The sequence below is a fragment of the Martes martes genome, assembly GCF_963455335.1.
Source record: "Martes martes genome assembly, chromosome: 11".
NCBI classification, from domain to species: domain Eukaryota; kingdom Metazoa; phylum Chordata; class Mammalia; order Carnivora; family Mustelidae; genus Martes; species Martes martes.
The window spans coordinates 1,501,342-1,570,190 of record NC_137899.1 but is presented as its reverse complement, the minus strand read 5'-3'; the positions used below and the strand labels follow the sequence as shown (position 1 = coordinate 1,570,190).

Sequence of the window (68,849 nt, the reverse complement as noted above, 5' to 3'; positions counted from 1 at the left end):
CCCCGGAACCAACGCATTTCCTGAGGGTGCACAGGCCGCCCCACGGCCACCCTCCTGCAGCCATGCGGAGGCCATATCGGTGACCCCAACCCAGGAGACACCAAAGTAAGCCAGGCGAGGAACCGGGTTGACCTCCGGGGCGGGGGTGACCCTCAGGTGTGTGGGTGTGATGCTGGGCGCGAAGGAAGATGTGTCCTTCTGGGCTTCTGGGTTCCTGGGCTCACTGGGCAGCATGGCATGGTAGGCGAGCTGGGGGCAGAGGAGGCTCTAGGCAGGAGCCCTGCCCCCACCCCGTGGGGACCCCCTTACACATTGTTGTCACACACTTCCAAACTTCCTCTGTTCCCAGAAAAGCGACAGCCTGTCCCATAGAAACGTGCATCACCAGTGTGGTCCAGGAGGAAGAGCCACAGGTGCCACTCGGTGACCACAGCCCAAGCACTACACCCCGGGACGCCCCATGCACCCAGCCCCTGTGGTGTTACGACACCCTGCGAGCTGGGACGGTCATTATCTTCCATAGGGGAGGAAACCCAGCTTGCAGGTCACACAGCAGAGCCTGGAGCCCACCCTCCCAGCTCCTCTGAGCCATCGCTGAGCCTCTGTCCTGAGAAGCGTCATGTCCTGAAACGGCTTTCCCTGGAGAGCTAATTCAGACCGTGCTTTTCCCATGCCACGGGCAGGACTTCCTAAAAACAATGGACTTGAAGATGGGATGTTGGCGAAGCCCTGGCCTTTCCCGGACTGAGTTTCCAGCTCCCCACCTATGGCCTCTGGGGCAGGGTTGAACCAGCAGTGTTCACCAAATCCACCTGCCTACCCAGCCCCAAGTACGTGGGGTTCTTTGACAACCATGAAAAAGCAGCAGGTCGCCTTCCAGGTGGCTCCCCGGTGGGCGATCGTGGACCACTGAGGAGGTCCGCTTGAAGTGAGAAGACCCGGGACAGGCTGGGGGACAGAGAGCAGCCCCTCGCGTCCAGGCTCTGTCCTGAGGGTGAGGTCACAGCCTCCCAGGAGACAGAGCGTCCCCATCGGAAGCGCAGGCGTGCACCCTGTAACCGGCCAAGGCCGTGAATATTTTGCTCTGAGCTAAACACAAAAATTATCTGAGTTTTCTCTTCCTCCCAGGAGCTCCTAACCCAGTGTGTCCTGGCTTCACCCTCGAGAGCTGAGAGACAGGTGCCGAGCCAAGGCCCCACGCGCAGGTTTCTCTGCAGCGAGACGCGGGCCCGCTAATGCCGTTCCCCGCCCCGAAGGCCGGCACGCCCGTCCCGAGGGGAAGGTCCGGCCAGGAAGTGGACGCTGTGCTCTGCAAGGGCGAGGGGAAGTGAGAGGCCAAGTCCAAGGAAGGGTGGACCGGCCCTGGCCAAGGTCGGGAGCAGCTGCCCCCAGGACAGGCCCACCGAGCAGGCGCACCTGCGGGACTCGGACCCCCCCTCGTGCTCCCACCATGGGGGCTTCTGCTCTGTTTCTAGTTTGTGGACACTCCTTGCCACGAACTCCGGTTGAATTTTGTTTCCCACACCCATGTGAATTCTCTGCTTTATTCTGCGAATGTGATTTCCATTCATTTTTTAGTATTTTATTTATTTATTTGACACAGAGAGAGAGAGAGTGTGTGTGCAGGAGAAGGGGGGAGCAGCAGAGGGAGAGGGAGAAGCAGGCTTCCTGCTGAGCAGGGACTCCCCCACCCCATGCGGGACTCGATCCCAGGACTCTTGAGATCCTCACCTGAGCCGAAGGCAGACACAACCGTCTGAGCCCCCCAGGCTCCCCCTTTCCATTCATTTTGTAATGTGAAACCAACCTCGCATTCCTGGGGTCAGACCCACCTGGTTATGACGTGTTGCCCTCGCTCTGCAGAGCTGAACGTGATCTGCTGATGCTTCCTTAACAACCTGCGCATCCGCGAGGGAGCCTGGTCTCTAACTTTCCGATAGTCCCTTGCTGTGAGCGAGTTGCCCGTAAATGAGCTCCGCGGCACTCCTGACACACACGGTTTTAGTTTAACGTCACTGTTGTCCCTCCCTTAAGTATTGGACAGGATTTACCAATGAAGCGATCTGGCTCTAGAGTTTTTCTTTCTGGGAAGGTTTTTTATTAAAAATTCCACGCCTCAGTCGTTAAGCCGCTGCCTTCGGCTCAGGTCATGATCCCGGGGTCCTGGGATCGAGCCCCGCATCGGGCTCCCTGCTCAGTGGGGAGCCTGCTTCTCCCTCTCCCTCTCCCCCTGCTTGTGTTCCCTCTCTTGCTGTGTCTCTCTGCCAAATAAATAAATAAAATCTTTGGGGGAACAAAGGATTCCATTTTGGGGCACCTGTCCGACTCCATGGGAAGAGCCTGTGGCTCTTGATCTCGGGGTCATGAGTTAGTTCGAGCCCCATGTTGGGTGCAGAGATGACTAAAGAAATAAACTTTTTAAAAAAAGAATCCCATTTCTTGTGTAGCTATGGAGTATTCAGATTGGCCAGTATCCTGCGCCTGTTTTCACGAACTATTTTTTCAAGGAATTTGTTCTGGGATCTCAGTTGACAAATTTATTGCCACCAGCTTGCCTGTACTGTTTCCCTTATCATCCTTGCAATGTCTGCAGGATCTAGTATGAGAGCCCCCTCCCCTTGATGCCCATAATTTTTAGATTCCTTCTTTCCTTTTTCATCAGTCTTGCTGGGATTTTGCCCATGTTAGGAATCTCTTCGGAGAGTCAGCTCTTGCTTCTACCGATTCCCCTGTGGGTCAGTCAGCTGCCTTCCATCTCTCCGATTCCCATTCTTGTCGTTGGTTTTTCCTGCCTTAGACTTAGTTGGGGTTTGATTTGCCCTTTATTCCCTGGCTGTTTTAGATGGAATCATGTCATTAATTTAGACTTGTGCTTCTTTTCTTTTCTTTTTTTAAAGATTGTATTCGTTTATTTGAGAGAGAGAGAGCACAAATCAGGGGGGAGTGCAGAGGTAGAGTGCAAAGCAGACTCCCCGCCGAGCAGGGAGCCCCACAGGGGGCTCGATCCCAGAACCCTGGGGCCATGACCTGAGCCGAAGGTGGGCCTCACCGACTGAGCTCCCCGGGTGCCCAGAATTACACTTTTCTGATGTGTGCAGTCAAGGCTATGACTTTCCACTCAATACCGCTTTGGCACATCTCACAAACTCTGATGTGTTTATGTTAGGATGAGACATTTCCTAACAATTGCCCTGGATTTTTGTTTTTTTTTTCTCTGACCCATGCATTCTTTAAAGGAGTTTTGCTTAATTTCCAGATATCTTGGGGATTTTCTAGATATCTGGCTGGTTTCTGATTTAATTTCATTGTAGGAACAAAATATACTGTGTGTGATTACGAACGTTTGACTCTTACGGAGGCTTGTTTCCAAGCTCGGGGAGGCAGACTGTCTTCACGAGGAAGCCATACGGCCCTTCCAAGCGTCTGTTCCTGCATTCGTGGTTCTGCAAATACCGCTTAGGTCATGTTGACCAACGGTGCTGGCCAACCTTCTACAGTTTCCCTGACTTGTCCGCCTGGGTGGTGTGTCCGTGAAAGAAAGCAGGACTCCAAACGCCTCTCCCCAAATAATCCAGAGTACCTTTAAAATTTCTATGCAAAACCCTCCGTGTTACTTGGGAAAAAAAACCTGCCAACACGGCAAAATATTAACTATACTATACTGGAATTAAAACATAAATAAATAAAAATAAAGGACTGAAAAATGTGTGTCAGAAAAGAAAAAGCTACAAGCCTCAGCTCCAGGCCCTGCCCGCGGCCCCCAGCCCGACCACCAGAGGTGTGGCCATGGGGACCCCCGAAAACCCGTCCTCCCTGGCCAGCAGCACATCGGGGAAAGCAGGACTGGAAGGAACTCTCCTCCTGAAAGTCTAATGGGAGGGAAGAAGGTCCACGGGGATTTGGGTGAGGGAAGGAGCGGCGTGGGAGTAGGTGGCCCACAGAGGGTCCGCAGCCCCCTCCAAAGCAAACCCTCCTCCGAAGGACGGTCTCCAGACTGACGGGAAGGCTGAGGTCTCCCTGCAAACCTGGGGCAGAAAATAGACGAGGTGGGTCTGGAGCCCACAGACAACGCTCCAGAGCATCAGAAAAGGAACGGAGGGAAGTTCGCTCCCCCCAAAACACAGGACAAAGGAAGCCGCACATCTACACCGCGAATAAAACCGACGACGCCCCAACAAGCGTCCGAGGACGTGAAACCCGCCCTGAATCAGACATCCACATCTCCTGAAGGGACACGGACCAAACCAGGGAGAAGAGGGAGGAAAAGCATCGATCGACGTCAGGAAAGAAATAGAAGAATGAGACAGAATCACCCCGGAACCAAAGAAAAGAGCTCCGGGGCCCAGGAGAGAAGAAACTCACAGCAAATTTAATACAAAGACGTTTGGCCAAAGAAAGTCGGCAAAACAAGGCAGAGGATGGAGAGAAAGGGGAGGCAAAGGACACAGGCAGCGCCCCCCGGGGAAAAGAGCGCCCCAGAACCAACGTTCCAAAGCAGATCCGAGAGAACATTCTAGAAACAGGAGACTCGAGTGTGTGCCTCGCAAAGGGCCCATAGGGAGCCTGCGAAAATTACCCCAGAACGACCACTTCCAGGCGTGCGTTAGAAAAACTCTGAGCCATCAAAGAGGAAGACAGTCCTCAAGGCCTCCCGCATCAAGAAAATATAAGTTAAAAAGACAAAGAATTAGATTAAACCTTTCCACCATGGCCAGAGTAAATGAGACAACGATGGGACAATGTGTCTCCAAAACCCAAGGAGCGAAAGAGCGAGAATTCAGACCCAGCCTGGCCGTCCTTCGCGCAGCTTCGGAAAAGCCCATCTCAGCACACGAGGGTTTGGGGAACCCTTCGCCCTTCCAGGGAAATCCCAGCCAGTCCCTCTTTCTCCTGAGTTGAAAACAAACGTTTAAAATCCCCGACATGCAGAAGAACAGGCTTCCCCGCCGTTAGCACCACTCGCCTTCCCAACTGGACACAAGATTAGGAGCTGAGCCTCTTGGGACCTGGAGACCCCCGGTCGCACCCACATGGGGGATGGATGGGGGTTAAGAGCAAAATGGGAGTACGGCGTCTGCCAAAGAGACATACAGAAACCCTTCATGCCTCAGCCAACTCCGAAGGCAGAGCCGCTTCCAAAGGGGCCCTTGTGGAGGTTGAGGGTCCGGAGACTGGGTCCCTCAGCCTCCGCGCACGCACGTCTGATGGAAGGTCTTCGCGAGTCTCCCCGTGACCCACGCCCCAGACCCGGGTGAGGGCACACGGGACCCTTTCTCAGAGGGCCCCGAGAAGGAACTAACGTCTCCCCGCCAAGCCCCAATCAGCCTGGAGGACGCCAGTCACCTGCAGGCTCGCCCACGGCTGTGGTCACACGGGTGCTGGGGTGCAGGCTTGCTGGAGACTTCGACACAGTGGGTTCTGGGGTGCGTGAGTAACGGGGTGCAGGCTCGCCGCCGGCTCAGGGTGCAGAGGTCCAGACCTCCTCGTAGTACTCCAACAAGTCTCCATAAAGATGGTCTCTCGGCCGCAAGGGGGCGGATTTGGAGCTACAGGGGGTACATGGGTGCTGTGAACCGGGGCGCCATCCCTCATAGCCGGCCAAGGTCAGGGTGGGGGGTGTCCCTCCGTGAGGGCGCTGCCCTCCCTTACACAGAGACTCCCGCAGACAGATTGGCGCCCAAGAGCCTACCCCATGCCCCTATCATAAATGAGAGAGCATGAGGCCCAGAGCGGAGGAGGTGACTGCCCAGGGTTGGGGGGCAGGCCAGAGCCCACCGTCCCCCTGAGACTCCGGCTAACTGTCTAGGACCAGGTTGGAGTTAGAGCTCAGTACCCCGCGGCCCCCGGTGCCGGACACCCCACGGAGGGGAAGGGGAGCCCTTCTCCACAAAGAGACATGTGCCTCTCTTGTGCCCAAGTCAGTCCGGGGGTGGTCAAAGCATTTGGGATCACAGAAACCAGGGTTTAAGCTTGTCTTCACCTCCAACGGGGCTGTGTGGCCTCAGGAGCGCTACCTGACCACACTGGGCTCCCAGTTTACTTATCTGTAAAAGAGAAATACAAACAGAATCTGCCCCAAGGGTCACGGGGGGACCACAGGATGCCGGGCACTTGGGCACCATTCCCGGAACGCAGGAACCCCGCGGGAAGGATGTGCTATTACTGTTCCAGGAAACCCAGGCCCCAAGCTTCTCCTCCGGCGGCTTCGTCGTCGGAAACTTTTTCATTTCCGGCTAAAGGAGCCGCCAAGATCCCTGCCCTCTTCTGCCCCCTCCCTACATCCCTCTCCCTCCCTTCCCGACGGCTCCCATCCCCTGGGCCACCTCACTTTCTCTCTGGAGCCCTCTCGCCGCCCCGCCACCAAACCTGGTGTACCCCAAACGCGCCCTGCGAATTGAAGAACTCACTGTCAGAAAACAAGCAAGGAGAAGAGGAAAAGGAGGAGTCGGGAGTCCAGAACCTCCCGGGTCCCTCCGCCTTCGTGCTGGAGCCCCCTGAGGCCGTCCTGCCCGTGAGTGACAAGAACCCGGGTTCTTACCCTGTCCCAGGAGCTCGGCTCTTGGGAAGAGGCCTCTCTGCGCCCTTGGTCTGCACTCACAGCCACCGTGTTAGTCACTTACCCTTTCAAAAAATATCACTGAGCGCCTGTCTTCCTGAGACTTCCACGTCAGTCTCCACATGCCACACGTGTGGTCCCTTCGCTGTCCCATAAAGTTACAGGACACAGAGGGGCAGGGGGCAGCCAGTGGCGGGGCCTCAGGACCACTGCCCGGCCCCCGCCGCTCTTGTCCAGAATTGCTGTGGTTCATCTGTCCCATCGTGTCCCTGAAGAAGGAAAACCAGAGCCGTGGCAACTTGTCCCCAGGGACCCTGCAAGTTAGGGGTGAGGCAGGGTCTGATCGGCCCTAAGCCCGAGTCTGCGGAGGGCCTCCCAGAACCAAACACCACAAAGCAGGCGGCTCGAGCGACATGAATGAATTTCCTCCTCGCAGTCTCGGAAGCTGGAGCCCAAGGCCCAGGTGTGGTGGGTCTGCTTCCTTCCAGGACCCCTCTCCTGGGCGAGCAGACGGCCATCCCGTCCCCAGATGCGTGGGCCGTCTTCCCGTACTTGCTTCTGGGGAAGGGAGGGGAAGCCACGGGCGACAGCACACGGGTTCCGAGGAACGGGAAACCTGAGTTCTCGACCCGGTGCACTTGGCTTTGTGTTTTTGTGTGGACGTGATCTGTCACTTCTGTCCCATAAGAAGCTCTAAGGGCCCTTCTCGGATGCCCTGGCGCAGACAGGGTTCACAGGGGAGCTGGGCCGCCGCGCACGTTCTGGGGGCCCCTGGAGCCCCTCCAGGTGTCCTCCGCAGGGCCCTGAGCCTTCCTGCCAGCCCACGGACCCCTCCGACCTCAGGCTTCCCACCCCAGTCCACAAAGATGCAGATTCCTGCTCCAAGACGGCACCCAGATGCAGACAAGCCTCAGCACCTGAGAAAGGCTCCCCCCCCACCCCCCGGCGCTCTCCAGCTAGCCCCTGCTCTGAGCAGGTGGCCGGGGCTGGCAGTGCAGGGAACGGGAACGGTCCCTAGGAGCCGCAGAGAGGACTCGGGAACTCAGACCCCGAGCAGCTTGGAAACCCTCCCCAACCCCCACGCTGGGGGAGGGACACCTAACACTCAGCGGGTCCACCGGCTTCCTGCTAACAGGCACTGGGGCCACCTGTCCACGCCAGCTGGTCAACCCACACGGGACATCTGGATGTGACAAAGGGCAGAGACAAACGCCATTTAGCTGCCTCGGCCACGGGCCCTCCCGGACGGCCCAGCTTTTCTGGACAGCAGATTCTTGTCCTGGGGACATGTCATAAATGTGTCACTTTAAAGCCGTGTCATTTGCTACCACTACAGTCCGCTCTTCCCCGAATCATGGGAACTTGCCAATAAATGTTCTGGGTTTTTTCCCAGAAATCTTTTTATAGCTTTGACACCAAACCAAGGCGCATCGCTGCAGTCCTGGCCCAGGCATTCCGGAACAGGGTGCGCCCAGGTAAAAGGCAGAGAGGCAGGGGCCCAGCCTTTCTTCCCCACCAGCTGGGACGAGCCTGGTGTCCTCAGGGCTTCACCCATGACGCAGCCCGGGGCGGTCCCTGTTCAACAGGTGTAACAAGCCCACAGCCGCCAGGATAATCCTGACCGCCGTCCAGGGCGGAGGTCCCAGGCCGCGCGTCCCCCCCTCCACCGCCAAGCCTCATGCCCGCACCACCACAGAAGCCCCAGCATGCACACACAGCCTTTCCCCTGTTCTGTTTTGCCAGAGGTGTTCACGCCCCACTGAACCCGTTTAGTGAGGTCCACACACGAAGTCAACAGCTCTGCCCTCTCCCATCTCCTCCCTCTTGCTTTGACCCCTTGCAACAAAGCTGGTATTTTCCCAGCTTTACTGATACAACTGACATGTAACGCCGCATGAGTTAGAGGCGTACAATGTAACAGCCCTGAGTGTGGTGCGCTTCATGTACCAAGTATACTTTCTATGTCCTCTTTGTGCTGTATGTATACGATATCTTGTGAACTGACCCATCACCCCACATGGTTACAATGTCTTTATGGTACAAAATTTTAAGATCTACTCTCTTAGCAACTTTCAGGTATATAATACAGAGCTATTAACTACACTCACCCCTGCCGTACATTAGATCCCCAGAACTCATTCCTCTCAGAACTGGAAGCTCCTTCCCCTTGACCGACGTCTCCCCACTACCCTCCCCCCAAACCCCTGGGAACCACCATTCTACTCTCTCTCTGAACTCAGGTCTCTTAGATTCCACAGGGAAGTGAGATCATATGGTATTTGTCGCTCTCTGACTTGTTTCACTGAGCGCGATGCCCTCAAGCTCTAGTCATGTTCTTGTGCGCGGCAGGATGTCCTTCCTTCTAGAGCTGGATCTCCTCCATCTCCCTAAATACCACATTTTGTTCAGTATGCATGGACTTCTCACCATAAAGGAGGAAGATTTGGCTCATTTTGGCACACGTAGCCCCAACACCCACATCCCCACCAGATCTCCTCCTCCTTTGGGCTTCATCATATTCTGCCGAAACTGGAGGCCAGGATCCCGTGCTGAGAGCGCTGCGGAGCCAAGTACAAACTGGGGTGGACCCCCCTTTCCTGCCCCCCCCGGGCCCTCCCCACCACACACACACTCAGCACAGTTCACCGATGGCCTTCACCGCCTCTGAAACCAAGCACCTCCCAGGAGCCACGGATCCCAAAGCTCTGGTCAGGCAGACCTAACAAGGACGCCCTGGCCCATGGGCCCACTGTCCCATGTGCTCCCTCATGCCTACAGCTGGACTCGGGTACTTCGGTGGCTGTGTCCCTGTCAGACTGACGACAGCAGTGGGGGCAGAGCTTTGCCAAGAAGCAAGCTGGTGGGTTTGGGGGCTTCTGCAGAGCAGCCTAAAAGTCCGTCCAAGAAATCCCCGCCAGGTACTGATCTCCTTCCCCGAACATGGGCCCAGAGGTGCCCTCCTCAGCCCACTTCTCATGCCTCTGCCTGGCAAACTGAGATCAGCCCCCGTCCTATGAAGCCTTTCTCCCCTCCTCGAGCACTCATCTCTGCTGTCAGCACCTGCCCAGCCCCACCTGGCAGGAGACTCCATGGGTTGATTGAGTCCGGTGATTGTGCCCTTGGACGCGTGCAAGTTTCAAATGTTGATGCAGTCGGGTTCCTCTCTGCTTTTTTCCTTGTGTTGCTTGTGCCTTTGGTGTCCTGTCCAAGGAAGCGTCTCAAACCACACATCAGGAAGCTCTCCCTGCGTCTTCTCTTCCAAGACTGCACCTTCAGCTCTGACATTGAGAACTTTGATCTGGTTTGAGTCGGTTTGTGTGTATGGTGTGAGGTAGGGGCCAGCTTCCTCTTTTGCCTGTGGATGCTCAGCTTCCCAGCACGGTCGTGGAAGTGATGCTGTCTTACAGGTCCACACGCCTAAAACGGCCTTGAGAGCGAAGTGGCAAGAGGAATAAGGCAAAGACACCAGCGATCCCACCCTCTTCAGCAAAAACGGCCCCTTCCCCTCTTCCTCTGGTCAGAGACACAGCGTGGGAGCCAGCTTCCAGGACGGCTCCTAATTATCCCACATCCCCGCAGTCACGCCCCTGTGTCATCCCCTACCTTGCCTTGTACCCAGATTGGCCTGTATAATCAGCAGAACATGGCAGAATTCTCTTCTTTGGTGCCAGGATCCATTATTAAAGACACCACAGCTTGGGGCGCCTGGGTGGCTGGGGGGTTAAGCATCTGTCTTCAGCTCAGGTCATGATCCCGGGGTCCTGGGGTCGAGCCCCGCATAGGGCTTCCTCCTCAACAGGGAGTCTGTTTTCCCTCTGTCCCTCTTCCCCACTTGTGCTCACTCTCACTCTCTTTCATTAAAGTAATAAATAAATCTGTAAAAAATAATAATAATAAAAAGGCACCGCAGTCTGCATGCTGGGTGTGCCGTAGCTCCTGAGGAAGAGGTGCATGTGGCGAGGTGCCCGGGTCTCCCGATGAGCATCGCAACAGCAGTTCCCCGGTCAAGCCTTCAGATGAGCCACGACCACCCAGCTGAGCCACTCCCAGGTCCCTGACTCAGAAACCCTACAAGATAACCAGCATCTGCTTCACTCTGCTCTGCGGCTACCCAGCAATGGGTGCCTAATGCGGATCTGCCTTCTAAAGGGTTGAGACCCACCCAGCAGCTCAGCTCTGCAAATGAGGCTGGTGCCATGTCAGGGCTGGAAGTAAACAAAAAGGAAGAAAGACCAGGGATGCCCCCCTCCCCGCATGTGGGGCCCCCTTCCACTGATGATCTGTCTCCAAAGGGAAGTCTCTCCTGGAGGGCAGCCATCCATATGGCAGGGTCCCTGGGATCAGCTCAGGCTCCATCCAAAGCCAGAGGCGGAGGAAGATGACGGAACCACAGACGTCGGCTGTTGGCTGGCATTCACCCCTCAGAGCCCCGGGGCACAGCTACCAGGATCCATGCAGGGTCTGTCGCTGTCCTCAGCGAGAGACTTCAGTCCGGTGGGCTCACTTATCCAGTCCCAATTCTGCGACACGTACCCAGTCCACTGTCCCGCCATCTCTAGTTGAAGGACATTCATCTCGGGAGCGATCTGTTACTGCCGAAACAAGGCTACAGGACGTGCATCCCAGGTCTCTTACGCCCAAGGACACAAGTATTTGTCCAGGACTGCCACTCAGCGGGGAGGAATGCCCCCTCCTTCCACCGCGACCACCAAGCCACCCATCAAAAATGATGCATTGGTTTATTGTCAAACCAGGGCCCTGTCAACACACCCTGCCAACACTTGATGTTACCCATCTTTGTCATTTTCAAATAAATATTAATATCTCGTTGTTCTAATTTAATTTCTCTGGGACTTCGCTCCTCTCATGTCCTTACAGGCCATGCATAAACCTGTTTGTAGTTCCTTCTATCGACTGCCCATTTAAAAATTGTTCTTTTTCTGGGGCGCCTGGGTGGCTCAGTGGGTTAAAGCCTCTGCCTTCAGCTCAGGTCATGATCCCAGGGTCCTGGGATCGAGCCCCGCATCGGGCTATCTGCTCAGCAGGGAGTCTGCTTCCCTTCCTCTCTCTCCGCCTGCCTCTCTGCCTACTTGAGATCTCTATCAAATAAATAAATAAAATCTTTTAAAAAATTGTTTTTTTCTTCAAATGATTTGTAGAAGCTCTTTATATATGTATATGTATTAGATTCTTAGTGTCTGCCCTATTTGGCTGATTCCTGGATATTTTATAGATTATGGCTATTGTACATAGGGTATCCCTTACATTAATTTATATTTGAATATTGCTGTTTTATAGGTAGATTGTTGATTTTTGTGTGCAGATTTTGTTTCATACCACCACGAAATCTCATTGGTTCCAATTATTTTAATTGATCTTCATGGATTTTCTAGATAGACAATCATACATCGGCACGTAATGGCAGTTTTGACCTTGCCTTTTCAATCAATGCCCCTTTCATTTCGTAGTCTTACCACACGGACGAGGGTCCCCTCGATAAGCCTGAGTACCAGCCTCGAATGTGAGCCCCTCTGTTTCGTTCCTGGCGCTGAGAGGGATGCGTCTGACGTTTTGCCGCTGGAACACAGGACCAACAGGTACCTGGGGGCCCCCTGTTTGCCCACCCTGGGCCCCCGTCCTGCTCTGCTGAGGTGGCACAGGTGTGGGCTGCTCATTCCCTCCCCTCTGCCCCGCGCTTCTCCTCTGGGAGCTGAGAGGTGATACGCTTCATTCGCAGCCCCTCCTGCAGCTAGAGGGGGACTGTGAGACAAGCCTGGCCAAGAGTCACAGGGAGAAGCCCTAGAAGAGCTAGAGTTCCTGGAGAAAAGGTAGAATCCCAAGAAGACAATGCCTTTGCCCTTCACCTTACCCCCTGCTGCGCGCCCCCGGATGCGGGTGGAATGCTTTGAGCTGTGTGGGCAGGCGAGCTCCAGGAAGGATGTACCGAGGCTGGTTCCTTCACGACGTCCCTAGATCCCGGCCCCAGCCAGGGGACAGTCAGTTGGGTGTGTGCCACGGAGGACTCACAGGAGAGGCTCAGGAAACAGAGGCGATCGGACCTTGAGGGCCCAGAGACAGGAGGCACAGCACGCCCCATGGGGGTGAGGGGGGGGGGGGCGGCGCATCTCAGTGGTCACGTGGCAGAAGCCGGAGGAGGGGAGAGCCCCAGCCAGAGTCTCTGTTGGGGTTTCCATGGGAAAGGCAGGGCAGGACAGGGCGAACAGCCTAAAACTGGCGACTTTAAATAATTCTAGCAGGTTCTAAATGACAGGTGTGTCCCGTAGCTGCCTGGTACCTGGCCTGGGATGATGAAGGCAGACGTCTTGCCTCCGCGGTCCAGAAGAGTCTGGCTCTGGGCTGACCGGTTTGCATATCAGAAGGCTTCCCCTGGGCTCTTCCTCCAAGAACAGGCTAACCCTGGAAGGTCAGTCTCTTCCCAGCCGGAAAGAGTTTTTAAGATGTTGAAACATCTGGGTACCGGCACCTGCTGCCTGCAGCTCAGGTCATGATCCCAGAGTCCTGGGATGGAGCCCTGAATCAGGCTTCCTACTCAATGGGGAGTCTGCTTCTCCCTCTCCTTCTGGGCACTTGCTCTCTCTCTTTCTCACTAATAAATAAATAAAATCTTCTTTCCCATGTCGGGCTCCCTGCTCAGCGGAGAGACTGCTTCTCCCTCTCCCTCTGCCTGCCACTCTGCCTACTTGTGCTTTCTCTACCTGTCAAATAAATAAATAAAACCTTTTAAAATATTTTTAAAAAATAAAATAAATAAAATCTTCTTTAAAAATGTTGAAACATCATAACACACAGAAAATTAAAAATATATGCATACAAACACAAACTTTTTTAAGCCACTTCTTGTTGGTCGTGCTCGGGCTGTCACCTTCGGCAGGACGCGTCCTAGTGGGTCAAGGTGACCGTGGCCGTGCACCATTACTTAGGGAAGGTGCTGTCTTTGTCTATGATCTGGGACAACGCATACATCACGTGGGAACAGATGATGGAAATGCTCGTAAACACGCACCCAGAGCCCACTGTCGTACCCTGTAAGTTAACATCTGGGTAACTTCGCAACTCCTTCCGTGGGGATTATTCTGTTCTACCTCACACGTCTTCAGAACAAATGTGCCAGTTTACTGATCAAGTCCTCTCTAACTTCTCGGTCTCGTTAGCTCTGTTCCCATCATTATTCATTCCTTCCTTCTATACTTTACGTGTTTTCTTTGCTATGGTTACTTGCATATTGAGTTGAATGCTCAGAAAATTTTATTTCAATCTTTCCTATTTTCCGGAAAGCGCATCTAAGGTTACACGCCGCTGTGACCACGCAGGGATCTGGGGCCCGTCCACACCCCCAGCACTAACCCCCCGCGCTGGGCTGGTGGTGGGAGGGATGCCGGTCCCTGCTGTGGTCAGTCACGCTGAGCGCCAGACACCTTGCACGGCTCCCACCACCGAGCACAGATGTGTCTCGTGTGCGTTGGTGTGCCAACTGTGCTTTTCATCCTTATTGACTTTAAAGCGGTCGTGATTTCCATTTCTCTTGACTCTTGAATCCAAAATTATAAGGAAAGGTTTTTTGCACTTTCCAAGTGAAAAAACTCTTTCTTTTGTCTCTTAAGTACTTTCAACCCAAGAATGTGGCCAAAATCATTTCAACTTTTATCAGTTCCCCATGGGCGTTGGAAAAGAATGGATATTTCCATTTGGGAAGGACAGACAGGTAGGTGACCGACAGATGGTAAACAGTACACGTATGTTGTATCAGGGTTCGCTGGTATACATTCCTCACTCTTAATGTGTGTAGGTTTGTTTTTTTAAGATTTTATTTATTTATTTGACAGACAGAGATCACAAGTAGGCAGAGGCAGGCAGAGAGAGAGGAGGAAGCAGGCTCCCCGCTGAGCAGAGAGTCCAATGCGGGACTCGATCCCAGGACCCTGGGACCATGACCTGAGCCGAAGGCAGAGGCTTAACCCACTGAGCCACCCAGGCGCCCCTTAATGTGTGTGTTTACTTGATCTTCTGATTTCCGAAAGCCTCCACGTGTGGGCGAGGCTCCTGGACCCCAGGGTGCTGACCGCAACGAGGCTGCCCCAGACCCCCCCACCCCTGCTGACTGCCAGGCTGGCCACACCCCCGAGACAGAGTTCCCCGCAGCCCCCTCGCATCTCCCAGACTCAGACAAGGAGCCCTCCGAGGGCAAAGGCTGTCTGCATGGACCCCAGCCCTCACAGCACCTGCCACCTAGTTAATTAGGGCTGGATAACCGAGACGGCACGTGTGCTTCCCCGACATCTTCTTGATCCTCACTAATATCTGGTTGGTGTCGATCCCCCAATGGGGAGCTCAGTCCTCCAACAGTACAATTAAAACCACACTCCTGCAGGGAGGCAAATCCCCGAGAGACTCCCGTGAATGCAGCCTGTGTGAGCACAGCCCCGGCCGCACCTGCAAAAGCTATGATGTCACGGCTTTGTCTCGCCCTGACTGTCCCCCAGCAGGAATCGGGGCCACTGAGGGGGACAGGGTCCCTTTCACATCTGCTGAGGTCAAGATGTTTGTGTCCTCCCCAAACTCATGTACTGAGTTCTTACGTCCCGTTGGGGACGGCGTTCACAAATGGGATCGGCACCTCATGAAAGAGCTCCCTCCCTCCTCCCCTCTCCCCCGAGAAGGGACAGCGCGAGGACATCTGTGACCCAGACATGGGCCCTCAGCAGACACCTCACAAATCTGCCAGCCGGAATCTTGGACTTTCCAGCCCTTGGAACCATGAGAAGTAACTTTCTGTTGTTTACAAGCCACCCGGGGTGTGGTGTGTCTGCAGCCGCCCAGATGGACCGAGACGATATCCTTTTAAACACCCCAGATGCTCGAAACAAAACATGGGGAGCTCAGAAGCTGAAGCCGAAGGAAGTGGCTTCTGCAGCCCTGGTCTACCTTCATCTCCGGTGACATCCGTCCACCACGCAGGGATGAGGGACCGCGGCCACCCCAGGGAGGGTCGGGTCAGGGGGCAGATGGCTGAGCCAGGCCGAATGTGGGACTGGACGCAGAGCCCAGGCCAGCAAGTCCCCGACTGCACGCAGCCGCACGGGGATCTAAGTTACAAACACAACACGCCTGGGAGACCCCAGAGCGTCCTGGGCAGCCTGGGGCTGGCACCACCCAGGACCACCTCGTCCCGGCCCCTCGGCCCTGTCCACCCACAGCAGGCATGCCACGTTCTCTCCTGCAGTCACCCTCCGTAAACGTGGGACTCGGAGGATCCCCCCAGCTGCTCTGTGCCCTGTCGCCCCCGCAAAGCTGAGTAGAAGACACTCACTCCCCACCTCCAGCCAGAGATGATTTTCAGCGCGATGGCAGGCAGAGGACGGCTCCCCATGGGAGGGAAGGGACCCAGCCATGGAGACGCAGCCCTGAAGGACCGGGAGCAGGGAGCCTCCGGCTGGCCAGGTGACAGGCAGCAGAGATCCCTGGGCATGACTGCCGCATCCCACCGGGATGGGGTTCTGGAGAACCAGTGGGCCCCGGCTCCATTCTGCTCAGGCCCTCCTGGGGGAAGGTCATCGAGAGCTGGGCTGGCGAGAGGAGCAGGGCCTCTGAAGGGCATGGAAACTGCCTGCGGGTTCTCTCCCGCCTCCCCCGGAGCCCAGCCCCACTGCCGGTCCCAGCAAGGGCGCCCTGGAGGCCACAGCCCACATCCGAAAGACCGCGCTGGAACTGGACGGGGACGGCAGCCCGCGGGAGGCCTCGGCCCCCCTGCTCCACCGGAGGCCTCCAGGACCAGCCTCCGCCCGGCCCCTGAAAGCCCCGCAGGCGGTCCTGAAACGCGCCCAGAAGGCCAGGCCGCCTGCACCTGCCGGCCTCCCGCCACCTGCCCACATCCCCCTCCCCGCGCCCCACCGCCCGTGAAAGCCTCAGTGACTTTCTATCCGGAAAACAGCGTGAGGACTTGTCAGCCCCAAGAGACAGCCGCTCTCCGAACACCCCGAAGTAAACCAGGGAAGCCAGAAGCGATGACTCTTTACTCGGAGAAAGCGCACACAGCACAGAGCCAGCCAGGGCGCAGCTCACGGGACCCCAGCCCAGAGGGGCCTGACTCACAGGGGCCTGGGAAGGAGGCCTGCGCCGGGGGGCACAGGCGGGAGTCTCAGGCGGTGCCTGGCCGCCAGGGGACCCAGGCCTGACTCCCGGTCTGTCGGGGTTTTCCGTCCTCAGGCCGTGTGTGGACTCCCCGCCAGGAGGGCTCAGACACAGCGCGGCAACATCCCACAGACCCCGCGCGCACATCTCGCCAACCCCTGCCCGGGTGTGCCCGGGCAGGCCAGGCCAGGCCATGCCGGGGAGGCCCAGGCGGCGCCAGAGGGGGTGGAGCCAGGGCCAGCGCAGGAGGCGGGGTCAGGGCAGGGGGTGGGGTCAGGGCAGGGGGGTGGGGTCAGGGCAGGGGGTGGGTCAGGGCAGGGGGTGAGGTCAGTGTAGGAGGGGGGGTCAGGGCAGGAGGTGGGGTCGGTGTAGGAGGTGGGGTCAGGGCAGGAGGTGGGGTCAGGGCAGGAGGTGGGGTCAGGGCAGGGGTGGGGTCAGGGCAGGGGGTGGGTCAGGGCAGGAGGTGGGGTGAGGTCAGGGGGTGGGGTCAGTGTAGGAGGTGGGGTCAGGGCAGGGGGTGGGTCAGTGTAGGAGGTGGGGTCAGGGCAGGGGGTGGGGTCAGGGCAGGAGGTGGGGTCAGGGCAGGCGTGGAGTCGGGTTGGGAGGCGGAGTCAGAGCCAGGCCGGGGGTGGGGGTCGGGGCAGGAGGCCCGGCGGCGGGGCCAGGCAGGGCTCTGCGAAGGAACCACCCGGACACCCAGCCTGGGCAGCGGGCACGGCAGCAGCGATTCGGGCTCTGGTCTTGGCGCGTTTTCTTCCCCGGCCCAAGAAAGAGGAAGCGCCTGGGTGAGCAGCATGAGTGCAGCGGGCTGTGGGGCCGGGTGGCGCCTGCCCACGACCGCCGGGTCCGGGGCCGGGTCCGGGGCGGCTCCCCAGCCCCCGGCCCGGCCCTCCCTCTCTCCAGGTGCGGCCCCTGCGACCGCCGGGCCTCACAGCAGCTGGTCAGGGCGCTTGCTGCGCCACACCACCAGGCCGGCCATGGCCACGGTCAGCAGGACCGGCACGGCGATGAGCGGGATGAGGACCTCGTCCGGAGGGTCCTCCCAGTGCGTCCTGTCCACGGTGCAGTTGGCGAAGAACTGCCGGTGCACGCCGCTGATGAAGCCCTGCGCCAGCGGGTTGGGCCAGTAGCAGCCCACCACGTTGGTCTCCACCTCGGTGCAGTTGGTGAAGCTCTCGTAGTACCTGCAAAGGCGGAGGGCGTGACAACCGGCTCCCCTGCGCGCGCGTCAAGCGGGCCGGGACCCCGGAGAGAGGGGCTGGGGCCCAGTCCTCCGTGGCGCTGGACAGTGGGGACAGGAGCGTCCCCGAAACCCTGATAGCACGGCCCCTATCCGACATGCCGCCTCCTTCCCCAGAGGCTCCTGGGGCAAAGTGACCATCCCGCCACAGAGCCTTTCCTCCCCTGGGCCAGAGCCGGACTCTGTGGTGCCTGAGCCGCCCCCCATACGCCCAACCGTGCTCTGTGCCGCTCTGCTGCATGCCTGCCACCAAGCCCCCCGCGCCTGAAGCCCCAGGCCAGTGAGGTGACTTCTGCACACACCCTGGGCTCATCCAGCCCAGACCCCAGACCGCCCGTCTCAACCAAGAGCAGACGGAGCACAGAAGCTCCGCGGCTGAGTTCTGTCCACGCTTCATGCCCACGACCAGCTCCCTGGGAGTCCCTGAGCTCCCAGAGCCCCCTGTCTGGGCCCAATCTGACCAGAGGACACATAGGGCCTGACCCCTTCCTTCAAGGCAGAGGGATGCACGACCCACAAGGCCCTCATCATCGAAGATGCTCTGTGGGCCCCAGGGGAGGGGTCTCCAAGGCCAAGGGCCAGCTGCCTCCTTTGCCAGGTCAGGAGACCCATCACACAGGACGGGCTCAAGCCCCCTCCCCCACGGGCCTCCCTGTCCATGTCATCAAACCTCCGAAGGGCACACAGCAAGCCACCCATGAGATGCCACATCTGTCCAGCAGGTGGGCTCTGGACAGTTCAAACCACCGACCAGGGTTGCAGCCGTGGGGACCCAGAGTCGGCCACACAGCCACCTCGACCTGAGCACAACCAGCAGCCTCCGGAGGTGGGAGCCTAGACTGGGAACCAGCACCCAGGGTGCTCCGGAGAGAGGGCTGGACGGACACGTGCCAGGGGGCACTGGCTCTGTCCACGGCCCGCGCCTTCCCACACCTGGCCGAGTGCCGCCTGCAGGTCAGGAACAGGAGGCCCGCGGGCTCCAGCCTCAGCTCGCATGGGAACAGAGGCTGGGGTGAGGCAGGCCTGAGGCCCTGTGCCCCACGTCCTCCTTCCTGCACTGTCCTGGGGAACGTGGCCTGCCCTGAGCCATCAACAGGAAGGAGCTGCTTCCCCCACAGATGCTGACTGTACCCAGCAAGGACGGGACACGAAGGGCAGTGGATTCCCGCGGCCAGGCCCTCCGGGTGCCCAGCCCTCCTGGCAGGGTTCTAGCGCAGAGGCTGGAATGCAGGTCACACACCGGGGCCCCCCAGGTAAGGCCTACAAGGAGGAGCCCACACAGACGGAAGAGAGCCAGGAGCAGAAGGGACGAGGTGAGTCACATCCAGAGCCTGGGATGTGCCCCGGTCAGGCCCACAGGAACCCCATCATCCCAGACCCACCACCTGTAACCCGGTCTCAGTGACCTGCTACCCAGGAGAGGTCCAACCCGGCCTTTGCTTGGGGCAGCCCCCATCCCCGGAGTCTGACGAGAACCCCTGCTCTGACTCCCTTGCCTGCGAGAAGGCCCCCCACCCCTCTCCCCAGGGCCAAGACCAGGCCAGATGAGGCTGGACCCAAGCGGGCGAAGCCAGGCAAGGAAGCCACACACACCCCCCGCCCCGCAGGCCGGGCACAACAGCACAGACCGCCTTCCAGATTTCAGCCATGCTTCTTGGGTCCCTGAGCCTCAGTTTCCCCAGCTGTAAGTGGGATTCATAGTACCTCTCCAGGAGGATAACGGAGAGGATCGGGGAGGGCACCCACGTGTGTACCTGCACAGCGCTGAGCACAGCACCCGTCTCTGGGCATCGGCTCACGGAGGCGCATGCCAAGTGCCTAGGCCGGGTGCTCCTGGAGAATACTGGGGACTAGCTGGGCCGACAAAGGTTGCAAAGGCCACCACTGCCCAGCAGCCCGCCATCAGCACACAGCCCCACGCCCTGCAAACTCGCCGGCCCCAGCTCGGCGAGGGAGGAAGACACTGTATGTGTGACATCGGGGAACCCAGGTCACAAGACGCTTATTCTCCCCAGCATCCCCTAGTGAGCGGGGGCCTCCCTATGTCCCCACCTTGAGTGTGGCCCCCGGAGCACCCTCCCTCCAGCTCCTGGGGCGCTGCACACACAGTTAAAGAAATGCAGCTCTAGCCCCAATGGCCGGGGGCTACGCAGCCCAGAAGCCCCCAGTCAGGTGCCCTCTCCCACCAGGCAGCCGCTTTTCCGACTCAGCTCCTTGATTTGCTTCAAGATTTGCTTCCTGAGTTGTTGCTCGTAGGCAGTACAGCACGGCACTTGGAAACCTCGCTAGCAGCCACCCCTTAGTGGCAGGAGGGGTTCTCCATCCTCAGCCAGCTGGCCGTGGGGCGAGGACAAGGGCAGTGACCTCAGAAACGGGTCACCGTGGGGACAGGACCCCCTGGTGCTCACTGCCCCTGGGGCCCGTCGGCCCACGCGCGGCCGCCTCGCCTGCCCGCCCGCTCTCACGCTCTGTCTCTGCCCTCCGCCTCTGACTTCATCCTCTTCCGTGGTTTGCTCACTATCTGGGGGGTGGGGAGTGGTACCACCCCTGCACCCCGAGAAAGGGCGCTGGAGAGACACGAGGCGGGAGCTCTGCGTGTCTGACGCTGTTTCCATGATGACAGATTGGCGGGGAAAAGCATTCTAGAAATCGGAAGCCCCGGCCCCCACCCCCTCCTGGTTTCCAGGGCTGCGTGGGGCGTGTGAGGCCCCGAGTCCTCACGTGTGTCTAGCCCACTGTTGTCCCTCTGCACACATGCCTCTGCCCCTTCGTGGCCGTGCCGTTGTCCGGGGACTTGGTGCCGGGCCCTGGGCGAGCTCTCGGGATCTGAACCTGAGCCCTCACCTGGAAATGGCCCTTGGGTGTCTCCCTGCGTCTCCCTGCCCACCTTCTAGAACTCCTGCCCCCAGGTCACCCAGCCCGTGGGCAGACTCCCCGACCGCCTCGCGCTCGCAGCTCAGCCTTCCTGCCGTGTCTTCTGCTCCCTGTTCCAGTGCCCAGGACTCTCTCTGTGCCTGCCATGCTTCTCTGCCTCACGATGCCTCTGAGGCGCTGATATGGCACGGGGGTCTCCCTCTCGCTGCCTGGAGATCTCCAGATGCTGGTCCCCGTCCTGCTGTTCCCGCCAGAGCCCTTTACTTCATATCCCAGCTCCACCTGGACGCTCACGACTGGGCGGGGTCCGGGCTGGCAGGGCTGCGGGTCTGGGGGAGGGGTTGCCTGGAACTTCCCAGGCTCTGCTGGCCCCTCTGAGGGGGCCCCGGTGGCCCCAGCGGCCCCACACCTCAGGAAGGATGGCTCACCCGAGGGGTCCCTCCCTGGGTGCAGTGGAAGGGGCAGCTGGGTGCCAGCCGCTGTCCCCAGGCTCCCGGCTCTGCAGCCCGGGCCACGCTCGTGGGGATGAGAAGGTGCGGACCCTCCGTTCCAACGGCCCAGAGAACAAGCCTCAGGGACTCCCAAACCCAGGCCCCCTGCTCCCCATTCCCAATGGCTGTTCTAGGGGCTTCCGTGCCCAGTACCCCCAGCAGACAGAGGGTCTGGGGTGAGGTCCACACCCACAACCCCTGCGTGGACCAGACAGAGCTGCTGTGGGGGACCCATTCCTGAATGAAACAGTGACATTTCTGCGTCTGCTGGGAATGGGCAGGGAGGGCAGGGGAGGTCGGGTGTGGCAGGGGTGAGCAGGGAGGGCAGCAGCAGGGGTGAGCAGGGCGGGCGGCGGCAGAGGTGAGCGGGGCGGGCGGCGGCGGGGGTGAGCGGGGCGGGTAGGGGCGGCAGGGGTGAGCGGGGCGGGTAGCGGTGGCGGGGGTGAGCGGGGCGGGCGGCGGCAGAGGTGAGCGGGGCGGGCGGCGGCAGGGGTGAGCGGGGCGGGTAGGGGCGGCAGGGGTGAGCGGGGCGGGTAGGGGCGGCAGGGGTGAGCGGGGCAGGTAGGGGCGGCAGGGGTGAGCGGGGCGGGCGGCGGCAGAGGTGAGCGGGGCGGGCGGCGGCAGGGGTGAGCGGGGCGGGTAGGGGCGGCAGGGGTGAGCGGGGCGGGTAGGGGCGGCAGGGGTGAGCGGGGCGGGCGGCGGCAGAGGTGAGCGGGGCGGGCGGCGGCAGGGGTGAGCGGGGCGGGCGGCGGCAGGGGTGAGCGGGGCGGGCGGCGGCGGCGCTCACACGATGAACTCGGACAGGTTGCAGCGCTTCCACACGTCCACCGTGCGCATCATGTCGGCGAAGGCCTTCCCGCAGAGCGGCAGCTTCTCCAGCATGCGTGTCTCGTTGCAGCCACCCGCCGGGGGACTCCCACCTGGAGAGGGGACAGCCACGGGCATGACTCCGCCGGGAACGTGGTTGGCAAAGTGACCCTCGAGCCTCCTGCTGACATCCCCCCCCACAGGCAGCTGGGGTCCCTCACGCTGCCCCCGCCGTGCGGGCCGGGGAGATGAAGCCTCTGCCCAAAAGAGCCCCACGGGGTGACACCGAGACGGGACCCAGAGCGCAGGGACCTCCCCACATGGTGTGGGAGGGAGAAGGTGAGGGAGCGCAGCAGGCAGAGATGCGCGTCCTGGGGGTCGGGGTGGCCGAGAGCGGGTGGGTTTCCACGTGCGGTGGGGGTGGGCAGCGAGTCCCACCCCCAGGGAGGGAGTCAGGGACGGCAGAGCGGCCCCACGGCAGCGCGAGCGGTGCAGGCGCCCAGAGCACACCCCCAGAAGATGCTGAGAGTCTGCGGACCATCTAGGACCACGGGAGCCCCAGCGGAGGCCCCCGCGGGGGCGAACACCGCCGGCCCTGTCGGGGCCGCCCCCCCATTCCAGGAGGCCCGGGGCTGACGAGACGCAGGGACTCCTGTTCCAGAAGCAGGGCCAGGTCACTCCCCAGGTCTGGCAGAGGTCGTCCCCCCAGGAATCCCGGCAGCCCCCTCCCCCCCCACCTCTGCCCCCAACACCACCATCCCTCCACCTCCACCTTCCCCCGCTCATTTGCCCCCTGCGCAGCACCCACCTTCAGGACCGACCCACCCTTCCCCCCGCCAGACACCCCTCCTAATCTTCCTTCTCATGGCCCCTGCTTTGGCTCCCACCACACAATTAAAAGAGAGCCCTGTGCTGTGTGTCCTGGTATGTGCGTGCATATGTGTGTGTTCACATGTGTATGTGTGTGCACACAGCCCTGCTGTGTGGATGTGTGTGTGCATGCGTGTGTGTGTGTGTGCACGTGTGCATACACATCTGTGTGTGTCCTGGCAGAGAGTGTTGTGTCGCAGAACAAACCACAGGGAAGGAAACAAGAGAGAGGCCCGCAGCCAGAACTGGGCAGACCCGGGCTCACACCCAGCATCACTGGTCACCAGCTGACCTCAGTTTCCCCATCTGTAAACTAAGGGAAACTGGTCCTGCCTCGTAGGGACGGGCATCAGTCATGTGCCCACAGAGGCTCCTGTCTTTCCGATGTTGTTACTGTCGGTGTTTGGTGCGGGTCTGCTGCTCCCTCGCTCTGCGAACCATCAGCACCTTGTTGGTATTCCGAAAAGACTTTTCAAGAGAATGAGTGAATGAATGAATGATCAGTTCCTGAGGGCAGCAGCAGAAATTTCACAGTCTGAGCCGCAAACGTGCAGGAGAAATGCCCGTCAACAAGAAATGGCGGGTTCTGACCAGCTGAGATCCTGCCCTGCGGGCCAGGTTGTCCCCAGGGCGGACCACAGAGTACCCTGCGGGGAGGCCCGTGCCGGCTCAGGGAGGGGCTTGCACCTCACAGGAGGTGGCCCTGTGACCCTAAGGACGCATCTGGGAACAAAAGGGAGACACGAATGAAGAGGGTGAAGATGCAAGGAGTTTAAAAAAATATAAGTCCAAAAAAAGACCGAGAAAGAGAAAAGAAAAAGTCCTGATGACACGATGGGAGACATAAGCCAACCCACGCCAACAGTCAGATTGAGGGGCCCTGGCCAGCTCAGTCAGCAGAACGTGTGACTCCTGACCTCGGCATTCGAGCCCCACAGTGGGCTCAAAAACAAAATCTTTAGGTTTAAACACCCCAGTTAAGAAGCAAAGTTGTTGGGGCACCTGGGTGGCTCAGTGGGTTAAGCCTCTGCCTTCGGCTCAGGTCATGATCTCGGGGTCCTGGGATCGAGCCCCGCATGGGGCCCTCTGCTCAGCAGGGAGCCTGCTGCCCCCTCTCTCTGTGTCTGCCTCTCTGCCTACTTGTGACCTCTCTCTGTCAAATAAATAAATAAAATCTTTTAAAAAAAAAAAAAAGAAGCAAAGTTGTTAGCTGAGATGCAAAGACAAGCCCCAGGCACAGGCTGTTCACAAGAACCCCGCTTTAACCAAAAAAACTCAAACACGTTCAAAGTAAGAGGGTGGAAAAGACGTACCGCGCTACTGCTGCTCCAAAGACAGGTGGTGCGGCTGTGTGAATACCGGGCGGCGAGTGTTTCGGGGAAAGGACGTCACCAGAGATGAGGGGGTCTTTCACAGTGACCAACAGTTCAGAGCACCCAGAAGACGTAACCGTGCTAAACATGTACGCGCCCCATAACAGGGCATCAAAACACAGGAGGCAAATGTGGGTAGAATCGCAAAGAACAAAATGACAAATCCACAGTAACAGCTGCGGATTCAATACTCCTCCCTCAATAATTTACGGGACAAACGAGTAGACGAACACATCAGTGAGATTACAGAAATGAACCGTGAGGGAGCGCCGGCGCAGACAGGAGCTAGAGAGCCAGACTGCGCTCTGCTTGGGGGTGGGCACCCACGGGTGTTAGGAGCGAAGGGGTGGCAGTGAGGTTGGGAAGGTGGACCCCGAGCCAGACTGAGGCGGGCCTCCCAGGGCACTTTCCAACCCCCACACTCTCCCGCTGAAGCCAGTCTCGGGGCCTTCGCTCCCAGGTCCAGGCTGTCAGCAGTCAAGTCTCAAGCTGATGTTCCTTCAAGAGGAGCCTTGCCATCTCCTCCACAGCGCCTGGTCAATGTCCACAGAGTGGCCTGTCCTAAGTAAGCTCCCGCTCGTGGAGGCACTTAAAAAGACAGGGTCACCCCGAAGGGAAGGTCATCCACCTGCTCAGTAACACAGCGGGAGGGTCAAGCCCAAGCCACCTGGCCTGCAGAGATGCCCCCTCCCGGTGACCCGTCATGCCGGCCTGAGCCGACACCCTCATGCCAATCCCATCCTTACGTTGCCTGAGGAACAGCGTCCCTGCTCCCATCCCCCCAGTTTAAATGCCCAGGGTAAAAGCGACTCTCCCACAGGCAAATGCGGAGTCAAGTGAACCAGGGTGTGCCGTGGCCCCTTCTCGCCCCCCCACCCTGCCCAGATGCACTGCCCAGCTGCCGGCAGGAAGGCAGCCTGGGTCCAGGGCCACATGGGCATGGTGCCAGTGACTCAGGAGTGCAGGCCTTGGGAGCCACATGGGGGCAGGGGGGATGATGATGAAGCCAGCCCGTGGTCCTTTCTCCCATCACTGCCCTATTCCGAAGGCACCTCTCTCTCTGCAGCTCCCCAATGGGCCCCCCACCATAGGTGCTGGAAGTCCACCAGCATTCTCCACACCCAGCCCTCGGACCCATCCCCGGGCCTGGCCTTGCCCTAATGGGGTCATCACAGCGTCCCATCTGAGTCTCCGGAGCTCCACCCACCTCCCACAAGGGCGTAAGCCACACAGATCCCACACTGTCCCCTCCTCCTGGCTGCCACCACACCTTCCGGTGAAAACCCACCTTCACCTAGACCATCTACCTCATCTGACACCTGGACCTGCACCTCTGGACCCCCTGGACCCCGGACCTGCATCCCGTGCAAACGGACCCCTGGATTGGCAGCCCCTGGACCTAGACCCCCAGGAGCCCCGCAGCACGCCCAAACCACCTGCTGTCAGCCCTCTAAGAGCCAGCACAGTGCTTCCTTCCTCTCGTTCTCCTCCCTCTGCCCCGGACCCTCTCTCTTCTCGCCCCTCCTCCTTCCTGGACCAGAGTCTCCACCGGCAGTGGGCAGTGCGGCAGGAGCCTGGCCAGGGCTGGTGGAAAATGCGCCGTCAAGGACTGGGGGGTGGGGGGCGGGGGGTGCTGTGAGGATGCTAGGCCAGTGCCACCGCTGGGTCCGCACAACGCAGGCCCCGTGGGACAAGCCAGAAGTGTTCTGGATGGGGGGGGGCGGGGGAGAGGCATTCTAGAACCATCTCTGCTGCACGCCCCACTCAAGCGCTCCCAGCAAAACCCCACGCCCCAGCCAGCGTTAGAACAGCAGGTAAAGACGCAGATTCCTGACAACACCAAGAAAGTGGGCGGCTGCCACCGGCTGCCAGCTACCTCGGGAAGGTCTCGGGATTGAAGCTGACACACAAAACTCCGTTGGCTCCACCAGGGAAACGAAGAAAATGTGGCGCTGGGCTCCTTTTGTCTCGGGGACTTCCAGACTCCAGGAGATGATAAACAACCAAACAGAAGCATTTCCCAGAGAAGGGCCTCTTACAGGGGCATTTGGAAATGAAATACAGGAGCCTCTCATCCTTCCCCAGATGGAAATGAGGAGCAGCCACACCTGGCACTAGGCTCTGAGCACAGCGCCATTGTTTCTGGAAGGTTCTGCCCCTGCCCCTGAGTCTGGGCAGGGTCCTCCCAACCTGGACCTCGGTTTCTTATCTGTAAAACGGGGAGTAGGGTCAGAAGACCTTCGAGGCCCCTCTCGGCCGACCACCTATGACACCAGGCCCGGCTGGAGTATGAACAGTCAGGTGAGAAGTGAGCTCAGCACCCCGAGGTCCTGCATGGCGGCGGGTGCCTCCGAATGGAGGTCTGGAATCCCCCCCAAGAGACCTGAATCCACCTTCCTCGCCCGGCCCTCCACAGTCAGGCCTCAAGGAGCCTCTCTCGGCAGCCACCTCCAGAGCTCGGCCCCGCCGGTGACACATGGCGTGGGACCATGAGCAGATCTTGCCTCCCCCTGCGTCCCACTCAGCCAGCAGCCCCTTCTCAAGGCCCTCCCTCTGGCAGGACCAGCACCGGGCTGGTGCCCCACCCGGGCCAGAGTGCCCCTTCCGCGCTCCGTGGGAGGGAGACCGTGGATGGAGCCACCGAGGGAGGACCAGATGCCTCTGGTCTGCCTCTGGTCCTTCACAATCCCATGCTGGAGGCAGGCCAGGGGAGCCTCAGTCACCCTGGAAATGAGGCTAAGAGCTCCCTTCCCTTGAGGCACCCAATCTCCATTCCAGGGGCCTCGCACGGGAGGCTTACTGAGATCCCCTGTCGGTGTGCTCCCGATGTCCGGAAGCCACCACACACCCTTCCCTCCGACACAAAAATCCACCTCCCCCTTGGCTCTGACCCTGGACGTGAGACAAAGCCCCACTTTCTCCACCAGACATCTCCAGGGGAAGGGTGGCCCAGAAAGCGGGAAAGCCCTTTCCCACCTCCTGGTGGGTTCCAAATCAGCAAAGCCGACCACAATTTCAAACAAGGTCAACTTTGCCTCTTATAGCCCGGGACACGGGCCAGCGAGGGCCAGGCTGGCCTCCCACAGGACCCAGGGGATAGTGACCCCTCCGAGAGGCCCTGAGCGCCGGACCCCCAGGCCAGGGCTCCCCAGCTCCCCTCAGCAGCTGCCCACCCAGCCTCTCCAGGGGAAGGCCTCCTCAAACACACACATGCTCTCTTACTTGATCTAGGATCATCTCTCTAGTAAAATTTTTCAAAACAAGCTTTTCATTCGACCCATTCCCAATTCACAAACAAGGTATCCTCCCTAGAGCCCTGCTTTCTTGCTGGAGGAGGGGCCTGGGAGCGAGGCCTCAAGGAGCCGGTGCCTTCCTGGTCCTGCAAGCCCCGGGGAACACGCGCGCACGCACGGAAGGGCTGTCCTCTGAGGACAAGGACAAGTGGAAAGGACCAGCCCTATGTGGGGTCTGGATTCCTACCACCCAAGCCCTGAGCGTGGGGAGCGCGCAGGGGCTCCAGGACAGGGAGCTCACTACCTAACAGGGAACTGGGAGCCGGACCTGCGCCGCCTCTGCTTGCTCGGGGTGTCGCGCTGGCAGGCCACCCCCAGCCTGCTGGCCGCGAGACCCGAGACATCGCAGCTGCGAGGAGCCGGCGCGGCCCCCGCCCGCTGGCCGGGCAGATCCTGAACGAGACCCCGCGCCTCCCTTCCCAGACCGGGTCCGTCGCCTTCGGCTCCTCCGGGGACGGTGCACAGGACCCTCCCGCGGAGGCTGGGGACGGCGCCGGGGTCAAGCCTCGCCGCTCCAGAGCCGCGCGCGCCGGGCAGGCCGGGATCCGTGCAGGACAGGAGGCACGGCCCGGCGCGGGCGCGGGAGGTCGAAGCCCGCGCGGGTCCCCGCGGCCCCGGAGGAAGTCGGGGCGCCCCGGCACCAGACCCCGCGGCCCTTACCGCAGAGCAGCAGCAGCAGCAGCAGCAGCCGAAACTGCGGGCGCCGCCGCTCTCGCGTCTCCATGGCCGGATGGCTGCGGCGCGCGGTCGGCTCCGTCCCGGCTGGGTGCGCGGGGGGCGCCGGGGGACGCGGCCGAGGGTGGGGCGGCGGAGAGCCCGCCCCTAGACTGCGCCCTCCCCCTCGGGGGCGCGCCCACCCACAGGGGACACTCCTGCTTCCAGAGCGCGCGCCTGGCCGGGACGCGCCCTCCCGGGAAGCGCCCCGCCTCCCCCAGGACTCGCCCCCTAGCCCGAGCGCACACCCTCAAGGCAAGCCCCCCACCCCCGGCGCGAGCCCCGGCCCTCCAGTTCCGGGGTGCTGCGGGCGGCGAGCGCGCGGTTGGCAGGACGGGGGCGGGCTGGGGGGGAGGGGCGGCCTAGGGAGCGGGAAGAAGTGGGTGCGCGTGCGGGAGTGTGCCAGGAGGCGGGAAGCGGGCGGCCGAGGGCTGGGAAGCTGTCTGGGGCAGGAGCGCTGTGCGGCTCCGAGCCCAAGAGAGACCGGACGGGAGGGTGTGCGGGGTGGGGGGGGGGGTGGGCACCAGCCGGAGGAGACGTGGGGCCGCGGAGGGGTGGAGCAGGGAGGGGCCACCAGAGTGAAGCAACTGGTCCCCGAGTCCCTATTGGCCCCAAGCCCCCCAAGATACTTTTCTGGGGGCTTCTCTGTGCCTCTGTATCCCTCTGCACCCGAAGGGGATGGGGGCCTGGGCAGGTAACGCACCCTGGTGCGCACGCGTGCGCGCACACCACTACCCATGGCTGGAAGCCCCAGGCCTCAGGCCCTGGTCCCTGCCCTGTGACCTCTGGGAAACCTCAAAGGACAAAATCCGGGCCAGGAGAGTGACTGGGAACCGGGAAGACCTGACCGCAACGGGCCTGAAGTGGGGGAGGGAGAGACGTGGGTAGGTCAGTTCCCCGGGTTTGGACACCTCCATCACCTTCAGCCCCTAGCGCGGATCCTGGTCCCAGCGGACAGCTGGTCACATTGTCATTCCTGAGCCCCTTGGAAGGAGGAACCCCTGTGCCCTCGGTACCCACAGTCCAGCCTCGGGAGCGCATACTGGTCTGAGGGCTCACAGAGCCAAGCCTGGAGGGCCGGCCTCCCTCCGGAATTGCTCTCTGCCTGTGCCCAGCCCAGACCAGAGGTAGGAGAAGGTGGGCTCCCCACCTCGACAAGCCTTTGGCCTCTCTAAGTGGCAGAGGTAGGGGGTAGTAACAGCCCATGGGGTCACCCCGAAATCCAGGTGATGGTGGCAGTCACCACCACTGCTGGCTGCATGAGCTGATCTGACCCTTCCCGCATTAGTAAGGAATCGAAGCTTTGTGAGCCTTTTCTGGAAGAAGCCAGAATTATCTCAACAGAGACTTAAAGCTAATTGAAATTGATCAGCCCCTTCCTGCCTGCCTTGCTCCGGAGCTGGTGGGGTGGGCAGGCGCAGGGGCAGCCCAAGCCTTCGGCTCACGCAGAGGGGCCACGGGCTCAGCTCCGCTCCGTGCCAGCCACCCCCTCTCAAATGGCCTGTGCCAACCCAGACAACGCAGGAACAAAGTGCGGGCGCCCACCAGCATCCCTGGAGAGTGCAGACTCACCAGTGCCCACGGCACTCACGGGAGGGGCTTGGCCAGACTCCTGAGACCCCCCTTACTCCCACACAGAGGGACTGGTCAGACAGCAGCCAGGAGCCTGTGGTAGCCTGGGGGCTGTGGCTCTGCGAGCAGTCCTTGGCAATGAACAGCCTGGCCAGGCAGGGCTGCGGCGATAATGGCCTGAGAGCCTGAGCGCCTTGTACACTCCACCTTGGACCCGGCTGAAGCTGCTCCCCCCACCAAGAATGCCCTCCCCTCCCACATTCTGAGGTCCGGTCCGCCCCGCAGGCCCAGGAGCTCCTGGGGCTTCATGGACCGCCCCTTCTCCCCGCTAGAGGGAGTCCCTGTGAGCTCCTCCTGCGCCCGCCCCAGGCACTGAGCAAGAGCTTGCTGGTGCAGGGGGTTCACACAGCTCGGGAGAAGGGGTGAGGACCAGTCCCTGCCCTTCCCCGCATCCTGACTCCTTCCTGTCCTGGCACCCGCTGGGCACATGGACCCCCCACCCCCGTACACAGCTACCTCCCTGCTGCAAGCTTGCCACTCCTCTCCTCTCCGGTCATCGGAGACAGCCTCCACCCTGCCCAGATCCAGGCTGGCATTAGCGTTTGCGGGGACCCCTGGGTCATGGCAGAAGGGCGGTTCGGGGAACTCCAAAGCTGGGACGGAAGAGGTCGGCAGCTCTCGCTCCAGGCTGGGCAGAGCAGCTTCGTCCTGGGCAAGGAGCAGCCCTGTGGGCGACCGTGGGATGAGTGCCCACCACACTCCAGCCACTCGGACGTCCGGGCTGGTGGGCACCTGGGCGGTCTGAAGCCACCTTGAGCAGGACAGCCTCCCGGCGGAGCCAGGCACTCAGGCTAGTGAGAACTGGTGCGTGTTCACGGCATAAGCTGTGGGTGCACAGGTGCGGCGTGCCCAGGGCCAACAGAGGGGCTGTCCCGGTGGAGGGATGAGCTCGAGAGGGGAAGGAGGGAGGGGACACACCGGACGGGGTGGGTTAGGGTCCATGCTCATGACAGGGGGTGCTGGCTAACTCGCGGCTCCCTGAGGATGACGCATGGTGAACCCACAAGCAGTGGGAGAGACAGTAGCCTGGATCCCTCCCTCCAGCAACGGAAGCCCCCGGCTCCTCCAGCCAGGCTGGCGTGGGATCCCAGGTTAGGCCCCGCAGGCCAGGTGCAGCCCTCAGGCCTCAGGGCGGAGAGGACAGACCAGGCCCAGGGCAGGGGCAGCCCTGACGTCTGGTTCCTTCCCTGAGCTCACAAGCTGCCACCCTAGAAGAGCCAGACACGGGGTGCCTGGGTGGCTCAGTGGGTTAAGCCTCTGCCTTCAGCTTAGTTCATGGTCTCAGGGTCCTGGGATCGAGCCCCGCATCGGGCTCTCTGCTCAGCAGGGAGCCTGCTTCCCCACCTCTCTCTCCCCGCCTCTCTGCCTACTTGTGATCTCTGTCTGTCAAATAAATAAATAAAATCTTAAAAAAAAAAAAAAAAGAGCCAAACACTCTTTCCCAGGGCTGTCTGCTCCCCATAGAGAGGACCCGCACCTGCCCGTGGGCCAGCTGGAGCCCCAGGCCTCCTCCTCTGCCTGCGCCTCCACAGAGGCACTGAGACTTACTTCTGCTGAGTGGCCAGACCCCTTTGACTCCCCTGCGGCCCGCTTACTGGGGATACCCTCCCCCGCGGATGCCCCAGCTGCTGTTCCCCTCCTCTCCTGCACCTCTGGGATGGCAGCCGGGCCCCATGCGGCGCAGGGCTCAGCCAGGCAGTCAGTGGGCACCTGAGGGGGGCTTTGCTCTGGCTCTTGGCCATCTCTGCTCCAGAACGTGGTGTCCCTGCACCCGCCAGCCCTCCCCAGGTGCCTGGGACTCCTGCCCTGCCCAGAGGTCCAAGCCAGGAAGGCAGTCCAGCCCCCGAGGAAAAGAATGTCATGGTCATTTGAGTTTCTCACCTCCCCAGCCGCCCTCAGCTCAGCCCAGACCCCCTTGAGAACAGGCTCAATCCAGTTTTACAGGAATCTCCCCCAAGCTCCCATAACTCCCCTAGAAATGATGGGCTTTCTCCTCCTCCCAGAGCCTGAAGAGATTCTCAGGCATGAGATGGTGTCTGCCTCTCCAAGACTCCCCTGGCCTGGCTGCCTCCCCACGTGGCAGGGCTCAGGTCTCCATCTCTGGGTCCTGGGATGGGCTCCCTGCTCAGCGGGGGGTCTGCTTCTCCCTCTCCCTCTCTTCCTTTCCCTGCAAGTGCTCTCGCGCTCTCTCGCGCTCTCTCTGACAAATAAATAAATAAAATCTTGAAGCTGCAGCAAATCACTGCCCTGCCTCATTCCCAGATTAAGGGTGAGGACCGAGGCCAAGGGGCCACTCCGTGCTGACATACATGGCACAGGGGGAGGGGGATGGGGAGCACCAGGACGGCTGGGGCCAAGAGCAGCTCTCCTTCCTGACAGCCCCGTGTGTCTCCCCCTGCTGCCCTGTGGCCCCGAGCAGGCAGCTTCTACAACAGGAGAGCGAGGCCATCAGTCCCCCCTCCTCCCGCAGGCCTGCAGACGGTCCCCTGAAAGTCCTGTCCCCTCTCTTTACTCTTCCCAGGTGGAAGACTGAGCATGTGTTCTCACAAAGGAGGGGTCTCTCCAGGCTCCTGGACCCCGTGGCGGGTCCTCTGGGGAAGGGACAGGCACGGGTGAGTGTGAGTCCCCTGGGTAAGACAAGTGCCTTCCCCAAGGCTCCCGGTGGCCCCAGGCCCTGCGGAGACAGCCGGGCCCTCGAGGGCGATCCTGAGTGGTCTTGCTCCCCTGTGAGTGGCCTGACCGCCCGGTCAGAGAACGGTCCCACTGGGTGTGCACCAGTGTGGGAGGGGCTGAGGTCCAGCAGTCTTGCTAATTCTAGGAGGTTCCCTGCAAAGCCCTGGCCAGCGAGGCCGCAGCCGCGGGCTGGCGCGTGGGTGCTTGGCTCCCTCTGCCGGCACACGCCGGCCACTGCATCTTCTCCCTCTGCCCTGTGGAACCACGCAGAGGGGAGAGGGGGAGGTCCCCCAGGCCCGGGCTGGAGAGGGGGACCCGCAGCCACTTCCCAGCTGCCCCAGGACGCAGGACTCAACTCTTTATGTCTTATCACGATTACTATCGTTATCGTTGTTATTATAAAACGCACACAGCCTCGCCATCCCCGTCCTCACCGGCTCGAAGCGCACACTTCAGGGGCATCGAGCACGTCCGCTCTGGGGGCGGCCGCCACCACCACCACGGTCCCTACAACTTTCTCCCCGGCACTGTCCCCCGCGAGGGAGACACTAGCCCCCATCCCCTGCCCCCACGCTGCTGCCCCCCGTCTGCTCTCCGGCCCTGTGGGTTGCACGCCCCCCAGCACCTCCCGGAGCCGGAACCCTACAGCGTGTCCTTCCGTGCGTGGCTCCTTCCGCTCAGCGTGGCGGCCTCTGGGGTCAGCCACGCGGGAGCGGGTCAGGGGGTCCTTCTCTCCCAGGCTGGGGACGGACCACGGTGCGGCCGGGCCACGTTCTGTGTACTTGTTCATACGGTCACCCACTTCCCTTTTAAGTAAACAAGGCAAGTTCACCTTCCTTTGATTGCAATTTTGTAAAGTCAACCAGAAAATGTTTTGAGAAAAATACACCCCGATGTTAGCCCTGGTCATTTCTGGGTCTGGAGAGATCTGGAGGGATTCTTCTGTTCCTTTCTATTTTCTCATTTTCCCGCAGTGCCACAAAGGGCCCAGGGTGGGTTTTATGTCGTGTGTGTGTTGGGAATTTGCAGGAGCGTGTGCGCATGTGTGTGTATGTGTGTGCATGTGTGATGTGTGTGGTACGTGCGTGTGCCCATGTGCACGTGTGACTCCTATGGCTCGCACCAGCCTCGTGGACTTGGTGAATAGATAAGGTGCACTTCGAGGTGAGAAATGGGGGCCCACCTGGCCACTTCCTGTGCCCTGACCATGCGGGCTTCTCTCCAGACCCTGGGAACAAGAAGGCCACGCTGCTCACAAGAAGCACATGACCAGTGGAGAGAAGAGCACGCTCCAGGACTTGGGGGGTCTGGGCTGCGATCCCCTCTGCACAGCACCCCTGTCCCTGCAGGCATGTGGAGCGCCACGGGATCTGCATGGTCAGGGTGCAGAGGTAGACATTCGGCTGCGCACTCACGGACACGAACCCGACCACCGCAGAGCCCAGTCGAAAAGCCCATGGGGCGCCTGGGTGGCTCCGTTGGTTAAGCGACTGCTTTCGGCTCAGGTCATGATCTCAGGGTCCTGGGATCGAGCCCCGCACCGGGGGGGGGGGGTCTCTGCTCAGCGGGAAGCCTGCTTCCCCACCCCCACCCCCCCACCTCTCTGCCTACTTGTGATCTCTCTCTGTCAAATCTTAAAAAAAAAAAAAAAAAAAAAAAAGCCAGAGCCCAGATCCACAGGGAAGGTGGCTCTGGGGAAGGGGCGGGCAGCCGCGGGGTCAGACTCCTTGGCTCTGGCTGTCACGCAGGGGAACCTCACTGTGAGCCTCATTTCCCAGTCTCTTGGGGTCTGCATGCAGTACCAGGTGCAGAGGAAACATGGGGGTGAACGGGCATGCCGCTAGAACCGGCTGGCCACGCTGGCACCTTGCACGCGCCCAAGGCAGCCCTGGGCAGGAGCTCAGGCCTGGGAGGAAGGACTGACCCTGCCCCGAGCAAGGGGGAGCAGGAGGAAGACAAGGGCAGCTCCGCCTCCGCGCAGGTCCCCCTCTGGTACCCCAGCTGCACCCGTAAGGACCCCTTGCTGCCGGCCACTATTGATCCCAATAACTGCAGCTCAGCAAACTTAAAACCCAGCTTCTCATTGGCACACCTCCCCCCACTGCAAAGGTTTGAGGGGGGCCGTGCCCAGATCACCAGGGCATGCCCCACAATAGTGCAGAGGAGCTGGTGGCCCAGCAGGGCTGGCACAAGCCAGCTGGGACAGCCGAGATAGCAGAGAGACAGCGCACAGACAGCCAGAGACAGACAGAGACAGCGAGAGACAGCCAGAGACAGCCCAGAGACAGCCAGAGACAGCAGAGACAGCCCAGAGACAGCCAGAGACAGCCAGAGACAGCAGAGACAGCCCAGAGACAGCCAGAGACAGCCAGAGACAGCAGAGACAGCCCAGAGACAGCCAGAGACAGCCAGAGACAGCAGAGACAGCCCAGAGACAGCCAGAGACAGCCAGAGACAGCCCAGAGACCGCCAGAGACAACCCAGAGACAGCCAGAGACAGCCTAGAGACAGCCAGAGACAGTCCAGAGACAGCCAGAGACAGCCCGAGACAGCCCAGAGACAGCCAGACACAGCGAGAGACAGCCAGACACAGCGAGAGACAGCCAGATACAGCCCGAGACAGCCAGAGACAGCCCAGAGACAGCCAGGGACAGCCCAGAGACAGCCAGAGACAGCCCAGAGACAGCCAGAGACAACCCAGAGACAGCCAGAGACAGCCTAGAGACAGCCAGAGACAGTCCAGAGACAGCCAGAGACAGCAAGAGACAGCCAGAGACAGCCCAGACACAGCCCAGTGATAGCCAGAGACAGCCCAGAGACCGCCAGAGACAGCCAGAGACAGCCCAGAGACAGCCAGAGACAGCCCAGAGACAGCCAGAGACAGCCTAGAGACAGCCCAAAGACAGCACAAAGAGAGCCAGTCAGCCAGAGACAGCACAGAGACGCCCCCAGAAGTACTCGCAGATGCCTGGAGGAAGCAGGCCCTTGTCCTCGGGGGAGGGAGCCGCTGGGAATTCAGGCCGCAACAGCCTGGGTGAGCGCATGCTGGGGCGGAAGCTGGAAGGCGGGCCCCCAGCCAGTCCACAGGCCCCACTTGGGGAGCACAGGTGACATCCCTGGGTTTTGTTTGTGTTTCCCCCATTCATAGAACTAATACACATCATTTCAGGGAAAGACAGAAGTGAAGTGACTCAAAAGGAAATAGACACCATCTCTTACAAACTTATTTTAGAAAGAAAGACTCTAATTCGGCTGTGCAAACCGCTTTTTAAGGTTTTAAACGAGATTCATGTAAAATTAAATAACAGGGAAGATGCCAAAAGTTTTTTCATTTGATTTGTTATGATCATTTTACCACTTGGTAATTGTAAAACCCTTTTTTAAGTTAGTACCTGATGATTGCAACAGAATCAAGAGGTTCACAGGGTGGAAACAGCCACAGAGCAACAAAGTATAAAGTGGAGGAGGGGGAGGGGAGGGGAGGGGAAGAGAAGGGAAGGGAGGAGGGAGAGGAGGAGGTGGAAAGGAGAAGGGAAGGGGAGGTGGGGGAAGAGGGGGACGAGGGGGAAGAGGGGGAAGAGGGGGAGGAGGGGGAGGAGGGGGAGGAGGAGGGGGAGGAGGAGGGGGAGGGGAGGAGGAGGGGGAAGAGATGTGCACTAGGCGTGCTGGCAGGGTGGTGTCTGTCCAAGTCGGCTGAGACAGGGCCCGGGAGCTCGCGGTCCATCACCCCGGGATGCGCCCGAGCCAGCCTGAGGCCATCGCATCTCTGACTCCCCGCCACCTGACCCTCCGCCCAGCCATGGTTCCCCTTGCCGTTTTGCAGGCGGCTCGGTCTCCCGGGAAACCGTGCTTCCCAGGCTGGGGTTGGATCTCACTCTGTCCTGCGGATGGTTATTCCGATGGGACATCGATCTGTTGCTGTAAGAGCTTATTACATGTCTTGGCCGATCAGTGTCCTTCCCTGAGGAATGAAGTCACCGTGACAGGCTCACGAAATTAACGTTTCTGGGCCAGGAGATAGGAACCTGACACCGCGGGATCCTGACGTTACCTCTCCGGTGTCCCCACCTGCGACACCTCCCTGAAGACACACTCGACCTTCTGGGACGCCCCCCCACCCCCAGCGTCTCCTTCCCTCCTGCTCGGAGTTTCTACAGGGACGTCTAGCCACCACCGGGCCATCATTTCCAGGGCATGTGGGCGCTCACAGCCTCCTCGCTACCCCCGTGAGCCTCCCCTAAATCGGAACGGAGGCAGGGGCAGGACAATTTCAACAAATAATCAGTACGGAAAGTTCTAAGGAGGTAGTTACTGTATTTGAAATTGGACACTTTGTTTCGGACCCTGACTCCTGTGTCTTCCTCTCCACCCCTGTCCCCTTGCTTGCGGGGCTGCTGCCGGGTCAGATGCTCCCCACGGCCGACACACGGCCTGGGGGGCTGTGCGGTCCGTATTGGCCTGGGTGGGAAGGGCAGCGCCGATGCAGTGATGTGAGATGCGGAGGAGACTGAGGAAGACAGAAGGCTGGCATGGGGAGCACCGCCCCCAGAATCCGGCAGGGCAGAGCTGACCACGGGGGAGGGAGGAGAGAGAGAACAAGGGGCGGGACACGGCCACGGAGACGCTCCCCTCTTCCTCATGGGGGATTGGGCTCCTGGCCAAACACCCATAAATATTGCATGTTTCGGGGCGCCTGGGTGGCTCAGTGTGTTAAGCCTCTGCCTTTGACTCAGGTCATGATCTCAGAGTCCTGGGATCGAGCCCCACGTCCGGCTCTCTGCTCAGCAGGGAACCTGCTTCCCCCTCTCTCTCTGCCTGCCTCTCTGCCTACTTGTGATCTCTGTCTGTCAAATACATAAATAAAATCTTCAAAAATATATATACACACACACATATATATATATATATATATATATTACACGTTTCCTGAAAAATCAAGTCAGCTTCAAACCTCCAGCCCCAAAAGTGTATAGGAATGTGATCCTGCCAGCGGCATGGCCTGCCGAGGTGGGCCACCCAGGTCCCCAGGGAACTTAAGGGTCTTCTCCTGGGACCTCAGCACATAGACAGCAACAGCAGTGCAGAGCTGTGCGGTCCCCGGTAGGAAGGGTAAGGCTGAGAGCCATGTCTGGGGAACGTGCCCCCTTTCGAAAGCTTGTTGAGCCCTCGAAACAGGAGGCAGGAAGAATAAGACTCGTCCTGCATTGGAGAATAAAGTCTAGACGACGTCGCCAAGGTGGCCACCAGGATGTCCCTCACTCAGGTCCCCCTTGACAAAACCAATGGGGCATCTGGCCACGACAACAGTGGTCTCGAGGGGCTGTGGGGTCCGGCCAGGACCCTGTGGAACCCCACTGTGCTCCAAGACCAATGAAGGCTGATTTGAGAAGCCAGGCCCACACCCAGGCTGCCGACCCAGGGACCGAGGGCTACATCCCTGAGGACTCAGCCACTCAGCTGGTCTGTCACCAGCATCAAATACCAAGGGACCTGGAAGGAGTCTCGCGCACCTCTGCGTCGGCCCAGGGCAGGCACACACACACATGCACACGTGCATGCTCGTGTGCACACACACACACCATGCCCAGCAGCCTGTGCACGTTCCCAAGCCCCAGCAGTGGCGAGAGCGAGCTCTTGCAGACAGCTGGTGGGCGCGCCCAGAAAACCAGCCCAAAGCCAGATGCCGGGGACAGACCCAAACGAGGTTTAGCCCACTCTGGGTAAGCAAAGGGGAGGCTGTGGGCACGTGGCTAGACTTGGCAGGATAGAGGAAAAGTGCACAAGCTAAAGAATTCTGCCACAGAAAGGAGCCAGGAGCCGGGAAGGGGGTGTGCCCACCGGTGCAGGAAAGCCTGAGAATCCCTAACGGAGTCAAGGGAAAGCGCATCTCCCCAGGAGTCCGTAGGTGAAGATGGCAAGTTATGACTGCCCCTTCCATTGTGAAGACAGTAACACAAAACTTCAAGGAACATGAAAAATCAAGGCAACATGACACCACAAAAAAAGCCCCACAATTATGGGGGCACCTGGGTGGCTCAGTCGTCAAGTGTCTGCCTTCGGCTCAGGTCATGATCCCAGGGTCCCGGGTCCTGCATCGGGCTCCCTTCCCGTCGGGAAGCCTGCTTCTCCCTCTCCCACTCCCCCTGCTTGCGTTCCCTCTCTCGCTGCATCTCTCTCTGTCAAATAAATAAATAACATCTTAAAAAAAAATAAAGGCAATTTTCCCAACTTGCAATTTGCCCAGTAAGTTCAAAATACAGGCATTGTGTTCAGAGCCCTGCAATAAAGTGAGCATCGCAATGAAGCAAGTTAAATGAACTGTTTGGTTTCCCAGGGCACATGCAAGTTATGTTTATACACTGCTCCGCTCCATCAGCGTGTGGTAGCATCCTGTCTTAAAGAAACAATGTACATACTTTAATTAGCAAACACTGTATTGCTGGGGCACCTGGGAGGCTCCCGCGGTTGAGCATCTGGCTCTTGATTTCAGCTCAAGTCATGATCTCAGAGCCGTGGGGTCGAGCCCTGTGTCCAGCTCCAAGCTTAGCATGGAGCCTGCTTGGGATTCTTCCTGCCCCTCTCCCTCTCCCCACTCATGCATGCTCTCTCTCTCGCTCTCTCTCTCGCTCTCTCTTTCTCTAAAATAAATACATAAATCTTTTTTAAAAAGAAAAAAAAAAGAATTAACACCAATCTCTCAAACTCTTCCAAAAACTTGAAAAGGAAGAGACGCTCCCAAACTCATTTTATGAGGACGGACCCACCCTGATACCAAAGCCAGGCAAGGACAGTCTAAGGGGGAAAAACCTACAGACCAGTATCCCTCACCAATATAGGTTCGTCAAAATCTCAACTAAAATTCAACAAAAATTCTCAACTAAGTATTTGCAAACCAAATTCAGCCCTATATACCTGGATTAAGGGAGATTTCTCTCTGGGATGCAGGAACGGTTCAACATTCACCAATCGATCGATGTGATACATCACATTAATGGAATGAAGGATAAAAATTATATGGTTATCTCAATAGATGCAGAAAAAGTATTTGGCAAAGTACAGCATCCTTTCATTATAAAAGTGCTCGACAAAAACGAAATGAACAGGAGTCAACAAAGGCCATAAAAGATGAGGCCACCGCTAGCCTCATACTCACCAATGGAAGGTTGAAAGCTTTTCCTCCAAGATCAGGGACAAGACAAAAGCACTCTCACCACTCCTATCAGACATGGTACTGGAAGTCCTGGCCAGAGCAATTAGGTAAGAAAAAATAAATAAATAAAAGGCATCGAAATCAGGAAGCAAAAAGTGAAATGGCTTCTGTTTGCAGATGATACTGTCTTACATTCAGAAAATCCTAACGACTCCCCCAAAAAACTATGGGAACTAATCAATGAATTCAGTCAGGTTCCAGGATACACAGAAATCAGTTGTGTTTCTCTGAGTTTTCACTGAAATATCTGAGAAGTAGATCAAACAAGCCCATCCACACTAGCACCAAAAACAATAAATCACCGAGGAATACATTTGCCCGAGGAGGTGGAAAGTTTGTGCGCTGGAAACTGTAACACTTGGATGAAAGAAAGTGAACCACACGAAGCCGATGGGAAGATACCATCATGGGCGGATGAAGAGCGTTAAAACGTCCCCAACACCGAAAGCCTGGTCCTGGGTGAGCTCAGCCCTTGCGATTTGGACGCCGGTTCCTTCGGTCCGGGTTGTCACAGGGACCGTGAAAGGGGGAGCCGTCCGTCCACAGGGTCCCCCCTCCCCGGCCATACCCCCACTCCCAGCGCAGACGCTGCCCCTGTCTCGCTCGCAGTCCACCCATGTTCTTGAGTCCAAAGACTGAGTGTGCGGGGCGGCTTCCTTCACACATTCCCCTCTGTGCGTCTATCCGGACGTACCGGTTTCTATCCCGATCTTCACTGTCCCCTTCCTTGGTCTTCCCATCTCGGTCCTCCAGGGGAGCACTCAGATGGTCGACGGAGGCACTGCCCCGGCCACGCCACAGGCTGCCCTGTACCAGCTCTCCCCTGCCGTCCAGCACAGGTGGGTCTTCCCCGTCCCTCAGGCCTTCCCTTGGACCCATGGATTTAGTTACCACCGTGTTTAGTTACCAAGAGTTTGGGGGCTTTTCCTATAATTTTTCTGTTATTAATTTCTACTTTAATTCCGCTGCGGTCATGGAAAACACTCTGTGGCCTCACTCGTTCTGTGGGCCAGGATGAGCCCTTCTTGGTCTGCAGGCGCTTGAAGAGAACGCGTACCCTGCTGTTGGTGGACAGGGAGTCCTATCGACGTCAGAGGGGTCCTGGTGGGCGACACTGGCGTTGAGTTTTTTCCACGTTCCTGCAAATCTTCCTTGAAGTCATTCTGCCAATCGTCGAGAGAGGGGTACTGCTGACGGCTTCCGCTTAAACGAGGACTTGCCCACATCTCTCAGACCTGCGGGGAGAAGTGGCCACATCCACACGGGGCCGCTGGTGGGCTCTAGCAGCCCTGGGGAGCCCTGCACGCCGAGCCCACTGTCCACCTCCCGCCTCGTGGGCCTTGGCTGGAGGTCAGCTTTTCTGTTCCCTCCAACCAGGAAGGAGCCCCGGGCACCTTCCTGCGGGGCCCAGGCCTGGCCTCCTCCGCCCACGTCAGCTCCCCCGCCTGCCCCTTGAAGGTGGCACACAGGAATGTGCAGCCCCAGACACACCAGAGGGGCCCACCCCTGAGGTGCTGGGAGCTCAGATGGATGATGCCTGGAAAAGATTGTGCTGTTGAGAAGCTCCGTGCCCTGAGGTCACACTTCTTGTGGGAGAAATCGCTCCCAGCTCCTTAGTAACAAGCAGGGACAGTGCACTGTGGGTTCAGAAAACGGGTCAGAAAACGGGTATTTCTGCATAAGTCCCTCTGCCCCCGGCGAGATCTGGGCGTTCCTAAACCTGGCTCGGCAGGATAGTTTCTGGGGGTGAAAGTCCCGACACAGATGTCCTAAAGGAGAGTCACGGGGACCGGCCTTGACCTGCCTCATGGGGTCCCCGCAGGTGGCCCCGTGTTTGGACAGGGTCGAGGCGGGGATCAGCACATACTGTCCACGCCAAATGTCATGTCCGTGTCTCACTCATCCCGGCTTCTCAACCCCTCAGGATGTTGTGAATGTCCTATTCACCCCGGAGGTCTCATGCTGAGACAGACGGGAGTCGGGGGGAGCAGGGTTGGGGGTCTGGGGGGTGCGGTCTTAGCGAAGTCAGAGCGCAGCCTCACCTGGCCATCTGGACGAGGGCTGGGCTGGACGAGGGCTCAGCCCTCCTGCTCAAGGCCGAGCACCAGCCCCTGCTGCCCCTCCCGGATTCCTGCCTTACCCGAATACAATTGTGAATGTCTGTTTGCAGACACCCTGTGGGCCTGGGGTCCCAGATGGACCCCGCTGGCTCCGCATGGTGGACGGATCACTCTCCTGGGCCCGGCTGGCCTCCAAGCCCGGGTCTGCAGGTAGAGGGTGGGGAGACCCCACCGCAGCCCTGGGCTGACGCACCTGCCGTCACTTTCCCATCACGGCCCCTCGACCTCGGGTCGGGGGTGGGGGGACCGGTAGGCTCCGAGCACACTGGTGGAGACTCCAGGAGCCTGGAGTTCAGCTGAAGAGCGGCGTCTCGGGGACAGGCCCAGGGCGCCTCGGCAGCCACCGGGGTCTGCGCTCCGGCCAGGCCCAGGGACAGAGTCCACAACCTTCCTGGGAGGCCGATACAGAAGGAAAGAACTCAGTGGTCCTTCTGGAAAGGGGCTGCACAGATGTAGACACAATGCACTGACAGAGTTTGCACATACACACGTACACACATGCGCACACACGGACACCCATCCGTGTCAATGCACACATTCTCCTACACAGATCACACGGGGACGTCCCGCCTCTCCTTAGCCCCCTCCAGCGCCCCAGGCCTGCAGCCCCCACCAACCCTGCGCCCCCCTCCACCGGGAAGCCCTCCCCTCCCCTGCCTGTCACACGGCCTCTGCCCATGCAAGTGACAGGGACTCCCGTGTTTCCCCACCAGAAAGCTGGATTTTAACAGAAAGTCTCCCGTTCTCCAAACGTTGGCTGGAAAATGAGATGTTTAAATGCTGGGCAGGGGACAGACGTGGCTGCGAGATTGTCGAGGGAAATGACAGCTTCTTCTGCTGGACCCCCCCCCCACCAGCTCAGCGTCTGCTGGAGAGGACGTCCAAGGCCTTCTTCAGCCTCACCCCGGGCCCTGGGAGCCTCTGAGCCAATGGGGCCCCCCCAGCCCCGCCATCTCAGGTAGCCAGTGACGGTGTGGCCGTCAGCCTGGCCCTGGGGTACCGCCGAAGCCAGCTCCAGATCCACACCTCCGCCCCTCCGGCTCCCCGGGCTCATGGCAGGGCGCCTCCTGCGGCGGCCCGTGGTGTCCGGCTCTCCGGCCCAGGTCGGCTCTGAAGCGGGACACGCCACCAGGCCGGCGCGTCTGAGAGTGGGGGGCAGACGCCAGACAGAAGGGCCCCCCCACCCTGCCCTCCTGCCACGGCCTGGCTGGCCCCTGATTACGAGGCTGGGCCGCTCTCCTCTGTCCAAGACCCCAGCCACCCTGGTCCCGTCTCACAAGGACGGGCAGTGGGCTGTCCTGGGCTCCCCCTACCCCCATCAGCCAGCGGAGGACCGTCGTGAAGTCCACTGTTCAGGCCCCCCACCACCCGGCCCCGTGGCATTCTGTGGTCCTGGCCCTGCGGCCTCCCAGCCCCTCCCCCTTCGTGACCCGGGCATCGGCTCCCCCCAGAAGACCCAGTTTCTCTGTGCCCGGCAACATTGTTGGTCATGGCACCTGGACTGTGGGCGCCTCCCGCCCTCTCCTGCAGGCCCTCAGGGGTGAGGCACCTGCATCGGTGCGTCCCCTTGGGCCACAGGGCCACACCTCATCTGGCGGTGGTCCCAGCCACACAGCCAGCCCTACAGCTGCCTTCCACCCTGAGGACCACCCAGCCGCTCCCACCACCCACTCCTCACCCTAGACATCAACAGAATAAGGAGCCCGCACAGGAGGTGCCTTGAGAGACTGAGTAGGAGAGAACATTCCAGAGAGGAGTGAGAGGCAGGAGGTACAGCCACCGTGCACAGGGGCATGACCCAGTGAGACTGAGGTATGGAAGGTGGGGACAAGGACCCCCGCCCAGGGGCTGTGACGCCAGTGATGGGGACAGGACCCCCATCCAGGGCTCAAGACACCCATGATGGGGACAGGACCTCCACCCAGGGCTCGTGACCTGCGTGATGGGAACAGGCCCTGCCCAGGGCTTATGATGCCTGTGATGGGGACAGGACCCCCACCCAGGGTTCATGATGCCAGTGATGGGGACAGGACCCCCGCCCAGGAGTTGTGACACCTGATGATGGGGACTGAGCTCAAGATCCCCACTCAGGGGCCATGATGCCTCCCACAAAGAGGGGCAAGTCTGTCTCCACCTTGAGAGCTGGAGGAAACCCCAACCCAGTGACCCCGTAGGACCAGTGGGGATGCTGTGTGCTTAGCCCACAAAGGCCATGATGGCCCAGGTGAGCACAGTGGGGCCTCAGTTTCCCCACCTGTCCTGGCTTTCAGAGGCTGCTGGGAAGCAGGAAGGCCTGTCTATCTTGGAAGAAGATGGGCTGAGGCTAGGCCGGCGGGGCCAAGAAGCAGCGCACGTCCCTGCCCCGCGGCCAGAGAGCTCTCGGCAGCAGCGTTCCTGGAAACCTCCGGTTTCTCCACCTGCCCTCACGACTGTGGAAGCAGCAGGGCCCTGCGCCCACGCTTCTCCCGCCAACACCCCTTGCTCTGTTCCCAACCCCAGCCCTCTGGGCTGTGCATCCCCTCCCGGCATGGCCACAGCTCATGACCCCAGGGGGTTACAGCCAACCTCCGCACTCCCCTACCGCGAGACCCCCAGCCCAGGGAGAAGGGTGGCCCAGCCACACAGGAGGCTCCCATGGCAGGTGAAGAAATGTTTAAGACGGTGCCAGCCTGCAGGGGACGGCCACGCTCCCCCGCCACAGAGTCCCCCGCCCCAAGCATGGTGCTTTCTGGAAGTCTAGAGGGCCTGGGGAGGGCTCAGTGTGCGTGTCTGTACCCTCGGGCAGCGTGGCCCCAGGGACCGAGGTCGTCGGGGGGACGGGGGGACGGCTACCTCTGCAGGGGGGCGGCTACCTCTGCAGGGGGGCATGAGACGGATGGGTGGGTGGTAGACGGACAGATGAGGGAAAACCAGCCGGGGAGCGAGCCGCGCACGAGACAGCTCCAGACCCAGACGGGGCGTGAGTTCTGTTTCTCCGCGCGTTTCTGAATTGTCCCAGCTTCCTACAACGCGTGTGTTATTCTTCTGATCAGAGCGATTAGAGGTTGTTTTCTAAGTAATATGAGCTGCGTCACAGAAAGCTTCCCAGAGCGGGGGCGCCTTGGCCACCAGCAGTGGCCTCCTACCGTCCTTGCACGGCCCCAACAGGAAAACCCGGAGGGGCGGGAGGGCCAGGTCCCGTGGGAGGGCCTCCGGCTCCTGGACAGGCTCCCTCCGACGCGGGCTCCCAGGGCTGACCCCAGCCCTCAACTCCAGGCAGCCGCGCGGGGAGCTCCCAGAGGCCACGCAACGGTTGGGGCCCAGCCGTCCCTGTGTGGAGGGGCCTCAGGCCGCGCCCGGGTCTGGACTCCAGCCCCCAGGCCAGAGGGTTATGCCGCGGTGTGAGAGGTCACCGGCCAGAGTGCGGGTCACCGTCTGCAAGGGGAGGCCTGATGCTGTCCCCTCCCACACTGCCCATGGGTGCCCAGATACAGGGACACACTGAGCTGCGCGACAGCCGACGGCCCTGTCCCAGCGGCTCACGCTCCTGAGGAGCGGACAGTAAACATCCCACAAGGGGCTTCCCTAGGCCTGTGCTGGGGAAGGAGAGGCCAGGGCAGCAGAGCCGAGGGGACAGGCAAAAGGACCCCAAGTGGGGGAGCACTGGGGGAGCAGCCCACCAGGACGGTGCAAGGTGGGATTGGCGGTGGGCGGGGGGAGACGGGGGGAGGGGAGGGGAGGTTAGATGCAGGAAGGAGCTCGGGTGCTCCAAGCGGTCGGAGAGGAGGGGACCAGGCAGGATGGCCCGTCAGACCTTGTGACCATAGGTCCCGCAAGCCGAGGCCACGTCCTGGTGAGCCGGTGGCAAGTCTGGTCAGCCTGGCCTCAGACCCAGCATCCAAGCAAGCCAGACGCTGAGTCCCCCGGTCTTGGTGTAGGGGAGGCACGGAGAGCGGGGACAGGAAGGCCAGCAGGACCTGCCAGCGAGTGACCATGGCCTCGCTACCCCTCTGTCCTCCTGGGCCTGGTGTATCCCCTCAGGCCCGTGTGCTGCCTCCTGCCCAGGCTTCAGCGGGGAAAAATTTGGGGAACTGCCAGCATGAGGCCGCTGGTCACTGTCGTGGCCAGGATCTCGGCCGCTGGCCATCCTGGAGGGGCCTGGGCTGAGGCCCCAGAACTCTGCTGAGGGGGCGTGAGGCCATCACGGTGCCCCTTGGGGCCGGCAGGAAGAGCCGGGTTATCTAAGCCCCGGCGGGGGAGCGTCTGGGCCGAAACATCTGGAAATCCACGGAGCAGAGGCTGAGGGCCACAGCAGACGGCTGTCCCGAGACCAAGGTCATGAGCAGGCAGAGAAGGTGACCTGGACCCAGTGGCACTGGCCTCAGTCACCCCGAAGCCCCTTCTCTGCCTGGGGCCCTCAGGGAAGGAGGATGGAGGAAGCTCCCTCCCCATCCCAGGAGGGCCACCCGGCCACGCGGCCTGGCTGGCCTGCCACAGGCGGGCCCTTCTGGGAAGAGGTCTTCCCGGTGGCCGCCAGGCCCTGCACAGAAAGAGCCGGGACATGCCCCGCCCGGTGCTGGTGCCCTCACACAGGTGGCCGTTCTCACAGAAAGTTCCAGAGAAGACACACAGCACCGCAAGAGAAACAAGCACCCGGGATCTGAGCGCAGGGTGGGGGCACACCGTTTGGGGGCTCACAGACCACTTCTCTGCCCTTTGTTTTTTTTTTTCATTTGACCTTTGTTTTTTTAAAGTGGTACCATTGCCCTGTGGCACGACACTGATTTCAGATGAGGGAGGAGGTGACTGGGTGACTGGATGTCTGTGAACCGTGGGACACGATTGGCATGATGTCTCCTGGACACCCATTAGCACGCACTGCCACAGATTTTTTTTTCTTGTGATGGAAACTTTTAGGATCCACTCTCTCTGCAATTCACAAATGAACCTGGTTTTGTTAAGGACCAACGGCCAGGCTGCCCATCCCACCCCCACCACCCCTCAAGAGATACCTCCACAAGGGAGGGAAATGGCGCACCTTATCAGGGCCTTTTTTAAGTTTTAAACCATGTCCCTGACCCAGCGGTCCATCCAAGGCGGAAGGCCCTGGGCCAGCTGGGCCAGCGCCAGCCCCTCCCCCACATTCCTCCTCCCACTGCCGCCTTTAAAGGCCCCTGGGGCCCACAGGCCACCATCTGCCTTCTGCCTGCCACCTGCCACCATGCGCTGTCTTGTGAGCCTAGCTCTGGCCCTGCTGGCCCTGGAGGCTGCCCTGGCCCTGGCCCCAGCCCCGGCCCTCACCTTGCCAGGTAAGCCTGAGCTGCCACCCCTTGGCGGGGGGCGGGGGGGCACCCAGGAGGGTCCTCCCGGCCTCCCTCTGCGCCAGGTGCATCCCTGACACACCGCTGGCCCTGATATGTTGGTGATAGGACGGGTGGCACAGAGTGGAGGAGGCTGGCCCCTGGGGGTCCCCCACAGCGAAAGAGCAGGGCGCTGCCTAGAGACCCCCAGGTGCCGCAAGGCCGGGCCCCCTGTCCTTGGACCCCTGGGTCTTAACCCGACCTGCTGCCGTGGGCCTGGACCTGACACACGCTTTTGTCCCCAGGTCACGCTCTGCTTACTCTCTTCCTTTCAAGAAAGGGGGCAAGTTAGGGTGCTGGGGACCAGACTGCCCGTGGTTCCCGCTCTCGCCCCACCTTGCCCCCCCACCAAGCAGCCCCGGGGGGAGGCGGTCCACGGCCCCCCCCCTCACCTGCCTGTCCTGTGTGCAGCGCAAGCTGTGTGCCCGGAGCTCAGCTCCTCCGAGGAGGACGCCTGTGTGGTCTCCTGCAACTCAGACGAGAACTGCCCCCAAGGCACCAAATGCTGCCCCAGGAGCCCCTGCAGCCGCTCCTGCGTGGTCCCCTTCATCGGTAACACCGTGGCCCCACGCCCCATGCCGAGGCCTGTCTGGGGGTGGGAGGAGCCTGCTTGCTCTAGGGTCCCCCCGAGGGGGCACCCCACACCCCTCTTAGTGACCCGCCCCCCAGCCCCCTGAACTCCCAGGAGTGAGCCCACTCCCCTGCCGGCCTGCTGAGGCTCACCCGCCTCCTCCCAGCATCACCCAGGCCCAGCTCTGCGAGGTGGCAGCCGCGGTCCCCTCCTTGGGAGCCCGGGGGGCACGGTGGCAGCCCTGGGGGCCGGGACACCAGCCGCAGGGGGAGACCAGCTGCAGGGCGGACCCAGGGCCTGAAGGGCCGGCCGTCTCTCCCCAGCGCCTGTGCAGAAGGCCGGCCGCTGCCCCTGGGTGCAGGCCCCGCTGACGCCCGCGCCCTGCCTGGAGAGCAGTGAGTGCTCCCGCGATGACCAGTGCGCCGGCAACAGAAAGTGCTGCCTGAGCGCCTGTGCCATGCGGTGTCTGGAGCCCGAGGCAGGTGAGCGTCCCATGCCCTCCCAGGACCGCAGCCCGGCCACGGCCACGGCCACGGCCACGGCCGCAGCAGAAGGCCTCGGCTGAGATGGGGGGGGGGGGGTCAGGCGAGCAAAGGAAGCGGAGACTCAGAGACTCGTCTGAGCGGGACAGCAAGACGTGGTCCGGCCCAGTCTGAGGAGGGCCTGTGACCTTGCCACGTCACCTTGGGAGGGCGGCTGGGCTCCCAAGGGTGGGCGGAGGTCTGGGGCGGGAGCCGGGAAACGTGGATCCTGGCCCCCTGTGCCCACGCCTGCCCGTGGGCCGTGGGGAAGGCCGGGGCGGGAAGGCTGCGGAGCGCCCCCGTGGCCGGGTCCCGCTCCTCTGAGGCCTCCGTGTCGCCCGCAGAGGAGCCGCTCCAGTGAGGGGCTTCCCCGGGAGCCCCCCGGCTGCCAGGAGCCACCAGCCTGCACCTGCTTGGCAAGAACCTTGTCTCCCCGATGCAGAGAGCGCAAGACGCTTCCCACCTGCTGCCAATAAAAACCCACTTAGCTTCACGTCTCTCCGTCTGTCTGTCTGTCCGGGGCACCTGCCAGGAGGGACAAAGCACACAGGCCTCTGGGAGCTCCCAGGCTGCCCACTCAGCCCTCGGGGGTCCGGCCCCGCTCCGAGGCGTCGCTGGCGTGGGCATGGGGGTTAGAGTGAAGACTGCAGGGAGGGCGGGGGCCCCGACGACGTGGCCTCACTCCACGGCAGTGTGTGACCCCATCGGGTGGCGGATGCGGAGGGCAGGTGTGCTCGCAGGGAGCCTCGGTGCCGACAGTGCCTCGGGCAGCCTCACTAGGACCCACAGGGAAGGGCGCCCTCCCAGCACACACGCGAGCCCCCGGGGTTCCCACCAGGCTGCCCCGACGGCAAGCACCCCCAGAATTTCCAGAGGCCACCTGCTCCCTGCCTCGCTAAGCTCCAGATTCAGGGGTTCCCACGAACCCCACACGTTCACCAAATTGTAAGGATGACCCACAGAAGTCCGAGAGCACAGTCTGTTATAAAGGACACAGACCAGAAAGAGCCAAATACAGACCGCACCATAGGGGTGGGGGCGGGGCACGGGAGCCTGTGTCCCTGCTGGGGGGGCCACCACCTCCCCGCACACCCGCGTGTCCCCAGCCTGGAAGCCCCCTGAGCTTCTGTGCCCAGAGAGGTCTCGAAGCTCCATGGACAGGATGAAGCCCTTGGCCACTGTTGACCAACTCAGCCCCTGCCCTCTAACCTCACAGCTGGCTCTCAGGCCGCCGGCCCCTGTCCTGAGCCACCGAGGACCCCAGAGTCGCACCAGCATAAATTCGGGTATAAGAAAGTTCTTGCAAATATCACAGGACACTCATATCACCCAGGAAACTGCAAGGTTTTGTAGCACTCTTCCAGGGAGGGAACAAGACCAGAGTTCTTTATTTTTTTTAAGATTTATTTGTTTATTTGAGAGAGAGAGAGAGGGAGCAGGAGCAGGGATGAGGGACTCAATCTCAGGACTCCGGGACCATGACCTGAGCAGAAGGCAAACACTTAACCCACAGAGCCCACCCAGAAACCGCCAAAGACCAGAGCTCTTGACGGCGACCCGGTGTGCAGCCGGCCGGCGTGGGAGCTTTCGGCCAGCCTGGCCCAGCTCGTGCACACTCCACTGCCTGCCACGTGCCCGCTGACGCGTCAGGAGCTGGGGAGACAGACGGATTATCCAAGAAAAGGGCATCGACTGGTGGCCTTTTGTTTCTGAACCATTCTCCAGCAAAAGGAACCAGGATTCCTTGGAGACATTGCTGAGTGAACACAGGACGAGGCCGCGTGGGACACCATGTGCCAGAAAGCAGCGCCCGCGTGCGGCCACCACCAGACAACTAGACCCCAGCAGCGACGGTGACAGACAGGAAGCTCTTCACAGAAAATGCTGGTCATCATGGAGTGGGGGGAGGGGCACAGGACTGGAAGCCCATCTCCACAGCTCTAAAGTCATCATCACTCCACGCGGTGGCATCAGGTGCTGGGGAAACCACTGGGAGAAACGTCATAGCCTCAAAGCGTCCCGTAGACCTGCTCACTACTCACCAGGGGGAGCGCCTCCCACAGCGGAGAGCTCGTCCCAACCCATCCAAGGGATCAAATCTGGCACCGCACCTGCTAGGACCCACCAGGGGGCTGTGTGTCCCAGTGCGACCCAAGGGGACCACAACACTCACACATGGTGGCCTTGCCAGAGATGTGCCATCACATGAGTCCGGTTTCCACTCGGTGTTGTAGAAGACGGGGAGCGGGGGGGGCGGGGGAAGGGGACTCATCTCCTGGTCTGCTGGCCTCGCCGCACCTAGGATTCCCCACCACAGGGTCTCTTAGAACAGTTGCTTTCAGGAGCCGGATGTCCATCCGGGGTGGAAACCCCCTCTTGCTCCACCACCCCCCACCGCGTGCTCACGGCAGCCCACCCAGAGCTCCCAGACCCTGCCAGCCTCCTGCCCAGGCCACCCAACTCCATCCCCCTGAAGCGCCGCTCCTCCCCCTCCTCCTCCCCCTCGTCTGCGCTGAGGCCCCCCCACCCCCCCACGCTGGAGCTCAGGTGGGCCAGAGCCAGGAGAGGCTAGGAGGGCATCAGTAGCGCCCGGGGCCAGGCCCCGCCACACACTGTACTGAGCACTTGCCCCACCGGCCCAGGAGGCGCTGCGGGACTTCCTGGTGGACATGGCGAAGGGTGGGCGAGGAGGAGGGACGGGACACGGGAGGGATGGAGGAGTGGAGGGAAGAGGAAGGAGGAGAGGAAGAGGAGGGAGAGGGAGGAGGTGTAAGCTGTAAGGACCTCCTCCTCCCCCCCTCCTCTTCCTCCTGGGGGTCTGGGGAGGTCCCGGGGGACAGTCTTTCACGCCCAGGCTCTGGGATCCTACGAAGGACGCAGCACTGCGCCTCGTCCACAGCTAAGATGTACTACGGCAGGAGACGGCGACACTCACGCACGGAAGAGGCATGGGGAGACCTCTGGAGGCGGCCGGGCAGCGGCTTCCAGACCCGTCCCCGACCAGCCACCGAGGCGGCACTGGATGCCCCAGCAACTCACGAGCGGTCACGTCCGCCCCGGAAGCTCCTCAGGGGTTTTCCCCAGGGCCGGTTTGGGACACCAGAGGGGAGGAAACCCAGCCTGGCAGAGGGCCGCAGGGGCCAGCACCACGCCGTGCCCCTCCGGGGTAGACCCAGGAAGGCCCTCGTGTGGGGCACAGTTGAACAGCCGCGTCCCTAGCTGCCGGCGCAGTCTATCCCCCGCCACCACCATCACCAGCTCCTCGGGTCCTGATTCCGGCGGCACGTCTGCTCGCTGCTCTGGTTCTGTCACTCCCCTGCCAGCAAGTGCGACGGACAGGGTGGGCTGAGGTTTCCCGGCCATCCCTCCGCCTCCCTCTCGAAGGGAGCCGAACCCATCTCATCCGGCCTTCTTGTCAGCCCGGTGCCCTGGGCCTCGTGAGCAGGCTGCCCAGAGGGCGCTGTCCTTCCCCGGCACCTTGCTGAGGGCACCGGGCTGGGACCCCAAGGCCACTCTGCGCTCAAGTCACCATCAGGCTGGGGAGGAAGGGAGCAAGCCGGGCTGGCCTCACTGCGAGGGGCACAGGAAATAGGGTGCGACTGGGGTAAGGAGCAGGAACGCGGAGGGGGCTCACCGAGCACAACCAGGACAGCGACAAGAACGAAGCCGCCCACGTCTTCCCCGCATCCAGCTGGGTCCGCTGCCTCTGACGGCAGCGGCGGTTCCAAGCTCAGTGCTCAGGAGCGGTTTGAACACCTGCTGCCAACTCAGATCCTCTCCTCCAACCCACAAAACCCACCCACCAGGGCAGGAGCCTCTCTGGGGACTGCGGCCGAGGGCCTCCGGACTGAATTGCCTTGGCCAGCTCTGAGCACGGGGCCACCTGTGGAAATCTGAGTGACTGTGGGGACTCCAGACATAGCCCCCAGGCCTGGACACAGCTCCCCTAAGGTCAGAGCCCCCCTCAGTCACCAGGGGGAGCTGACTCTTGGCTCCCGGGAAGTCAGAGAGGCTTTGAGGGGCCGCACGGGGCTCCCTGCCTCGGCCAGTGAGTCCCCAGGCAGTGGGCCCCAGGCGAGCCCCCCCCCCCCGTAATCTCCCGGAGCAATGGCGACAGGGACTGTGGCCACAGCAAGGTCCGCGCGCTCAAACCTGATGCCCTCGGCTCCCCGAGCCAGCTGTCCCCCTACCCAGGCTCCTGATGGCAGCTCCGGCAACCACTCAAGAACTACACAGACAGCAACGGCAGGTGCCCTAAACGTGGCCTGACGGCGAAGCCCACTCATGGGCCAGAGGCCCCTCTCTCGGGCCCCCCACTTTGTGCCACGCACCTGCTTTACTGAGACAATTCACGTAACACACGTCCACTCACCCTGTAGAGCCCAGTGGCCCCTCGCATTCTCAGTTAACAGGGCACCCACCCAATCCAGAGCGTGTCCAGCGCCCGAAGCCATCGCAGCCCCACGACCCCGGCCCTGGCAAGAGCTCATCTACTTCTGCGCACAGAGACTTGCGTGTCCAGGACCATCTCCTGTCGGGACTCTGTCACCGAGCATGACTTTAAGGCTCATTTCGAGTGGCTCTGGCTGGCCACCATCCCATCAGGAACACTCGTTGATCCACTGATGGTCACCGGACAGTGCCTGGTTGGGGCCTTCTGGGAACACTTGTGCACGAGTGTCGCACGGACACGTTCTCCGTTTTCTCGGAGTGTGCACCTAAGAGTCACACTGTTTTGAGAAACTGCCCATTTTCCAAAGCAGCCACACCGTGTTACACGCCCACCGGCTACGCTCAGCACGCGGAGCTCCCCACGCCCTCCCCAGCACCTGTCGTCTCCCCGGTTCTGCGGCGGGGGTTTTCACAGCCGCCGTGAAAGTGGTGCAAACGGGCACCGCACTGCGGCTTCGAGCGGCACCTTTCTGAGGGCCAGCGACGCTGAGCGTCCTCACACGCGTTCACTGGGCACAGGTGGGGCTTCGGAGAGAGGTTACTCCCACTCTGTGACCGGTTTGCAACGGGGCCGCTGTCGTTTACCGGAGAGGTGTGAAAGCTCAGACTCTGCGTCTCAGTTTTGAGACGCACCCGCATCACTGCGTGACTCGCCGCTCTTTGCTTTTTCTTAATATTCTTCCTTTTCTAGAGCGATTTTACGTCCCCAGCAAAAACAGTGAAATCTACCTCTTGTCCCCACAACACACACGCACACCCTCCCCCCCATCAACATTCCCCACCAAAGGGTACACTCGTTATGATCAATGAACTTACAAGGCCTCGCCACGAACACCCAAAGTCCCCAGCGGACGGGACAGCTCCCTCTTGGTGCACATATCCGGTGGCTTTGGACAAAGGTGTGATACCCACCCATTATAGTATCACCCAGAATGGATTCACTGCCCCAAAGATCCCACTCTGCCTGTTCATCCTTCCCACCCCCAGCCCGGGCAACCACGGACCTCTCCACGGTGCTGCCAGTGTTGCCTTTTCCAGAACATTCTACGTTTGGAATCACAAAGTGTGCGGCATTTGCAAATAGGCTCCTTTAACCTAAAGGCATGCATTCGAGGTCCCTCCACATCCTCTTGTGGCTTGACAGCTCGCTCTTTCTCGTGATCCGTAATACCCCACCAGCTGGGTGGACCACAGTTTGCTTGGCCATCCCCCTCCTGAAGGGCGCCCTGGTTGCTTCCAAGTCTTGGTAATGAGGACTGAAGCTTCTAGAAACATCTGTGTGTAGGTTTCCGTGAGGATGTGAGTTCTCAGCTCTCGGGGGGAATACCAAACAGCACGACTGTGGGCCTGCGTGGTGTCTGAGTGTGTTCTGGCCCCTGTCACCAAACTATCATCAACTCTGTGTCTTACGAGCAACGGAAATCTGTTTCTCACAGTTTCGGAGGCCGGAGGAGCGAGATTGGGGCACCAGGATGATCGGGGGAGGGCTGTCTTCTCTACTGCAGACTTTCTGCTGTGCTCTCACGTGGTGGAAATCCAGGGGCTCTGTGGGGTCTCTGTCTCTTTTTCATTTTGAGAGAGAGACCGCACGCTTGAGAGGAGGGATGAAGCAGACTCCATGCTAAGCGTGGGGCCCCACTACACAGGGCTCGATCCCATGACCCTGAGATGATGACCTGAGCCAAAACCAAGAGTCAGACGCTCAACCAACCGAGTCACCCAGGTGCCCAGGGGTCTCTTTTAAGGACACTAATCCCACCAAGAGGCCTCCACTCTCATGACCCAATCACGTCCCAAAGGCCCCACCTCCTAACACCATCACCTTGAATGTCAGGTCTCGACATATGAACTGGGAGGACAAAGCCATCAGGTCCGTTGTCTATGGTAAGAGTATGTTTAGTTTTGTAACAAAATATGAAACTTTAAAAGCAGCCACACCATTCCGCAGTCCCACCAGCAACGGAGGGGTTGACATCTGAGGCTAGAAACCAAACCAGGATGCGTAATAATGGCACGAGGGAGAAGACGAGCAACCACACAGGGAAACGGAAAACCTAGAGGAAAAAATTCCTTTCACCAAAATCCTCCCATAAGAGAAAATATCACAATCATGAAAAAAAAATAGTATAAAAAGGAACATTCAAAGCCAAAAAGGAGGCCGCAGTAAGTCTAAGTGTGACGGCAGAAACCAGGCGTCAGGAGAGTCAGAAGCTGACGCTGAGGGTCGGTGTCAGGAAGCAGAGCAAAAAATCAGGAGATGGAAAGAAGCCGAGATGAGACAAGATGGGAAAAACAGGGAAAATCAGAAACCAGACTCAAAGAGCCAATATTCGAACCTGGGCATTTTGGAAAGAGATCCAATGAAGGAAAGGATACGCCCAACCCAGTACACAAGGACCCCAGCCTGAGGACAGGGCTTTCAGGCGGGGCCCACCATGGGCTCGGGCAAGGAGGGAGACTCTCAGCGCCGGGAGATGTCGGACCCGCAGGCATAATGAAAAGCCAGCTTTTAGAAGTTAAAACAGAAATAAGAAAAAGGACAGAAGGAGGGGGAGAAAGAGAGAACAGAAACAAGGAAGGAAGGGGGGGAGGGAGGGAGGGAGGACGGACACCGCAGGCAAACTTGCGGACTCAGAAGCCAGAGGAGCGAGGCCCGAGGGTCTGCGCGAGCCTGCGACAGCAGGGAGCGGATTCAGCCAAGCCAGCCGGCCCGGCCCGCCGGCAGGTGGGGGGACACGGGGCGCATCCTTTCAGACCCGCGGCGTCCGAATGTGCCCTCGCCGCACCAGCTCTCCAGAGCGAGCCAGGGCGCCCTCCGGGAAACGCGCGGACGGAGGAGCCGCGACGGGACTGCGCAAGGAGGACCCCGTTCCCCTTCCCGCGAAGGGGGAGACCCGGCCGACGGCCCCGGGGAGGAGAGGACCCCGCCGACGGCCCCGGGGAGGGGGACCCGGCCGACGGCCCCGGGGAGGACAGGACCCGGCCGACGGCCCCGGGGAGTCTGAAGGCGCGGGGACCCGCCCGACGGGTGGGCCGGCGGGAGAGACCGAGGCGGGCGGGGAGCGCCCCGGGGGAGAGGCGCCGGACTCCGACGCGCTCCGGGAGCCGCACCCGACGACCACAGCCCGGGGCGAACCGCACGCAGCGGGGAGAGCGCGGCGGGAAGGGGCGGTAACCGCGCACAGCCCTCAGGGGCGCTGGGCCCGCCTCCCGCCCTCCCAAAACGACACGCCCGCGCCCGCGAGCCGGAGGCGGTGCGTGAGCCCCACGGCCGCGGCGGGCCCAGAGCGCCCGGCACACCGCGCCTGCACGGCCGCACGCCCCCGGCTGGGAACCGCTCCACCGCAGCCCCTGCGCGCGGGACCCGGAGTGGGCTGCAGGGCGGGGCTGCAGACGCCCGGCCGTCTGCGCCCCATTCTTCCCGGTTCCCATCTTTCCTGAACTGCCCAGCACCCGCCTCTCGCCCCGCTACTTCCCATTTCCTAGGTTGTGCCCTCAGCAAAGATGGCACTCGGCCGAAGAGGGGGCAGCTAGCGTGACTTCCGGCTGTCTGCCCTCAGCAAAGATGGCACCCTGCCGGAAAGGGTGGTGGGCGCGACTTCCGGTCGGGCGGACCTCGGCTAGGCTCGTTTCCGGCGGCGCGCCAAGTGACGTAGCGAGCGCGCCGCGCGGCGTGAGCCGAGGACGGTGCGGGGGCACATGGAGGTCAGCGGCGGCTCCCGCGGCTGCTGCGTATGTCTGGTGCGGGTGGGGAGGAGGATTCTGGGCGTGGGTCCCGAGGGCTGGAGGGCGCACCGGGATGCGGGGGGTCGGGGTCCCGCGGCTGAAGGCGGGGGACCGGCCGGCCCGTGCGTGCGCGCACCCCCGCCGCCATGCCGCGTGGTGGCCGGCGGGCCCGGGTGCGGGTGTTCTGTCCGCCCCCGACGGCCGGGCCTCGGGGCTGGTGTTCGCCCGACCCCAGCGGGGCCTCCGGACCTCAGCTCCGTCCCCAGGCCGCAGGGCTGTCCTCCGTGGGGGGCGTCCCCGCCGGCGGGCGCCGGGGGTGCGGGACGTCGCTTTCGGGCGCGTGTCGTCCGGAGTCTGGGCTGTGCGGTGGTGAGACCCGAGGCCTCGCAGCTGCGGTGCGCCGGCGAGCGAGGGAGGCGTGCCGGCCCGGGGCCAGGCTCCGGGCAGCTGGGAGTCGAGCGCGCGCTCTGCTTTAGCAGGAGGGGAGGCCCGGGCACCTGCCGTGCGCCGGCCGCGGGGTCGCCCCGCCGAGCGAGACGGTCCGAGCGGCTGGAGGCCGTGGCAGCGGGATGTGCGACGGAGCCTGGGAGGAGGTGACGTCTCGCCTGGGCGTGGAGGCATGAAGGGTGATTTCCTAGGTCTGTGGCGTCGGGGGACAGCGGGGCCTGGGGGAGGCGGGAGGGCGAGGCTGTGGGGTGTGGATTTTCCAGGCGCGGTCTGATGGAAAACGTCTTCCCCTGCGTCTCCCCAAGTCAGCTCTTCTAACTCTTGGGGCCTTTGAAGTGAGAGCGTCCGTGGGCCAGCCCCACCCGGAGGCCTGGGACAAGCTGGGGTCTGGATTGTCGAACTAGCTGACTCCAGGCCCTGCCAGGACAGCCGCTCCGCAGCCCAAGCCCTGGTGCTCTGTGCGTGGGTATTTGTCAGGTCCTTCACGGAAACCAAGTCTGTGAGGTTTTTGCTTCAGAAAGGAGAGGTTCCAGCGGGTGGTGAGAGTGGCCGTGCCTTCATGGGTCTTGCTCTCGAGTCCGGGAGAGGGAGCTCGCCCGCATCACCGTTTTCTCTCCATTGTCTCTGCAGGGCTGTGGAACCACGTGCTAGCAGTCTTACCTGCCGGCCCCTGCCCCCAGCCCCAGGCAGCCATGGCAGCCCGCCTGGTGAAGCGATGCGCTTGCCTCCTAAGGGAGGCCACCCTTGTGTCCCCCGCCGCGGCTCCTGCCGTGGTTTCCGTGGGTCGACTGAGACTTGCCCAGGTCGGCCGCAGGACTCTGACCTCCTCAGCTACCTCGCCCAGTTCGCACTTCCCACGTTCCTTGTCGGGGCTCCTAGAGAAGGAGCACGTGTTCAGCGCCAGGCCGCAGCAGCAAGAGGTGGACCAGCTCATCGAGAAGGCCACGCGGCCAGAGGAGCTCCTGGAGCTGCTCAGCGGTGGTCACTGCCTGCACGGGAACCACGCAGCCCTTGTGCTCATTCAGCTTTCCCGCCTGCTCTCCGACAAGCCAGAACACAAGGCCTCACTCATGCAGGATGCCCGCTTTCAGCAGCTTCTCCAGCTTGTCAATAGCCAGGTGGGTTTCTAGAATGTTCTCTCAGGGTTCGGCAGGCAGAAAACAGTGGCACTGGAGTCCGGAGCAGCCAGTCGCTTTTTACAGCCGGGAACCCTGTTGCTTGCCTAGTTCGTTACATCCTTTGGTTAATCGCGCTGTCCTCTCAGCTGAGTTTTGCTGTCCTCTACCAAGCAGCAAACGGGACCCGGGAAGTGGATGCACAGGAAGCGAGCTGGTTCTTCTCTGTTTCCCGGGGAGCTTTTGCCCTGGGCAGGCAGTCCTGACCTGTGTAGCTCCCCTCCAGTGTCTGGCTCACGGTGCGCACGCCCCTAAAGCTGGAGGAGATGGGGGGGCGGGGGCGGCTGATGGAGGGTGCCAGGGAGCTGAGCGCGGCCATCATCCAGCTGGTCAGATCCTTAACACAAGAGTGCAGAGAGCACCTGTCTGTGGCATGGGGGTGGGGGGGACACACCAGCTCTTGGCTGTGGCCTTGTCAGCCCACAGTCCCTCCCCTGGTCCGTGCTGGAGGGAAGCCGTGCTTCGGTCACTGAGCTCCAGAGCCTTGTGTGCAGGTGTCAGAGGCGGCAGCGGAGAGTCACAGGTTAAGGGTGGGGTTTCCGACTACAGTCTGGGAAAGCAGTGGGCGTGGCTGGCTGGTTTTACAGCGAGATGGGCCCGTGGAGAAAATGCCGGAATGCTTCCGTGGTAAGGGAGGCGTGGAGCTTTCTATCTCGGTGAAATGTGTGCGTGCGCTGGGGTCACGGCAGAAGGTCGCTTCTCTCTGATGCTGTCGCTTGTAACCCCTGTGGTCCTGGTTGTTACTGGCTGTTTTGCACACACACAGACAAGTGAAGCGTGTTTCAGGAGATGAGAGTAGACATTGGAACAAAGCCGTGAGCCAAAACAAACTGGGAACAAAGTAGAATGCGGGTGGTGACCAAGCTTCCTTGTAAAAGTTCTCCTGCCTTCCAGGAGACACACTGATGGGGCCCCACGTTTCCTGATACGGACTCAAATTTTTTACTCGCTGGCCTCCCCAGCGCTTTCCCGGCTCCCCTGTTTGCACTCTGCTCCCTCTGTGCAGTCCCATTTCACCAGGAAAGGGAGCGGCCCCACCAGTGGGGCCGAGTTAGAGGCTCAGTGCTGTGGACAGGACCCCCCCTGAGCCCCTGCGCCCTGGCTCCCTGGGGGCCCTCTGCCGCATACTGCCTCTGCGAGGGCATGAGCTGGGCTAGAGGGGCCCCTGCGCATCCCTGAGGCCTGGAAACATCAGCGGGGTCCCTCTTGTCAGAAACAGCCCCCAAGGAGGAAGGCGGTGCTGGTGCCACTGCCTCAGGGCTTTGGGGTACCGTGTGTTGCGGTGTGAAGCCTCACGGGGTGTGAGTCCCTGAGGTGGCAGCGGTGGTGCCATGTGAACAGCCAGTCCCTCGTCCCTGGTGTCTGGGGATGTGGGGTCGCCAGGCCTCCTCTTGCCCACATGTCCCAGGGCTGCTTTGCAGCCACGCACCTTGGGGAGCAGGGGCTGGACGGGAGGGTGGGGCAGCAGGGCCCTGGTACCTGGACGTGCTGGGGTGGGGGGGCTTCACTCCTCTCAGCTAACTGCTTACCGTCACTGTCAGTAGGGGAACCAGCAGGCGGACAGTTTGAGCCTGAGTCCGCCCTGCAGGCTTTCCCCTGACTGCTGGACTCGGCAGCTTGCTGGGTTCACGTCTGCGCGCGGGTGGGGCATTCAGCAGGCGTTCCCGCTGCGCAGACCCGCGGCCAGGTCTCTGTGTGACCACCCGCCTCTGTGGAATTTGCGTTGGAGCAGCCTGGGGGGTTTTCCTCCTCGCACAGAGCTCGTGCTCGCGGGGGACCCAGCCCGCTCGCGGAGTGGGGTGGGCTCCCAGGAGTGCCCGCCTTCCGGCAGTTGGCAGGGAGCTTTGCTGGCACGGGATGGGTGGGTTCTCGGGTGTGACTTCCCTTGTCCTCCCCACCCAGATAGCCTCGGTCTGGCACGGGCCCCTCGTGAGGCTGCTCCGGAGCCTCTACACGCTGGCGCCGCCCTCGGCCTGCACGCAGCTGCAGTCGGTGGAGCAGGAGGTCCGCTGGCGCCTGCGCAGGCTCCGGTACAAGCACCTGGCCTTCCTGGCGGAGTCCAGCACCGCCTACATGCAGCAGCGGGGCTCCCAGGAGCTGCTGACCGAGCTGCTCGTGAGCCTGGAGCGGCGCTGGGCAGAGATCGAGGATGGCCGCACGGTGGTGGCCCTGATGGCGAAGGCGGGGCCGCTCTCAGAGCCGCTGATGAACCGCCTGGAGGACAAGGTACTGGGGCAGGGGCACGGGGCGGCCACGGGCACGCTCTGTGGCCACGCTGGTGAGCCCAGCGTGCTTTGTCTTCTCTAAAATCACCATGTGTGCGTGACCTGGGCCGGCGGGTGGACCCACTCCCGGCTCACACTTCCCGGTGATGTGCCACGCCACACACCCCCACACCCCTACACCCCTACACCCCTCTTCCCCCCCCCCGCAGTCAGGTCAAATTCAGCCCCCGTTGCTGTCGTAGCGGGCGCTGGCCTAGATGGCTGCTACAGCAGGCCGTGCAGCCCATGGGCCCCGGGCCGCCTGCACTGGGACCTGGGGATAAGTCTGGCTGCAGACAGGGCACCTGGGCCTGGGGGTTCCCCGGATGGGAGCTGGGGCAGGCCCCACCCGGCTGGGGCCCGGAGTTAGTGAGCTCAGGCGCAGTTGCTGTCCCACAGGGGCCGCCCAGCGCCGCGCAGGAGCCCTGGCCTCGGCCGCCCCGCTGACCCCTGCGGCTGTGATTGACAGTGCCTGGAGCTGGCGGAACAGTTCGGGCCCGATGAGCTGCGGAAGGTGCTGGTGACGCTGGCCGCTCAGAACCGGCGGTCAGTGCCCCTGCTGCGAGCCGTCTCTTACCACCTGGTCCAGAAGCCCCTCCCCCTGACGAAAGGCGTCCTCTTGGACCTGGCATACGCCTACGGTGAGCCCTGGGGAGCAGCGGGGATAAGGGCGCTCTGGCTGCAGCTGTGTCAAATTCGGTGCCCGCCCACCCCGTGGCCGGCACTGGCCCAAGAGGCTGCCACAGAAACTCAGTGACCCATGGGCCCTGGTCCCCTCTGCTGGGCCTCAGGGATAAATTTGGTCACGGACACCTCATCCCCAGACCTCAAGGCCAGGCTGGGGTGGCCGGGTGGCTCCCGGGGCAGTCTGTAGACCCTCGAGGGTGAACCCTGGGCTCGCTCTGTCCCGAAGGCAAACTCGGCTTCCAGCAGACGCAGGTGTTCCAGCGCCTGGCTGCCGACCTGCTGCCCCACGTGCCCAGCCTGACGTCCGGCGAGGTGGCCCGCTGCGCCAAGTCATTCGCCCTCCTCAAGTGGCTCAGCGGGCCTCTGTTTGAGGCCTTCGTCCAGGTGAGCCGGGCAGAGCCCTGCAGCCTGGGCTTGGACGCCGTGGGGGCCTGACTCCCCTGGAGTGGGTTCCCTGCCCCTTGCGTCGGGGAGGCACAGCTGGCCAGACACGCTGCCTGCTTGTTCACGGGGGTTCCTCCTTGGGTCATTCGGGGAGCAGACGTGGGTGGGGACGGTGTTTTCTGTTCTCTCGGCTTCAGAGTTTATGTTCTTGGGTGGCTGTCACAGCAAGCTGTACGGGCGGCGAGTCTAGAATCCACTCACAGCTCCCAGGACAGCAGCCGGGAGAGACGCGTCTGTGTGCACGCAGCCCGCAGCTGCTCAAGGCCATGCGGCGCGGCGGCAGCATTTGTAGAGCCGCTGCCGGGCGGCTCCTGGGGATCCCAGCCTCTGGGGATGGCAGCTGCTGGCGGGGAAGGTCTACCCAGACCTGGATGGCTGGGGTCACGGGCCGTGGGAGGGATGGGTCCGTCTTACACTGTCCTCCACCTGACCTGGCCGGCCCAGCACGTCTTGGACAGAGCCCAGACCGTCCCGGTGCCGCACCTGTGCAATGTGCTCCTGGCCTTCGCGCACCTCAACTTCCATCCGGAGCGTCCGGAACAGGAGGATCAGTTCTTCAGCCTGGTACGGTCTGTGCACCCCTGCCCACCTCCTCCCTTCTCCCTGCCGGCTGCTGCAGGGCCCCCGGGGAGCAGGTCCAGGCGGGAATTCTGCGTGGGGGCCCTGGGGATGCGAGGGGAGCAGGCTAGAGCCACGTGACACACATTGTCCTGGGACGGAAGACACGCGGTCCCCCACGCCTGCTCTGTGGCCCAGAGCAGCTGTGGGTCAGGAGGCGTCGGCCGGCTCCGTCGCCGGCCGCACAGTCAGGGCCAGGGGATCCCTGGTCTCCGATCCTGGTGTTTCCTTAACGCCCCACTGTCGCTGTGATCTGCGGGCAGGGCTGTGTGCCGCGTGGGTCACCTGTGCATCCACGCAGGGTGAGCCTTTCTGCGTGTGCACCAGCTTTGACCCTGGGCGTCTGTGCGGCACCGCCCCAGCAGGCCACCTGCAGTCCTTTCCATGGTCTCCAAGTCTCTTCGAGTCCAGACACACCTCCCCGGCCGGGGGCCTGCTCCCTGTGTGATGGGACACACGAGTTCATAGCACAGACCCTTGCTGCTGGGAGGGGCTGTGGGAAGCTCTAGCTGAAGGTCGTGCTGGTGCCGAGGAGGGTTTCTGGTCCTCTCGATGGGGGCTGCCCCAAGCCTGGCCGGAAGCGTGGGCAGGACACCCCCCAGCTCTTCGGGCCTCGGGGTGGCCGAGTCCTTCAGGAGCCCTGAGCGCTGCCAGCGTGGGATGGCGGCCACTGCTGAGGGCAGCCCCTTCTTCCGCCCACCCTGTCCTCCCTCAGGTTCACGAGAAGCTGGACTTGGAGCTGACGGGGCTGCACCCGGCCCTGCAGGTGGACGTGGTGTGGGCCCTGTGCGTGCTGCGGCAGGCGCGGGAGGCCGAGCTGCGGGCCGTGCTGCGCCCTGAACTGCACGGCCAGTTTCTAGGTGAGCGGTGGGGCGGCCCCCCCCCCCCCCGAGGCCGCCGGGCGTGCCTGCCTGCTTCTGCACGCCTCCGCCCCTCCCTGTGGGGGCCCCCAGACCCTCTTTGCTGATAGCACATGTGGTGCAGGGGGCAGCGTGGGGGCAGGGTACCCTTGTCCCCCACCTGGCCCACGTGTTCCTCAGCTCACCCGCTCTTCTCACGCCATCTTCTCCCTTAGAGGCCCAGTCCCCGAAGGACCAGGGCACTTTCCGGAAGCTGCTGCACGTGAACGCCAGCGCTCAGCTGGAGCACCCCGGCTACGCGGGCCCGCGTCTGCCGGCCGCGGCCCTGGTCCCCAGACCGTCCGCCCTCGACAGGAAGGCGACTCCCTTGCAGAAGGAGCTGCAGGACGCGCTGAAGGGGCTGCTGGGGAGCAGCGACAGGGGCAGCTTCGCGGTGCCCACGCAGTACGGCTGGGTCCTGGGTGAGCCCCCCGCACCCCCCTGCCGACGGCCACGGGGCTGCTGCTCATGCCAGCCCTCTGCGGTGGGGGCCCTGCGCCCCCGGGGACGGTCCCTAACACGTGCGCCCACGCCCCTCCTAGACGCCGAGGTGCTGCTGGACCCCGATGGCCAGTTCCTGCCTCTCGGGAGCTTTGCGGCCCCTCATCTCGCCCCGCCACGCGGGAGCCAGCCGCTGCCCCCCGGAGCCAAGAGGTAGGCAGCCGCACGGCTTCCCCGGGGCTCCCTGCGCTCTCCGCGGGCCCCGGGCGCACGCTCCGCCTGAGCCCCGCGTCCTTCCCTGCCAGGCTGGCTTTCCTGCGCTGGGAGTTCTCCAGCTACGGCAGCCGGAGCCGAGAGCTGCTGGGGCGCTTCGCGCTGGCCCGGCGCCACGTGCAGGCCGCTGGCTTCCTGGTGGTGGACGTGAGTACCGTGGGGCCCGGGGCCGGCTGTGTCGGGGTCCCCCCTCCCGCGGGAGAAAGGGAAGCTTGGAAGGTGGCGTTTAAGGCCACAGCTTCTGGGAGCCGCTCGGGGCCTCCTAGACCCAGTCTGCGTGCCTGCCGCGGGGAGCAGGGTGGCATTACAGACTGAGGGACAGTTCTGTCACGTTTACGTCTTGGATGTTTTTCTGTTTTCAGCGGTTTTTAAAAATTAAAAAGCTGTTTCCGGGCGCCGCAGCCTTCCGGATCCCTGGCCCAGGGGTCAGGGCGCTGTGGCCCTGAGCGCCGAGGGGAGCGGGGCCTCCCTGCCGGCCACCATCCTGCGGCTCCGTAGGCTCGGGAGGGTAGGGGTGCAGGTGCAGAACAGCGGGCAGAGCCGCGGGCGCCGTGCCCTCTCCGCAGGTCCCGTACTACGAGTGGCTGGAGCTCAAGTCCGAGTGGCAGAAAGGCGCCTACCTGAAGGACAAGATGCGAAAAGCCGTGGCAGAGGAGCTGGCCAAGTGACGTGTCCCGAGCCACGGGCCGCGCTTGGGGGGGGCCGGGCTCTCCCGAGGCCTGGCCGGGGCCACTGGACACTCGTGCCTGGGCAAGGTTGCCCAGAGGGGCGTGCTGGCCTGCGGCGCCTGCCTCTGACGGGCAATAAACCTGTGATTGCAGCTTTCAACACCAGGAGACGTCCCGGGTTTTGTTGCCCTCACCCCCCTCTGCCCTGCTTTCCACATTACTGGCCTGTCCCTACCTCTGCCTTCCCCGGGAGCCTCGTCGGCACGCACGCGGTTGCCAGTTGCACACGAGCGGTGCATCTATGCGGGTGGAGCCTGATGCCTCCGGCCCTGGGGCCGTGAGGACCTTCCCAGGCAGGCCCCTGGGTTTTGGGGACACGGCTTGGGGTTTTCCTGGCGGTGTGGGTGCCCCGAGGAGCCAAGCTGACAGGAGGCGCTGGGTCTGGAGCAGAACCAGTGCTCGGCAGACACAGCAGGTCTCATGACCCCTCCCCGCCCGTCCGGGCCAGGGGTTCCTGGGGTCACAGGCCTGTGCGCCCCGAGCCTCCTTTCCCAGTGCAGCAGTAGCGCCACTAGATGCTGGAAGGAACAGTTGTTCCCGGTGGCCCTGGGGTGGAGAGAGCTGGGGATAAGGGCCATCTCCACCCTGGGTCCCCAGGCCAGCTGTTCGCACGCCTCCAGAGAACTCGCAGCTCACACAGGCACGAGGGTGGACACATTTGCCCAGGGGGTGGTTGTCCCTCACTAGGTGGGAGGGGGCAGCGACAGTGGCCCGGGCAAGAGACCTGCCATAGCGAAGGACTGGCGTGGGCGAGCACCAGGTGCAGATCGGCTCAGGAGGGCCTCCCGTGGCCCCCTGAGGATGCGTGAGCCTGTCCTGTGCACTGCTCAGGCCCCACCTGCCTCCATGGGACACACGTGAGTCCCTTTGTGCTCGTGAGAAGGGACGTAGTAGCTGTGAGGCTCCCTGTTTGCTCAGGGGTGACCTCTCATGGCACTGGCGGGTATCCCACCAAGACCCTGATGGGGATGGGAGTCCCCAAGTAGGACGGCTCCTTGGCACAAGGAGCCCTGTGCCCCCTACGCCCGCACCTCCCTTTTGCTAGCTGCCACCCCTGTTTTTTCCATTTCTCCCCTGACCTCAGAGCTTCTATAGAGGAGTCTGACTGCGTGGCCCTCGGGTCGGATCTGCGCCAGTTCCTTCTGGGGGGCGCTCACGCGAGTGTTGTGCTGGTCCTTCCCTGCCCCTGCGGTTCGATGGCTCAGCCCCCCTCTCGAGGATAGTGCAAACCCCAGTTCTCGGATAAATGCCCGGGAGGGCGCCTGGCACTGTGCCGGCCTACGTTGCCGCCAGCAGAGTGAGGGGCTCTTTCGTTCTTTAGTCCTTGCCATGTGGTGTCATCCTAGATGGCTCGGATTCTAGAAGATGGGGTATCTCCCCTGTGGCTAGTGCTGGAGAGCGCTTCATTCTGGCCATCTGGGGGGTGTGGAATTTATGAAACAAAAAGAAAAGGCAAACTAGAAAACGGACTCCTAACTATAGGGAACAAATGCATACCCAAGGGGAGGTGGCCGGGAGGATGGGGGAAGCAGCCGAGGGGCCGGGGTGCTTGGTGAGCACGGAGTGACTGGAAGAGTTGGCTCACTCTGCGCCTACAGTTAATACGACGCTACGTTAACCACACTGGGATTTTAAAGAGGGTGAGTCCTACTTGATGGTACATTTTCAAGGTGGTTTTGACTATTCTGGGTCCATTGTGGCCGCGTATGAATTTTAGAAGGAGCCTGTCAGTTCCCACAAAGAAGTAGTTGGGGCTTGGAGAGGAATGGCAAGGGAGCCTTGGCTCAGTTTGGGGAGCGCTTCCCATCCATGAACATGGGATGTCTGCACATTGGTTTAGCCGTTCCTTAACTTCAACGGTTTTCTAATTTTTAGAGTGTAGATTTTGAGCTTCCCTTGCTAAATTAATTCCTAAGGACTTTATTCTTTTGGGGGTTATTATGAATGGCATTCTCTTTATTTCAATTTTGGATTATTACAAATTTATAGAAATACAGTTGAGTCTTAGGGCACCTGTGTGGTTCAGTGGGTTTAAACCATTGTCTTTGGCTCGGGTCATGATCTCAGGATCCTGGGATCAAGCCCCACATCGGGCTCTCTGCTGAGCGAGGAGCCTGCTTCCCTCTTATTCTCTCTGCCTGCCTGTCTCTCTGCCTGCTTGTGACTCGCTCTCTGTCAAATAAAAAAATAAAATCTTAAAGAAAAAATACAATTGAGTCTTTACCCAAAGTACAATTCATGTACAATATCCTGTTAGTTTCAGGTGTATATCATGGTGACTCTGTACACGGTATGAAATGATCCCCGTGAGTCTAGTTATCTTCCGTCACCGAAGTTACTAGAACATTGTTGACCGTATTCCCTATGCTGTACGTTACCTACTCGTGACTTACGTGTTTTCTAACTGGAAGTTTGTGCCTGTTAATCCGCTTCATCTATGTACCGCCCCCACAGCCCCTCCCTCCCTCTGGTCACCCTTCTTGGAAGCTGTTGCCATTTTGTGTTTGGCGTTTTAGATTTTTTACAATTTTGTAGGGTTTTTTTTTTTAAGATTTTATTTATTTGACAGAAACACAGCGAGAGAGGGAACAGAAGCAGGGGGAGAGGAAGAAGGAGAAGCAGGCTCCCCGCTGAACAGGGAGCCCAATGCGGAGTTCGATCCCAGAACCCCGGGATCCTGACCTGAGCCGCAGGCAGACGCTTAACGACTGAGCCCCCCCGGGCGCCCTGTTGTGTAGTTTTTTGAGGAACCTCCACTCCACGGAGCAGCTGCATCAATTTATGACCCCACCAGCGGTGCACAAGTGTCCCAACTTCACACGCTTGCTAACACTTTTCATATTTCTTTTTGGATGCTAGCTGTTCTGACAGGGCAGGGTGGTCTCTCCCTGTTGTGATGTGTGTGTCCCTGGCGATGAGTGACGCTGAGCATCTTTTCACGCGTCTGTTGGCATCTGCTTTTCTTCTTTGGAGAAATATCTATTCAGATCCTCTGCCTGTTTTTTTAATCGGGGTATTTGTTGTTGGGTTTTCTTACTGCATATACTGTTTTATTGCTTAATATGTTTGATCGCGTATGTTCTGTATGCATTTTGGGTATTCGCCCCTCACTTGGTCGTGTGGTTCGCGGGTCCCCCTCCCATTCCGTAGGCTGCCGCCTTCATGTCTCGTTGATGGTTCCCCCTCCGTGCACCAGCTTTCTGCCCAGATGCAGTCTCGTGTCGCCGTTGCCTGAGGAGACTCCGAGAAGAATGTCGCGGGGCCGATATCAGAGAACGTGCCTGTGCTCTCCCCTGGGGGTTTTATGGCTTCGGGTCTCACATTGAAGTCTTTCGTCCATTTTGAATTTATTTTTGCGTGTGGTGCAGGGCAGTGCCCGGTCTCGTTCTGCATGTTGTCCAGTGTCTGTCGGCGAGACCGTCTTTCCCCCGTCAGACATTCTTGCTTTCTTTCTCACAGATTCATTGAACCCCTAAGTGTGGCTTTATTTCTGGACTGTCTCCAGTTCCACCGACCTGTGTGTCTGCTTCCCGCCAGAAGCGTACTGTTTGGATCACTCTATCTGCTTTGTGGTGTAGTGTAAAGTGAGGGCGCATGGCACCTCCAAGTTTTGCTCCTTCTCGGGATCGCTTTGGCTGTGAGGGACCGACAGTCGATGTCCATGTACTGGTCTTGAACCCGCAGCCTCGCCGAACTGACGTTTCAGTCCCGATCGTTGTTGCTGCTTTGAAGAGGTTGTCTTTGACTTTAGCATTTTTACAGACGCCTGCTCGTGGCTCTGCCTGCCTCTACCCTACTTGGAGTCCGTTGGACTTCCCGGTGTTTGGGAGGTTTTGTATTCAGCTTAGAAGTGTGAGCTGTGCCTTCTGTGGGAGCGCGCTCTGTCCTCCTGGCGTTCCCGCGCTGGGGGTGTCCAGGCGGTCCGCGCCTTCCGCAGTTCCCGGACACTCTGTTCTGCTAGCGTAGTCCGTGGTCCGCCTTCAAGTTCACCCATTCTCCTGCCCATTCAGATCCTCTGTTCGCCCCGTAAAGTGAATGTCATCATTTCTCTGGGTTTTGGATGTTCTCCCCTTAATGTGACCTTATCATTTGACCTCCCTTAACTTCTTTGCTCAGGCACACATGTACCATAGCGCCCGAAGTGTCTGTGAGTGTGTCATCCTGCCAGCCTCGGGGGCAGTTTCTCTTGCCCGCTTTCTTCCCCGAACAGGGGTGCGTATAGTCCTACTTTCCTCTCCTGGTGGGCCTGGTCATTTTCTTTT

General features: G+C 61.0%; 2 protein-coding genes across 16 annotated transcripts; one reads left to right on the top strand and one right to left on the bottom strand.

The window, feature by feature from the left end:
* Positions 1 to 17,633: 17,633 nt before the first annotated feature.
* RAMP3 (receptor activity modifying protein 3) lies at positions 17,634 to 28,403 on the bottom strand (the record flags this gene model as incomplete). Its single annotated transcript, XM_080818560.1, has 3 exons — positions 28,314 to 28,403; positions 22,098 to 22,230; positions 17,634 to 17,889 (listed from the first exon to the last, which is right to left on the bottom strand). Exons 1-3 carry the CDS (start codon positions 28,375 to 28,377, stop codon positions 17,634 to 17,636), a joined length of 453 nt encoding a protein of 150 aa, XP_080674686.1. The 5' UTR covers positions 28,378 to 28,403.
* Positions 28,404 to 56,526: 28,123 nt separating this feature from the next.
* Positions 56,527 to 64,692, top strand: TBRG4 (transforming growth factor beta regulator 4). 15 transcript variants are annotated; one of them, XM_080818247.1, is made up of 12 exons: positions 56,527 to 56,617; positions 57,091 to 57,249; positions 57,689 to 58,176; positions 60,136 to 60,459; positions 60,967 to 61,138; positions 61,411 to 61,568; positions 62,073 to 62,192; positions 62,962 to 63,106; positions 63,322 to 63,567; positions 63,688 to 63,799; positions 63,892 to 64,006; positions 64,426 to 64,692. In XM_080818247.1, the coding sequence occupies exons 2-12, from the start codon at positions 57,231 to 57,233 to the stop codon at positions 64,525 to 64,527; spliced, it is 2,001 nt and encodes a 666-aa protein (XP_080674373.1). In that variant the 5' UTR covers positions 56,527 to 56,617; positions 57,091 to 57,230; the 3' UTR covers positions 64,528 to 64,692. The 15 variants fall into 15 exon arrangements, with proteins under 15 accessions (XP_080674373.1, XP_080674362.1, XP_080674369.1 ...); XM_080818236.1 differs by having other exon boundaries at positions 64,222 to 64,692; XM_080818237.1 differs by having other exon boundaries at positions 56,535 to 56,617; positions 57,088 to 57,249; positions 64,222 to 64,692.
* The last annotated feature ends 4,157 nt before the right edge of the window (positions 64,693 to 68,849 follow it).

Excerpts from the sequence above, each read along its gene's own strand:
- TBRG4 (XM_080818233.1), top strand. Across the intron at positions 62,193-62,961 it reads AGGATCAGTTCTTCAGCCTG|GTTCACGAGAAGCTGGACTT; the intron begins GTACGGTCTGTG and ends GTCCTCCCTCAG. Across the intron at positions 63,800-63,891 it reads CTGCCCCCCGGAGCCAAGAG|GCTGGCTTTCCTGCGCTGGG; the intron begins GTAGGCAGCCGC and ends CTTCCCTGCCAG.